We start from the raw sequence: 72,089 nt of genomic DNA, 5'->3' as shown, positions 1-72,089 counted from the left end.
TTTTATTCTTGTTTTTACCCTCGATAAAGCCATGGGATCAAATTTAGTCATTTATAAATGTATTGAAAGATCTTAGTAAATGTGTAATCAAAATAGCTTTGTTTAACTTGGCACTCCCTAAAAAGTCAGCTTTTTTGTTGCATTTTTTTTAACTTTGTTCGTAAGACGGATTTTTCTCAGAGGATAATAAGGAATGCAGGACCCTCAAAGACATTCACCAATTTTCATCCATCTTACACTCTAAAATTTATCTACACCAAGAGGGTTAAGGAAAGGAACCAGAACTGGTGTCAGCCATGATTCAGTGGTAGCATTCTGGCCTCTAACTCAGAAGGCTGTGGGTTCATAGTCCCATTCCAGAGACTAGGACACAAAATCTAGATTGAGAGTCCAGTGCAGTACTGATGGAATGCATGCTGCACTGTCGGAGACGCCATCTTTCAGATGAAGCATTAAACCAAGACCCCCTATTTGGCCTTTCAGATGGATATAAAAGATCCCGTGACACTTTCAAAGAAGACCAGTTGTCCCTGGTGTCCTGGCCCATATTTATCTCCCGACCAACATCACTTAAACAGATGACCTGGTCATAATCTCATTGCCATTTATGGGGCCTTACAGTGGACACCTTGACTGCCATATTTCCTGCTTTCTTCTTTAAAAGTATCTCATTGGCTGTAAATTGACTGCAACATCATGAGGTGGTGAAGGGTGCTACACAGCCATGTTTGTGCATGGGGAAGCTTGGGGAGGGGGTTCTCACACCAGAAACAGGCTGGAGCATTCCAGTGGAATACAAGTGATATCATAATGTCTCTTGTGTCCCATTACAGGGAACCTACTCGGGTGGCCAGAAGAGCATCCAATGCAAACTGGATGGTTAGAGGTTAGGGTTGCGCATCTGATCAGGGAATCTGTAAAAGGGTATCCAGGACATTCCTCTGAGCTCAGGGAGGTACGTATCTGTATTACACCTGGCAAGCGGCACTACAGGCTGCTCTCACTGACAGCAGGTACCAGGCCTGCATTTCACTCTGAATTTATGCTGCTAAAGGCCTGCTAAAGGTCTCCCAGCACATAGCTTCCCTCCACCCATTCCGATGTGGAGCGAGTGCCAATTCCAAGGCAATTAATCTTGCCTAGCTCTCACCCAATGAATGTTAGGTAGCTGAGCCCAGAAAACCATCTGGCTTCAGCCAAGGTCAAGCCAGGCAATGTGTAAAAAATGCAGCACCTGATTTATGCTGTCGTGGTCGGTCGAAAAAAAAATGTCTTAACTCCTTTGAAATGCAAGCTGAAACTCAGTCTTCTGTTCTATTTTTACTGTATAAGAAATTAAACAAGAAAAGAAGCCAATGTTTTCGGTGATTATACTGAAATTGTATTTTTTCTACTGGTTCCTTAAAAAACAAATCACTGTGTTCTAATACTTTGAGGTGATTATAAAAGGTAGAAAGCTGTATGGTTCTTGTTCTAAAGGTCTTTTATATTGTGTTCTTTAAAGATATGTCATATTATACTTTGTTAACAGTGTCAAACAGTAGGGAGATGAAGCTCAGAAACTGACACTATACGATATTAACTTAATAACACTTAATGCATTAAGCGTTTGTGTATTAATATGACACAGGGCAATTGTAGGCTAATATTCCATCACCTGGCTTTCATAGATTGAACACAATAGTATGAAGTATAAGTCAAATGCACAACTATCATTTTCATTTCAATTTTCCATTGTTTTCATACATGAAGCATTGTACTGATATATAATACATACAGCAATTGTTAGCAGCTAAAATGGTAAAGGTTGAAGACCAATTTTTTATGGGTAAACAATTAACAATGTCTATTTTTCCTTGGTACCTGTTCTTTCTGATTTGAAACAAAGGTTTTAAAAATTTGTAGTCATGCAACTTTGATTTCAGTTTACATGAAGCCGTCATGTTGGACACTACAATACGCTAATGTAGTAATGTCTACAATCAGGAATGCATATTTTCAACCCTCCTGCGCTTTTGCAGTTATAAGGTGTTGAGCCCAGAGGACAAGCTGCCACACTCCTCCACCATTCCTCCTCACTAGTGATCACATCAAATGGCTGCTTTATACACCTGACTCAATTTGCAGGTACAGCGGTGGAGCTGCCCCTGCCAGAGGTTAGGGACAGGAAGGATCACAACCTTTCCTGAAATGGAAAGACAGACAGCACCAATAAGTGAAGCTCACATTGATTGGAGAAGTCACCAGGACAGCCAGTGCAAACTCCATAAACCCATGCAATGCCTGACAGTGCAGACAGGGAATAAATGAACTTACCAGGTCAGGAAAGGTAAAATTCAGCCATATTGTTACAAATTTCAAGTCAGTATTAAATGTTCTCTCCAGTACAGCGGGGCTGGTTACTCTCATGTACGATCTGAGCATACTTGAGGGTTAAGTTTGTACTGCCCAATGCCTAATTAAATTACAACATAACATGTTATAATGAAATGCAATAATTATACTTTTGATCTGGATGGGATATTGTGTAGTCATGTGCTCTTCTCTGGTCCTTTTGAAGATAATTAAAACACACTTTTACACCATCAGGACATTGCAAAGCATTTTGCATCGAGCCAAATACTTTTGAAGGTGTATTTATTGTTGTAATATATGAAATACAGCAGCCAATTTACATGCAGCCAGCTCTGACAAACAGCAATGTAAAAAGGACCAAATAATTTGCTTTGGTGATGTTGGTTGAGGGATAAATATTGACCAGGACCTCGTTTACTTCCACCTGAGAAGACAGATGGGGCCACAGTTTCACATTTCATCTGAAAAACAATACTTATGACTGTCCAGCACACTCTTTAGTGCACTGGAATATCAGTTTAGATTTTTGTGCTTAAGTTTCTGGAGTGGGGACTTGAATTTAAAGCCTTCTGACCCACAGACAAGTGTGTGACCCACTGAGCCACAACTGACACATAAGGTAAGGCAACATATGAATCATTAATTTATTTCACAAGCAGCATACTTCATAATTCCTTTGTTCTTATTTCTCTCCTTGATAAATAGGACAAAATAATAAACCATGCATGTTGCTCCATTTATGCACTGACTTACTTAATTTTCACTTTACAGTACTTTTCTTTCTAGATTACTTAGACTTAGAAGGCTCCTCGTGCCTAAAGACACAGGAGGCAGACAAAGCATATGCTTCTGTGTTTTCCGTTGTTTGTTTTTCCCTGGAACAGGTCACTCGCTGAAGCTTTAACTCGAGGGGTGCCACTCCGTATCAAGCATAGCTGCCCAGCAGCTCCTCCCCCTCTTACCACCTGCCATATATGCTTACCCTACCAAAGCGCTGACTGAGAGTGTGGTGGAGGCTGGTTCAATTGAGGCATTCAAAAGGGAAGCAAACTGTTGTCTGGAAAGGAAGAACATGCAGGGTTACAGGGAGAATGGCACTAAGTGAATTGCTTATTTGGAGAGCTGGTGCAGACACAATGGGCCAAATGGCCTCCTTCTGTATTGTAACTAGGGATGGGCAATAAATGCCGGCCCAGCCAGCGAAGCCATGAATGAATAAAAAAAATCTGATTATCAACCTGTTTAGTCATATTATGAATACACCTTCCATGGTCACCAAGCCCTGGAGTGGGACTTGAACACAGAGCCTCTGACTCAAAGGAAGGGATGCTACCCACTCATCACAAAACCTCTATATAGGTTACCTCTGATACAAAAATTGTCTTTCTGCATTTTAGCTTTAAACTCCAGATCTCAGTCTTTTCTTTACAATCTGATTGCCCCTGAACCATTGTATTTTTTTTTGCTAATTTTCACATCAGGAGGCAGAGAGACAGAAACAGAATGATCCTTGCTACAGAAGTTGTGGATATTCTGAGACAAGCTGACAAATTGCTTGGTTTCCTTGTAACATCCTGGCAAAAAGGCCTGACTTGGGACAATAGTTCCTCACTGCATCCACAACAACAACTTATATTTAGAGATAAAAACAAAAAACTGAGGATGCTGGAAATCCAAAACAAAAACAGAATTACCTGGAAAAACTCAGCAGGTCTGGCAGATGCTGCCAGACCTGCTGAATTTTTCCAGGTAATTCTGTTTTTGTTAACAACTTATATTTGTTCTGCTGAAGGGTCATGAGGACTCGAAACGTCAAATCTTTTCTTCTCCGCCGATGCTGCCAGACCTGCTGAGTTTTTCCAGGTAATTCTGTTTTTGTTTTATATTTGTTAGCACCTATTTCAGTTTGAAATAGATTGAGACCTGTGACAATCCACAAACTGACTTATATGGCTTTGGTGCACACCTTCAATATCTGAAGCCTACATACAGCCTTTTAAAAAACAAATTGTATGTGAATTCATTTTGTATTCAAACTCAACATTTAAGCATAACCCAAACTCCAAATCAATTGCGTGAGGTAAAAGAATGATCAAAAATCCTGAAATGAGGCAAGCAATAGACTAATCATACATGCTGCCTTCCAAGACTTTTCCTCACACTATCTTAAAATGCATCAGTTACTACCAATGCCCAGGAGGTATTGATATCCTTTACACTCCAAGCCATCATACGGAAGAGCTCCTCCAGTTATATCCTTATATACGTTCAACCCACCTAAAGTCTGACACGGAATATAATCACCTACTATACACACGTCTTCTTGACACCATAATGGGCTGCATGTTGACACCCAGGTGTTACTCCATGTTATGGTAACGGAAAACCCTTTCTTGTTTTAGGATAAGATAGCTCATAATAACCGGGAGAGATCTTGATGCCTTGTAAACCCAGGCCACTAACTCCCTAAGTGAAGGAAGCCCAGCATTATCTTGGGGAGAGAGGCCATTAACAGTCCTGAGGATGGAATGGGAGAGCATATATCAGCCTAGATTTTATTAGAACATACGCCCTTCTGCTTTATCCTTCTTTAATTGTCACTGAATCACATTCGAAATTACTCATATCACCCTGTGGACCCATAGTGACACATAGTGCTGCTCCTCAGGAAACCATTCTGATTTCTCTTCACTTTAAACATGAATAAGCGGGAACAACTAATAGTGACACATCAGAGGAAGGCATTGCTAGCTGCAGTGGCCAGAAAGTCAAAAGAAATAATTACCATCAGAGATGTAAAACAGGCTTCCCTTTCACATTCTCCTTATAAATTATCCCACAAAGTCAATAGTTACCCCAATGAGTGTTGGTGTAAGTATTTTAACAGACAAGTTGTGCAGATGGTGGCTCAGGCACAGCAGTTCACCAGCAGCATCAAGTATGCACCATATATAAGAGGACTATTTAGCAGTAGTCTAGGCCACCAGGTACACCTGCCAGGACAGAAGCCCTAAAGACAGTTTGCTCAGACTGCTTCCATAGAAGCCCAGGGTGTCAGATTGTACAGAACTGTCTCTCCTGGTTAGGACAGCTTGAGCAACTGGCTGCCAGAAGGGCATGCCTCTTTGTAGTCTTTAGAAATAAAGACTATCCTCTATAGCCTTGGCTGATGACACCACAGTCCTAGTTGAGTGGCACTATTATGCAGTCCATCCACCCATTCACCAGAATTATCATTAAGCACATGATAGGCATATCAAGTGTTTGCATGTTGTCGCTCGAGCTCTTCCAATTTTGGCCTCTTGTACACCCTTAATTTTCATTGCTCCCTCATTGGTGGCTAGGCCTTCAGTTGCCTGGGCCCTAAGCTCTGGAATTCCCTCCCTGAACCTTTCCATCTTTCTACTTCTCTATCCTTCTTTAAGATGCTCCTTAAAACCCACATCTTTGACTTTTGATCGCCTGCCCTAATATCTCCTTATGTGGCTCAGTGTCAAATTTGGTTTGCTAATGTGCCTTTGGTCATTTTATTATATTAGAGGTGCCATATAAATTCAAGTTGTTGCTCTTGTTGTTTATTTCACAGAGGTGTGAAATAACGCCAACATAGAAGTTCAGAGTAAACATGACCGTAACAGCCAGTGACAGACAGTTGCATTTAGTAGAGATGTGCTAAGGTCTGTTTGCAGCATTTGGTAGAAACTGATGACAGTTTCCATTGGGAAGTGAAGTCTTCACAGACTTGGTCAAATGCAAGTAGGCAGAATTCTCTTATATCCTCAGATGTGGGGCATTCAGCAAGTGGCCGCTACAAATCTACAGCACAAACTCAACTCGTCCCTTTGTATTTTCTCTCCTTTCAAGATGCAAAGATACAGGGGATCTCCAAAGGGGAGCATATTGTTCTTTGTCTGATTACGGTGGTGGTGTTGGCAGTGGTGGTGGAGCAGGGTGAGGAATGGGGAGGGGGAATAAAGGAAAGCTGCCCATAAAATGGTGCAAAGACAAATGGAAAAATAGGTGACAATGGCAAAAAAAAATCCAAAAATAACAAAGGTAACTGCATGAGCTTGTCCCTTTAAACTTAATTCCATCTTGAGGTCAATGCCAAGCAAACTTGGACATCAGTTATATTCTGGTATGATAAAACATCAGCATTTCATTAAACCTAAGCAGTATCAGCCATGGCTTAGTTGGTAGCACACTCAAATGTAAGTTGTGGATTCAAGTTCCATTCTGGCGACTAAAGCGCAACACTTAGGCTGACACTCCACTGCAGTACTGAGGGAGTGTGGCACTGTTGGAAGTGTTGAACATTTAGATGTGATGTTAAATTGAGGCCCCATCTGTCTTCTCAGGCGGCCATGAAGGAGCCCACGACACTATTTTGACTAAGAGTAGAGATGTTCCTCTGGTGTCCTGGCCAATGTTTTTCCCTCAACCAACATCATTGGTTGGCCATTACCATGTTGATGTTTGTAGAAGCTTGCTGTGTAGAAATTAGCTTTCATTTTTCCTACATTACAACAGTGGCTACACTTCAAAAACTACTTCATTGGCTGTAAAGTATTTTGGGGGCATCCAGTGGTTGTGAAAGATTTACACTATAAATGTAAGTCTTCCTTTCCTTTTTTTTAATCATAGGGTTTAAACTAATAAAGGGGAGGAAGAGTTCAAATTAGAATAAGATTGTAATTCTGAAGAGCAAAGTCAATGCTGAAGGGCAGAGCACTGATTTGGGTAAAATCAAACTGACTGTGCCAGAAGCGGACAGAGAGTTCAACAACAGTACAATGGTATTACTGACTAAGGCCATATCAGGGAAAAGTAGTAAAAAGTTAAAAGTAAAGGTGCTGCATCTGAATGCAAGATGGATGAAGTAACGGCATAAATAGAGATTTAAGAGATATAAGGTAGATTGGTAATTAGATAAAATTATATGATGGTAGATAAGCAATGGCAAATATTTAAAGAAATAGTTAATAATTCTCAATGAATATACTCAATGAATATACATTTCCTTGAAGAATAAAATCTCCAATGGAGAAGCGGTACAGCCATGGTTGACCAGAGAAGTTAAGGATAGTATTAGATTAAAGAGGTTTACAATGTTGCCAAAAAGGGTAGTAAGCCTGAGGATTGGGAGGGTTTTCAAAATCAACAATGGATAATCGAGAAAGTGATAAACAGAGAGAAAGTAGAATTCAAGAATAAACTCACAAGAAATATAAAGGCAAATTGTATTGAGCATGTAAAAATATGTAAAATGGAAGAGATTAGCTAAAATAAACATGGGTCCCTTCGAGGCAGAGACAGAAGAAGTTACAATGGTGAATAAGGAAAATGTAGAGACATTAAATAAACATCTTCACAGTATGAGACACCAAAAACATACCAGAAACAAGTGAATAGGGCACCCAGAGGGCATACCTCCACCACGCTTGTAATAACTCAATGTTATTACAATTGTGCAGCTCTTCCTTGAGGCTTTCCCTGCCTGGCTGATACTCTGTAACTACAAAGTTGAAAAAAGAAACCTTTTTATTAAGTGCTTCCATCTCACTGAGGAGGCTTCAAGCCAATCCACATCCAACAACCTGCCCTAAAAACTCTGCTCACATTTTGGCAGCAGTGACAAATAACGCCACAGCAGCTGAGACAAATTCCACTACAGCAGCCAAGACAACCGTCAACATTTTAAAATGACCAACAACATTCCAAATCAAAGAACATTCTAAAAAATATCAATTTGCCCTATCTGTCAATGTTAAACAGATTGTTAAAAAATTCCAGGATCCAGATTCAGATTCAGAATTGTTTCTGATTCGCCAGAAACAAATCAGTTCTTCCTAGGGCAATATCCTATCTGTGTATCAAAATTCGTTGAAATCCATCCATTAGTTTTTGAGATATACATTATTTACAGACAAACAGGCTAACAAACAGGAATAAAAACATTACCTCCACCCGGGTTCAGTGGTAGAGGTTATTATAAGGAACCAAGTAACTAATGAGAATGAGGAAATAATTAATATTAGTAAAGAAAAATCATTGGAGAAATTAATAGGTCCAAAAGCCAAGAAATTCCCTGGACCTAGTGGCCCAGATCTTGGGGGTCTGCAACCCACAACTCCAGAGCCATATGTGGCTCAATAAGGAATTGTATGGTTCCCAACCTTGGTTGATCGAACCATACCATCGATTTTGATGGTAATTAAATGAGTTGTTTTTTTTTTTTAAAACTTTTATTTATATTGTACATGTGAGAAAGTAACATTTAATTAGTAACTTTTTGCAGAAACCTTTAAAATGTTGTTGAAGTGGTTTCCTGTCTTGCTTTTGATCATTATTCGCATTTGAGCAACAGCACACTGCGGCTCTTAAGATATTGTGTTTTTGAGTAAGTTTTTTTTTAAATATGGCTCTTCCTGTTATTAGGTTTGCCAACTCCTAGAAACAAGGTGGCTACAGAGATAGTGGAAAGTGGTTTTGATCTTCCAGCATTCCTTAGATTCTAGAGCAATCCCTGTAGATTGGAAGGTAGCAAATGTAACCTTGCTGTACAGGAAAGGAGGGATAGAGAAGGCAGGGAGTTAAAGGCCAGTTAACCTGATATTTTGGTAGGGAAAATGCTCAATCTATTATTATGGATGTGGCAACAGGGCCACATATGATCGGGGGAGTCAACACGAATTTATGAAAGGGAAATCATGTTTGTCAAATTGATTAGTCTTTTGAGGGTGTAACAATCATGGTGTAGGGTTGGTTATCTCGAATGGTTAATACCATGGTGCTTAATGACCTGACAACACAGGTTTAGTCTCTGTATTGATTGAGGTAGTTCTCAGGTCCTGACTCTCTTACTTGACCCATTGTAATATCATACCATCATAAGGCAGGAGTAGCAAGCATTGTCAACCCAAGATGCTACATGAAGAGAAAGAGCCTGGTAGATAAGGGAGAACCAGTGGATAGTGGTACATTTGGATTTTCAGAAGGCATCAAGACGGAGCCACACATGAAGTTGTTTCACAAGTTTTTGGCTCATGGGATTTGGGGATAACATGGATTGAGGATTGGTTAACAGACAGAGAACAGGGAATAAGAATAAACAGAAATAAGAACAGAAAGCACTAGAAAAACTCAGCAGGTCTGGCAGCTTCTGTGAAGGGAGAAACAGGGTTAATGTTTTGAGTCTAATGAGTCTCCTTTGGAACGTCATTTGACTCAAAACGTTGGGCTGGAGTTTCATCCTACAGGCAGGTGGCAGGAGCTGGGGAATTTTCTGGTTTGGTGTGCTTGCCTTAAGAGAAAGTGCCGGCAAAGGCGCAATTTTTGTTCCAGGGGAAGGTGATAATGGGAATTGGACCCATCACCCCTAGAAAGAGTTCAGAGGCAGCCAGAGGGGCTGCCAGGTAACAAGGAGGGATGTCTAAAGGGCCTCCTCAGTGCACTGGGACTTCATCCCAGTTACAATAAAATCAATAAAATAGAAACATCCTCTAGCCCTGACCCTTCACATGCCCTCTGCCCCATCCATGCCATCTCATGCCCACCACACACCCCCATAGCCCTTCATACCTGGCATGCCAAACTATGGTACTTCCATGCCCATATACACTCTGTACCAAACAAATGAATCCTATATTAGAATAGGATGTGCGAAAAAGCTTTTTAAAAAAGTCTTTCATTCATAACTTTCTATTTTCTTTAAAAAAAAACTGTTTATTACAGCCCTATAAAAGTGTCAATCATCCAGACTGTTTAAAGTATCAATGGTAGAAACTGCAAGGACTTGACACCTCTTTATCTTGTGTAAATAAACATTGTGCAATTGCCAGACTAGATCACATTGGAAGAGCTGCCAATCAAGTAATGATTTCCCAGTAGTATAGCTGTTTCGACAGACTAATGGATATCTGGGCTCTCAGTCAAGCCTCATTATGCATTCTTGGCTGAGTGCCATAGCTCAGTATGGAGGGCATGAGGGGCCATGGTGGGTGGATGAACAGGCACGAGGTGGCATGGAGGGTATGAGGGGCCATGGGGTCTGGGTGGAGGAGCATAGCTTGGCGTAAGGGGCATGAGTAAGACCTTTTGAACTCGCCTTTCAAAAGGTTCCCTCATCTAGACTATTGTTCATGATACCTCTGAGGGGCCATGAACCATGAGTCCTTTAAAAATGGCCCAACTCCATGAAATTACATGGGACTAGGACATGCCTATCCCCGCTATGGAGTTGGCCAGGTTAGGAATGCAGGGCTAGGGCTTGCGACCCACACCAGCCCACACTTTTAACCCACACTAGAGAAAATTGAGAGCGCCAGGAATGTGGTCAGGAAACCCAGAATAGGGTCTTGGCTGCCATTTTTTCACCTCCACAGAGTCTCCCCAACCCCATGCAAATCAAACACATCAACTCTGTTTCCATCTCCACAGATGCTGCCAGACCTGCTGCATTTTTCCAGCATTTTCTGTTTTTATATCAGATTTTCAACAACTACAGCACTTTGCTTTTATTTCATTCAGAATAAACAGGTCATTTTCAGATGGTAGGGTGTAACTAGAGAGTGCTGCAAGGATCAGAACTTTGTCTTAAATTTATTCTTTCATGAGATGCAGACATCAGCATTTGTTGCCCATTCCTAATTGCCCTTGGCTTGCTCGGCCATTTCAGAGGGCAGTTAAGAATCAATGTCGGTCTGGAGTCACGTGAGACCAGCTTTATTAATTAAATTCAAATTCCACCAGCTGCCATGGTGGGATTTGAACCCATGCCCCCAGAGCATAAACCTAGGCCTCTGGATTACTAATCCCAGTGATATTACCACTCCACCACAGTCTACCCTGCAGCTTAAGCCATAGTTATTTCAAACCTATATCAATGGCTTAGATAAGCTGACCAATGTAATGTATCTAAGTTTTCTAACGATGCAAAACTAAGTAGGAATGTAAGCTGTGAGGAGGATGCAAAGGGATATAGCCTGGTTAAGTGATTGAACAAGAAGGTGGCAAATGGAGTGTAATGTGGAGATGTGTGAAATTATCCATTTTGTTTGGAAACACTTGGTGTTATTTAATATATGAGAAACAGTGAGGTCCATCTGTGGGTTCAATTGTATTGTAATGGCAGACACAAATTCCCCTACTAATCAACTGCAGATTCTTTCACTAAAGATTTACCATAATGACATTATTGATCGTCGATCTTTCAGAGTGAACATTATGATTCTATGGGCCAGGGCAGGCTGGGATAGATCAGTAGATCTTTTCTTGTCCATCATTTTGGTGTGTTTGTAATGGCCTCTTGTGGGTGATTAGGCACTGACCCACATCCCCTCTAAGCTGCACAGGGAATAAATGGGCTGTGCACAAGCAGCATCCATGCCCGGTTGCATATCAATCTTATCAATAAAGGGACCATTGGTGCAACATGCCAACTGTTCACAGCAAACAGAAGTTAGAGGGGACATTGGCACTGACTGTCATGTCTATGTTCTCATATGAAGAACACCATTTGTGCAAGAGTGGTACCCCAGTGTGAATGATAATATTCAAAAAGGGCAAAAAGGAGAAAAGGAGGGAGATAAAGCAGCATAACAACAGTTTACCAATGGGATTAAATGGAGAAGCAATATATGTAAAGGGTATTTTACAAAATCATGCTCCTGACAGAGAGTCTGCTTCAGGTATGTCAGCAATACAAGAACAACAACTTCTATCTGTGTAGCGCCTTCAGTGTAATAGACATTACAAGGTACTTCACAGGAATGTTATAAGGCAAAATTTGACACGAAGCCACAAAAGGATATATTAGGTAAGGTTACCAAATGCCTTGTCAAAAAGGTAGGGTTTAAGGAGCATCTCAAATGAGAAAAGAGAGGCAGAGAAGTTTAGAGAGGAAATCCCAGAGCTTAGGATGTAGGCAGATCTAAGCATGGCTGCCAATGGTGGAGCAATTAAAATTGAGATGCTCAAGAGACCAGTATTGGAGAAGCGCAGGTCTCTAGGAGGGCAGTGGGGCTGGAGGAGGTTACAGAGGTAAAGAGGAGCAAAGCCTTGGAAACAAGGATCAGAATTTTAAAATCAAGGCTTTGCCTTAACTGGACGTCATAATACAGGCACATGCTCCCCATAGTTTTCCAACTATTAAAATAAATGGTTGGAAAATGATGGTCACACAGCACTAAAACTCCTCTCAGATAAAAGAAAAACTTATGGCAAATTGGCATTCAAAGAAGTAGAGCTTGTTACAGTAGAGGCAGGGGAGCTGGGAGACAAACACCAGTGTTATTGTACCACCAATACTGGAAGGACATAATCACCATTTAATAAGTTTAACAAGGCATGTTCTGTAATAAATGTGAACATTGGAATTTATAACAGAAAAACTTAACCAGAAGGGTGCACAAATGCAACATTTTTTAACATATTACCAGTTGATTGACAGTGGCATGGCATTTGACAATTTGGAGAATATGGTCACTCTTTTAACTTGCCAATATTATCTTTGTGCTGCTGTTTCTCTCTGCCTCATGTCTTCTACTTCTGTCTCAGGTTTTGATCCATAGCTGCTTGGGGAACCCGAATGGTGCCTGTAACTTCCATGCAGAATATCTTTTAAAAGGTGAAATATTACTAAATGTTGGTATTCAGGTCAGATTTGGGTGTCCTCGAACATGAATCACAGCAAATTAATATACATGTACAGCAAACGATTAGGAAGGCAAATGGTATGTTAGCCTTTATTGCAAAGGGTTGGAGCATAAGAGTAAGGAAGTCTTGTAGCTTTGGTGAGGCCTCGCTTGGAGTACTGTGTACAGTTTTAGTTTCCTTACCTAAGGAAGGATAAATTTGCCTTAGTGAAGGTTCACCAGATTAATGTTGTGAGGAGAGAGCTGTTCTATGAGGAAAAATTGATTGAATAGGCCTATAATCTCTGGATTTTAGAAGAATGAGAGGTGATCTCCTTGAAACATCCAAAATTCTTAGAGAGATAGACAGGGAAGATGCTGAGAGACTGTTTCCCCTGGCTGGAGAGGTTAGGACTAGGGGGTCATAGCCTCAGGATAAGGGGTCGATTTTTAGGACTGAGATAAGGAGAAATTCCTTCATTCAGAAGGTTGTGAATCTTTCAAATCTCCTACACCTGAGAACCATGGACGCTCAGTTGGTGAGTATATTCAAGACTGAGATCAATGGATTTTTGAGCACTGAAAGAATCAAGGAATATGGAGATCTGGCAGGAAAGTGGATTTACTGTGGAAGTTCCATCCTAATCTAACTGAATGGCAGAGCAGGTTTGATGGGCTGAATGGCCTATTCCTGTTTCTTATGTTCTTGTGAAAGCAAGATGGCAAAGAGGTTGTATCATGTCATTACAACATTACCTCCTCAACATTAAGAGTCTAGCAGTTGTAAAATGGAGAGACAGAGTCATGGATCCAGGAATAGTTTTCTACCATCTCACACCCAATATCCCTTGAAAGTCAGAAGGTGCAGACTTTAGAACCATTGTCAAGATTTTCTTTGCAGATGGCAACAGTACTCCTGGAACCATAACACCAGTGCATTGAGGGAAGGAGAGAGAAAATTAGCAGGAAATATTGGTGAGCAAAACAAAAGGTAAAAATAAGATTTGATTAAATTAGTAATTTAGGTTGGGGTAAAATCATGAGTTTTCACTCCAAGTGAGAATGCACAATAGCAACTCAAAATTAACCCCTATATGTCGCAAAAGCAACATTCAGGGATTGTTAACAACCTTACCTAAGCTGAATCATTCCATTTGTAGGGCTACTTTCCCAGAGATTCTTTGACCCCATTCTGTCTCTATCATTATTATACGGATTGATAATAAAGATTATGTGTTAAATGGAATCATTTACCTTCCACCATACTGTGCCACTGCAAGTTCAATGCCCTCCTTTTTCTACTGTTGTTCAAAAATAACTCTAAGTCATTTGAATTCACCCTTGCCTATCCTTTATGTGATAAATATTTATGAATGCTGACTATGAAGATCACATGGCATCTAATCATTCGACATTGATTTAAAAATACAAAACACATTTCTTCTAATGTCTAGAAAATAATGGTGTATTTTTTAATTGTCTTCATACTGGCTCTGGTTCTGGGTTCCATCAGTACCAACTAATCTCCCATACCTTACTCAAGTGGCCATTCATTTTGTGTGGGCTCTAGCATTAGGTGTCAACAAGGAAGGGGGTGAGGTATTACAGACAACTTTGACATTGCTCTTCCCTATTATCCACACACATCACTGGATAGCAATTAGCAGTGGGAACCCCAGTTGACTTTTCTCCTGACCACACTCCAAGTATCCAGCCAGGATCCAATCACTCCATCCAGAACTGAGATCTCCTTCCTCATTGTTTGGCTTAATTCTAAACTGGGAAGTGCGTTTATCCACTGGGCCATCAGGAAACCTGTTTGAATGGTTCATGATCCCTTAAGTAGATCAGAGGCTTGAAATGATTCTCTTGTATCTGAGTCTGCCTTTGTGTATTACTGTGCTCCATGTCATTGATGTACAATAATGTTCACTCTCGAAGATAGATGATCTTAATGTCATTACAGAAAACCTTTAGTGAAAGGACCTGCAGTTGATTAGTTGGGAAATTTGTGTCTGCTATTATGTTACAGTTGAACCCACAGATGGACCTCGCACACTGTTCCTCATATATTAAACAACACCAGATGTTTCCCAACAGCTTCAGCACAATCTCATTGAGTTATCCTACATAGAGAAACAAATAAGAGGATTGGGAATCTATCCATATCTCATTTATATTGGCATAGCAGTAAATCAATGTAAAGGTTTTGATGAAACCTAGAGTGTTTCTTCCTTGTTACTGGTCAGAAATCATTTTGATTCTGTTCTATTTCTTTTTAGCGTCTTTTCCTCTCCCTAATCTTTTCATTGTAACTTTGAGTTCAACAAGATTAAGTATGATGACCTTCCAGTATTGGTGAATGAAAGAAAGCTTTTTCCTCCCAGTGACATCATTAAGCGCACCATTTATGGCCAATCTGTGGTTAGGGTGACTTTAAAACTCTCTCTACTCCAGCAATAATCAAACTTTCCTGTTAGGGGGAATTCATGTCTAAATATTGATGCATTCCAGGGGACTTCTGCACAAACTCTGAAAGTCAATGTCAACTACATGGAGAGATTTGCAGTATTCCACAGTCAACAGCACACAAATGTGTAAGACAGGTGACTGCTTCTGTGCCAGAGCCGCCAATTATACAAACATACAAATTAGGAGCATGAGTAGGCCATTCGGCCCCTCGAGTCTGCTCTGTCATTTGATAAGATCATTTGAATTCTAACTCTAAGTCATTTGAATTCACCCTTGCCTATCCTTTACGTGATAAATATTTATGAATGCTGACTATGAAGATCACATGGCATCTAATCATTCAACATTGATTTAAAAATACAAAACACATTTCTTCTAATGTCTAGAAAATAATGGTGTATTTTTTAATTGTCTTCATACTGGCTCTGGTTCTGGGTTCCATCAGTACCAACGAATCTCCCATACCTTACTCAAGTGGCCATTCATTTTGTGTGGGCTCTAGCATTAGGTGTCAACTAGGAAGGGGGTGAGGTATTACAGACAACTTTGACATTGCTCTTCCCTATTATCTACACACATCACTGGATAGCAATTAGCAGTGGGAACCCCAGTTGACTTTTCTCCTGACCACACTCCAAGTATCCAGCCAGGATCCAATCACTCCATCCAGAACTGAGATCTCCTTCCTCATTGTTTGGCTTAATTCTAAACTGGGAAGTTTAGATCTGACTGTGATCTCAACTCTGCTTTCCTGTCTACCCCTTATACCCTTTGATTCCCTTGCCAATCAGGAATCTGTCTAACTCAACTTTAAAAATATTTAATTTTTCTGCCTCCACTGATCTCTCGGGTAGAGGATTCCACAAACCAAGGACCGTCTGAGAGAAAACAATTCTCCTCATCTCTGTCTTAAATGGTGTTCCTTTTTAAACTGTCTCCCCTAGTTCTAGTCCGTCCCACAAGGGGAAACATCCTCTCAGCATCCACCCTGTCAAGTCCCATCAGGATCTTATATGTTTCAATAAAATCACCTCCAATTCTTTTAAACTCCAATGGATACAGACCCAGAACCCCCTCTACCGCAGAGTTCTGCAGTCTTTCTCCATGTAAATCGTATACTGCTTTTCTGCCAAAGTGGACACATTCAGAGTTTCCTTCATTATACACAAACTGCCAAATGTTTGCCCACTCACCTAACCTTTCTGTAAACTTTCGCAGACTCCTTATGGCAGCCTCGCCAGCGATGATGCCATTCAGAATGAGCTGGTGCCCGGCTTCACAGTTCTAGCTGGCCCAAACGTGCAGGGTGTTGACTACACACATGTGACATGCGGATGCTGAGAGGGTGTTTTCCCTTTTGGGACAGTCTAGAACCAGGGGAGCCAGTTTAAAAAGGAACACCATTTAAGATAGAGGTTGAGGAGAATTGTTTTCTCTCAGACCCTCCTTGGTCTATGGAATCCGATACCCAGGGATCAGTGAAGGCAGAGCCATTGAATATTTTTAAGACTAACAGATTCCTGATTGACAAGGGAGTCAAACGGTACAGAGGGTAGACAGGAAAGTGGAGTTGAGGCCACAGGTCACCCAGGAGTCTTTAGCAACCACAAGGCTGCCCATTCCATTAACGTAGAAGCACGTGATGAGTAAAAAGATGCGTGCAAGATTCCTAGGCAGCCACAATGATGCTTTCACCCTGCAACAGCTCACCCTCCCTGATCTCTTTGCATCTTAAAGCAAGCTTACCAGGTGGCTCCTTGGCAACAAGGGATACTCGCTAAAAACATGGTTGATAACACCCATGGATGAAGACATCATTACAAATGTCTGTGACACCATACCACTAATGCTTGAGATGGACCCCTCCAATCTCTCAACAATCATGCACAGTGCAGCTGGAACACCTGCCAGTACATTGCACATACTTCACTGCAGCTCCAGAAGTATCCTCTACATCAACAGGCCCCAAGGTACAGAATCTACATCGAGCTGAGCAGGGCTTGGAGTCTGTGACCTCTGATGTGGAGTCTACTGCTGCCCCTGACTTCACCATCTGCATTTGCTCACTTGTGATGTGAGTCGCAATCTGAAAACCCACCTACTGGTCCCTGGTACCATCAGAGTGCAAGTATCTGAGCTGGTGCATGGTCCGCATGAGTCTTGTGACCGTGCACCCTTACAATGAGTGACTTCCTTGGGGGAGTCATCAACATTCTCCTGGACCACCTCCTGTGGGATGCCAGATGGTCCCTGTGGGAGATTAAACACGTGAATTAGAACTGTCAAGATAAGAATGGTTTAAGTGATAATTCTGAACATCATATCTCACTTACTACTGACATAAAGCCAATGTGAGTGAGCGTTGTATGCTAAATAACCATCTGATACTTAATTCTGTCACCAGTCAACTTGGAGGCTTCCATCTCCTCGTCTCTAATGGTGCACACTGAGAATCCACTGATCTCCAGTGCCTCCTCCTCTGCAGCTGTTAACGTGAGATGATGGAGGGCCACCTCAGGTTCACTGCCTCTCCCTGATGTTCTGTGCTTTCTTCTCCTGCAAGGAGGAAAAGAAGAGACCTATGAGTGAGAGTAAGAGAATGTGCTGAACAAAGGGATGGACGACATTTGTTGAGAGTGACGATGAGAGAATGAGAGAGAGGCATGACATCACATTAAGGTGAGGGTCTGTGTCAGTGCCAGATGAATAAATGGGGATGCGAGAAAGGGTATTGACAGGTGGGGATTGCTGTACCTGCATGGTAAGTTGGTGTGAGGAGAGATGTGCAAGAATAAGCTCGAGTAGGCAGAGTGAGGGAGTTGCCATGATATCCGGAGTTGAATGTATAACAGTCCCTGATTAGGTCACAAAACCTCTTTCAACACTGAACCCAGAGTGTTGGCACCACACTCCTGCTGCTCACATCCTGAGCAACCTTCAGCTGTACCATCTAGCTTCCACCTCCTATCAGTCGGGAACAATATCTCCCTCGCAGCCCCCAGCATCATATCCGAGCAAGCATCACAAAAGCGTGGCACAGATTTGGGACTCTGTCCTGACACCTCTTTCTTTTGCCCCTCCAAACCTCCTGAGTCATGTGTGTAATGTCCCTTTAAGTACTGGAGTACAAATCGACTCAAGCAGGTCACTGTCACTCCCACTCAACCCAATTGATTGGGAAACCCAGAAATCAGAAATGCAGTGCCTGGGTTAAAAAGCCACTGGCAGATGTGCTGCACTTACATCTGGGTTTCCCACATACTAATGGACCACCCTTCTCCCTCCCAGAACCAGCTCCCATTGTGTCATCAAGAAAAAAGTCCTCCCCACCCCACCTCACCAATGTTCCATTAAATCAGCACAACATTAAAATGCATATATCTGATAAGAGATATACACAGGACCCTCCCACAGATTCCTCACAGCCATATTGACTCTACTCTGCATTGACATATTGCTGGTGAGAAAGGCCCTCCCCATCATATCCTTCCAACATGCCAGGAGTCTCACCCCCACTGCATGTTGCTCTTGAGGTGGCTATGGTGGGGAAGAAACCGTTGTTCACCTCCTTGTGGAATGTGCCTTTGCAAAGAAGGTCTGAAGAGAGATGCATTGGTTTCTGTTGAGGTTCATCCTGAGCAGTGCTGTGACACAGGATTCTGTGCTCTACGGGCTGTTTCCAGGGACATACACAGAGACAAACATCAACTGCAACTGGAGGATCATCAACTCGGTGAAAGACACTCTTTGGTCTGCCCGAAACTTGTAGGTCTTCCAGTGCAAAGAGTTGTCCCCGACTGAGTGTTGCAGACTGGCACATTCCAAGGTCCAAGACTATGTGCTGAGGGATGCACTAAAGCTTGGGGCAGCCACCGCAAAGGCCCAATGGGGAAGGGTCGCTGTCTGAGACCTTTCTGCCATAGTGCACCGAGGGGCTGGGAATTGTATAGACCCCTCGGGCTGTACGACTCACAATGAATGTATGCATCGAATACTAAAAGTATCATATATAATTGTATTGAAGCACCTCAGAGTGCAACATGAACTATGTCGATAACTTGAGTACCATTGCACTGTCTGTAATGGCCATGTCAAGATGTCTGTAATATTCATTGATTGTATTGAAGCACCTCATGATCTATGTGGAAAATTTGATTATGATTGCACTTTATGTGATGGCCTTTTTGAAATGATTTGTAATGTGCTTTCAGATATTTTATGAATGAAGTATATTTTTCCAAAACAAAAATATTGCTTACACCCAAGATCGGAAGAACACTCTTTACTGCAGCAGTGAAGCTTTTGTATTCCCCACATCAACCACCTCAAAGACAGTTCCGCAAAGAGTCATATTCGACTCGAGGCGCTAACTCGGTTTCTCTCTCCACAGATACTGCCAGGCCTGCTGAGATTTTCCAGCACCTTCTGTTTTTATTTCAGATCTCCACAGTATTTTACTTTCATTATTGCATATTTCAAAGATGTTATCAGATTAATACACATACAGAGCCTTCTTGAATTTGTTTTATGTTTACAGCTATCCATTTTTTTTTTGTTTTCACAAATCCCTGTCAGAATTTTCATGGGGCAAAGGTTTTCGCAAGTCATTGCCCCCTTGCACAACCCGCTAACACCAATTTCCTGGCTGACATCGATCAAGCAGATTAAACTGAACTGGTACATCACCCGTGGTGCCACTCAAGGACAGGCCTCGGCCTGCAGTGTGGTTTCCAATAGTTACTGCAGTCCTGCCACAACCTAAACACAAAAGCTGTTTCCCCGTCAAAGTAACATGACAAATTTACTGAAGCAACTTTTCACAAGTCTGACACAAAGTGAAATACCTTATTAATGTTGAAAAATTCATGGCCTCACAGATAAATTGGGAGTGAAATTGGCCCAACTTTCTTTCCACTGAAGTTCACTGAACAGTAGTTCCAACTCTTTTTGGAGACTCATTTCTTCATCTCGTTGACGCTTTTACTCGGACTGAAATTCAAAATCTTGGCAATGTTTTCTAATAGTCAACAGAAAATAAAAACTAGCGCAGTAAAAAGATACATTACAAGCCCACTGTTGGCAGAGACCAATTTCACCCACATTCTTAGAAATGCTATCCACCTGACAACTTTCAAAAAAATGCTTATGATGTACGTTCTTATATTTTTATTTCCTTTCTCCTCCCTCCCCAAAACAGTGGCCCAGGTTTTGTGGTTGAAATGAACCTGTCATCATTTGCCACTGTACAACTGTGAAAATTACAACACCTCTAACTGGCATCCATACATGTGCCGTCAAATGCAGAGATTTATAAGCTGCTATTCATGATTCCCTGCTCCTCCACAGAGTGCACTGTTAAAGTCTCCATGGATGAAACCACTTGAACTGACATGAATTTCTACTTTTGTGCTTTTAGTCTCACGGTAAAAAACCTTCAAAAAGTTACACCTTGTTGAATGAGGCACAACTGAGCTTTTAATGGCATAACAAGTTCGTAATTACTTCCAAACACCTTCTCTGGCCCTGAATATATTTATCAAATGTCAAATTTCTCCATTTTGATAAAAATTCCATAGGTTTGTCTGAAAGTTTTTTTAAGCTTACTTATGATATTTCAGCTTCTACCTTAATTCTATGCATATGTCCCACTCTTTATTTCACTCTCCGTAAAATGATTAAAAAGTGAAATGCATTTTACTTACTGATTTTCTGACTGTGAGAATTATTTTGTGTGATTGGCTGCTTAGCTTGCTTGATGACGTAACTGTTGCCAGGCATCAGAATGAAATTAATGTCAGGAAAGGTGGAATCTATGACATAAAAATTGCTAGATCTTTAGGGACAGTTTCTTTTTGGGTCAATTGCAAGTGCCGTCACTTTGCCACCAATGGCAAAATCTGGACTATTGTTTTTGGCTCAGTTATTTACAGGTTATTATTCTTGGCCCCATTTCTCACAATACCCCATTTTTTCAAGCAGCTTTGGCATAATCTCAGTGGGTAACGCTGCAAAGGATCTATCAATATTTCATTTATAGTGATCCAGCAATATATCATAATACTATAATTCATCATTCATAATAATAAAGTTATTATTGTTGCGATGACCAGCACCTTGAACACATATTTTACAGTTTGCCACAGTCTGGGGCTGCCCAACTGATTGACTCCAGCTGCAATATCTGAGTTCGAGATAAAATTTTGAGGGAGATTTTAATCCACTTAAAACCCATTCATTTGGACAGTTAGAATCGAGCGCTGTATCATGAGCTTGCTCATTTAACACTGGCATAAGCATCAGTCCCCTCAGTTCAAAAACATCTCATGCCAAACATTTTATTTCATTTCATGACTTCACAGAATTGTTATGGTGCAGAAGGAGGCCATTCTGCCCATCGTGTCTTCACCAGCTCTCCAAATGAGCATTATGACTCAGTGCCATTCTCCTGCCTTTTCCCCATAACCCTTCACATTGTTTCTATTTAAATAATCATCTAATGCCCTCTTGAATGCCTCGATTGAACCTGCCTCCGCCACATTTCCAGGCAGTGCTTTCCAGAGCCGAACCACTCGCTGTATGGAAAAGCTTTGTCTCACAGCGCATTTGCTTCTTTTGCAAATCGCTTTAAATCTGTGCCCTCTCGTTCTCGATCCTTCTATGAGCAGGAACGCTTTCTCCCTATCTGCTCTGTCCAGGGCCCCTCATGATTTTGAACACCTCTATCAAATCTGCTCTTAGCCTTGTCCTCTCCAAGGAGAACAGTCCCAACTTCTCCAACCTACTTAAACTGTAAAAATGCTGAAGGCAAATTAGATTTTCGGCTCTGGCTCAGTTGGTTAACGCTCCTGCCCCAGAGTCAGAATGTTCAAGTCCCATTTCAGAAATCTGAACACAAAAATCTAGACTGACACTGAGTACTAAGGGAGTGCCGTACTGTCAAAGATGCTGCCTGTTTGGGTGAGGCATTAAACCAAGGTGCTGTCCGCCCTCTCGGGCGGACTTAAACAATCCCATAACATTGTTTCAAAGAAAGAGCAGGGGAGTTACCCTCAGCATCCTGGCCAATGTTTCATCCCCCAGACAACGTAACAAAAAAAAACAAATAATCCAGTCATTATCATATTGCTGTCGAAGAGAGCTGCCTGTGAGCAAATTGGCTGCCGCATTTCCTACACTAAAACAGTGAACACTTAAGGAAGTGCATCATTGGCTGTAAAGCACTATGGGCTGCCTGGAGGTTGCGAAAGGCGCTTTGACCTTTGTTTAATGAAACTGAGGAATTTCACCTACTCTTGTGCCTCACAGTTGCTTCCCTGTCCTTGTGGTTATAAGTGGCCATGATAAATTTTGGGTATCATAATTCTCATGGCGCACTAGCCAGAATTTTCTGGCCCTCCCACCAGCAGGATTTTCCAGGTCTGCCGAAGTGAATGGACGTTTGAAAGGCTCGCTGCATTTTCTGGCCCCTCCCCCGCCAGGAAATTCTGCCCGCAGAGTAACAGCAGCTGGAAGTTCCCTGTATATAAAACACAGGAAAAATTTCCAACAATGGGATTGATAAACAATTCCAGCCCCAGGCCTTATATATAAAACATCAGTCCGGTGCAGAGAAACTTCTGGGAAATATTTCTAACATTAAATGGCAAATTGCAAATAACGGCAGCATTAACTGGTGAGTTCCTTCACCACATGGACTGCAGTGGTTCAAGATGGGCCAGTAGGGTTGGGCAATAAATGCTGGCCTTGCCAGCAATGTCCACATCACAAGAATACTTTTTTTTTAAATGATGGATCAGTTGTGTTTAATTTTCAGAATCGCTTAACAGAAACATAGAAAATAGGAGCAGGAGTAGGTTATTCGGCCCTTCGAGCCTGTTCTGTCGTTAAATATGATCATGGCTGATCCTCTATCTCAACACCGTACTCCCACACCCTCCCCATACCCCGTGACGCCTTTAGAATCTAGAAATCTATTTCCTTCTTAAATATATTCAGTGACTTGTCCTCCACGTCTCCCTGTGGTAGAGAATTCCACAGGTTCACCACCCTCTGAGTGAAGAAGATTCTCCTCATCTCCATCCTAAATGGCTTACCCTGTATCCTGAGACTATGACCCCTTGTTCTAGACCCCCCAGCCGGAGGAAACCCCTGCATCCAGTCTGTCCAGCCCTGTCAGAATTTTATATTTCAATGGGATCCCCTCTCATTCTTCTAAACTCCAGTGAATACACGCCTAGTCAACCCATTCTCTCCGCATACGGCAATCCTGCCATCCCAGGAATCAGTCTGGTGAACCTTCACTGCACTCCCTCTATGGCAAGTATATCATTTCTTAGGTAAGGATACCAAAACTGCACACACTACTCCAGGTGTGGTCTCACCAAGGCCCTGTAGAACAGTAGAGATAATATAAAAAGATAACATTTTAACTGCGTGTGTGTTAAAAATAATCGCCCCAAAATGCCACCAAAACTGAGGTCAGACGGGACCTTCTCTTGCTGACTGGCCCCAGTGCAGACCCTGTCCAAAGTCTTGGGGTCGGCAACTTTCCATATTTCGGGCAAACAGCCATGTTGTTTCTGTACGACTGTGGGACTGCCGTCCCAACAAGGAGGGAAGGGCGTCCCTGTCACACTTGGCCAGGTGTAAATCATGTAAAAATGGCTCTGTGGTCATTTATCAATGACAAAACAAATTCCTAAAAATGACTGGGCCTCAATTCCACCAGATCCTGACACATACAGTGCATCTTCTTCCTGCAAACATACAGTGCACTGGGCACACCTGAGGCAGAGCTGGTGAAAGTTAGCATGCTCGATGTCACCCCATCAGTCCAACCTGTTCCAGTATCACCAATGGGGCAGACCAACACTGAAAGTCCCTCTCCCCTTCCCTCCCAACAGAATCCTTAATGGAAGCACAACGGGACAGAGACCTGGTGGAACCCAGTTTTGCCCCAGGTTCCTCACTCCGCGGCTATAATGTGTGATTTTTCACATGACTGAACTACAGTGGCTTCTTGGACTTTAATTTCCAGCTGTGTAGGTGAGATGAGGAGTAACGTTTTCATGCAGAAAGTTGATATGATCTGGAATGAATAATTTGAAAGGGCAGTGGAAGCAGATTCAATCGCAACTTTCGAAAGGGGAACCAGATAAATATTCGAAAAGGAAAAAATTGCAGGGGGGTGGGAGTAATTGAGTAGCTCTTTCAGAGAGCTGACACAGGCACAAAGGGCTGAATGGCCTCCTCCTGCACTGTATCATTCTATGATTCTATTTGCTGGCTTGAAATAGTAAGTGATGGGCACAGACAATGAAAGGAAATTATTTTAGCAAGTTCATTGCTTTGTTTTGTGTGTAGTTGCTGCTCCCAGTGGTTGAAAACAGAGTAATCTAATTGGGTTTCTTCTTAATGGTCCTTTCCCAATTGCTGATTGGAAACTTTCCTATGCAGCTAATGAATGGAACTATTTTTTGATTGGTCAACATTAGTTCAATGAGATATTTGGGCCAACCATCATGATTAATTGAAACCACTGAACCAGCCATGCCTACTATCTCACTGGCATAATATTTTTGTGGTGGACCACGATTTATTTGTGATGTGTTTAAGGAGTGACACCTTTAAGGATCGAGAAGCTGTAACTTATGTAATACATTTAAGACTTTTAATGATTTATTTAATTCTCTTCACCCCCAAGCCAAAGGTATTTGCTGTGCCTTCCATGAGAGAAAGGAGAAATAACTTGCGTTCATATAATACCCATCACAACCCTGGAATGCTCCAAAAAATTCCCAGCTATTGAAGCAATATACATATTGCGGCCGTTCTTGTAATGTAGGAAACATGGCAGCCAAGGTCCCACAAACAACAAAGAAATAAATGACCAGATAATTTGTTTCAATTGTATTGATTGAGGGATAATTGTTGGACAAGACACCGGGAGAACTCCCCGGCTTTTCGAACAGTGCTTTCGAATAATGTTTCACCCTCACCTGCGATGACAGATGTGCCCTTGGTTTAATATTTCACGGGAAAGACCAAAAAGAGTGGAGCTTTTCATTATTTAACAATTTCCATTATCTTCCAGGAGGTTTCTTCCATTACGGCATATAATAAGTGCTGAATTGTAGCTATTTATACTATTTAATTGTTTGGGGCAGTCCTTTGCACTTGGTGTGTTCTCCATGTTGTCACCCATTACCATTACAATTTCCAGTCTTGCATTTGCATCATTGTTCAGTTTTGCACTAAAGTAATGAGGTGTACAATAACATTAGACATCACTTACTTTTTTTCAGTAATGGGAAACAAGGGTAAAAGATGCCAATTGATGAATAGCACCTCTCGATATTATACTAATTAAAGACATCCTGTAGCCAGAAACAAAGGGTAAGTTTTGTAAATGGCACTCAAAATGCAACAGCATTTATATTGGCTTCAGTACCAACTTCATAGGACTTTCATAGTGGCAAGTATGAATGGAGTACAATTAGGGCTCTTAACTCCTGTCAGAGAGGAGTCTTTCATCCCATCACTCTAAGCTGTGTTTGATCCCAGATCCCCTGAGGTGAAAGGACAGTGTTCTGACCCACTATGCCACTCAGTTTCTCTGCATTTGGGAATTTCAGAGCAGTCTGGTGACTCGTTGCTTCTTGTGTATGAGTCAATTGATCCCAAACACTCTCAGTTAAAGCCGCATCACACTGTCACAATTATTTTGATGAATTCTCATTTTAATTTCCCTGCAGCTAATTATTAGGTCACTTAAGATCTGTGATACTATCTCTAACAGAATGGTACACATTTTTATATTTTTTAAACTGTGTGTAGATTGTATAGCTTCAACCTGCATGCAAGGCTTATTGTAACGTATTGATGGCTGGGGTAGTGATAATATACAACATCATTTTCTTGGCCTTTTTACAATCCCTGTAGCTAATGTGTTTTCAGGTATAAAATAAGTTTGCAGTTGATGCAACATCCCTCATGTCCATTGTTTTATTTTACTTGTATGTTGGACTTGAGCTTTCTGAGTTACCATTGCTGACTACTATTTTCAGCAGGCAGTCAGTGTTGTGGACTGAAACCATAGATATCCCACACTAAGTACAATGTTCACGGGTCAGACACTAATTAAAACAAGAAATGCCAGCTAGAGAGAGAGCAAAAAAAAATCAGAAATGGTTGATTTATCAATTCAGTGATTTCCCATTGAGGCTGAATGCCTTTGTCCATTACTTACCAACATGTGCATGCCTACTTCGAGTCGGATTACTTCTGTGACATCAAGCACACTTCCTGAATCTGTTCTATTACGGAATTGGCATCACTGTGTTTGACTTAAATCCCTCTTTAGAACTCCATTGTTGTCAGAGGGGAGTGAGCTGTGAATGCTGCTGGTGTCCCATCAGTGGTGAGAGAGCACTGTTTGAGGCAGCTTTCGAATAAATGAGAAACAAGAGCAGACCTGTATATGCCAGTATTATACCTTCAGAATTAAGTTTATCACAAAATTGTTTTAAAGGATGAATGTAAGGCCATCAGCTTTTGACAATAGCTAAATGTGGTCTGATTTCTGCCACATCCAGTACTGTAACTGTAACCTGCAATTCTCCGATACGTGTTTGTAAGCAGTTTTAACAGATGTCACTTTTTTGGGGGAGCTTTTTTATAAGCAGCCTTTGTATCTCTTTGTCCCAGCCACGGCCCAACGTTGGACTAGAATATAGAGCAGGTATTTGAAAGGTGCTCCAGGGCACAGGAGGAGGAGGGGAGGTAGGGGAGAGATTATCTGACCTAAGTGTTGATGGCACATCCCACTCCAACCCATAGGGCCCCAGGGAGGTTGCCTTGCTATTGCCTGCCTGCAGGAGTTGAACCTCTTTATCACTCTAATCTGTTAATTGTACACCCACAATTGCCACATGGTGGCTTTATACTATAAGAGCTAAAATATCCCAGTATGAATAAAGAAAAGTGATGTGTGTGTTCCTTTGCAGCTAAACAAATGTTATCAATACAGTATTTTTCCCGGGGACTAGTTTTTCTCCTCAACCTTACTGCTGCTATCAGGGAATGCAAGCATCGCGCATTAACGTGGTCATTTTGAGATTAGTGTTTTCCTTTGAAATAGGTGAAACACTTCATCAGTTTGTTGGGAATGCACTTTGCCCCCTTTGTTACACCGATCCAGAACCAATCAGATTGGAAGGATAAAAGACTTTGACTTACTTTTTTTAAAAAAAAACCCTCCACAAATTCCTCTCACTTAAAATCTCGGATGCCTCCTTTTCTTCCATTTGCTTCCTGGCCAAAATGCATTTTGTTTGTTTTCAGAGAAAGAAGCCAATATGAAGCTGCACACTAATGGGATTCCACTTTAATGAATTGTAAGAAAAATAAACAGGATTTTTTTTTTAATTTGGAGAAATTATTCTACGCTTGCTGGAAAAATAAAACCGCAGAAAAACAGAATTTACTTTGGAATGTGCAAAACGACCACAACGCAAAAGAAATCAAGTAATTTGTTCTTGGAATACCTGATCATTAGGTAGTCAGAAGGTTGCTGATTTAAAAATTATAATTTCAACAGAAGGAATATTGCCATTTATGTATATGAAAATTCAATTTTTTTTCATACTTTCCTTCACAATTGAAAATAATATTGTGTTTGGAATATATGTGAGACGAGTAATTGTTCTTCAGTGATGAAATAAATCATTGATGGGTGAAATTACAAATGCTCATTTAAACTGTAATGTGATTAGCAGACGATGGGATGTGGTTAATATATTGTCTCACAGCTCCGAGAATCTAAATCCTTGACACCAGAAATCCATCAACTACAACTGTCTTTAACTTTACAAACGTGATTCTTGGTGACAAGAAATCAGACGGGCGAGTCCCTTTTGTTTTATCAGGGCAAAGGCAGAAGGTGAGAGAAATGGATAAGAAGATTTGGCAGAAAGTTAGGCAGCAAAATATAAAAAAAAAATGCAAGCTGCTACAGTGGCTGCAGCTGATTACCACTCATCTCAAAGCTACTCCATCTTCCGCACACTGGGTAAGTCCTTTATCATGGGTGGCACTGTTTTCGCCTGCAGCTATTGCTAGCCTAAAGGTAAGTGCTTAGATGGCAAAGGGATTCTATCATCAAACTTCATAATAACACGGGGTTTGCCACAGCTGTGGTATGACCCTTTGTGATGGAGCAGATAGCACTTAGATGAAATAATGTACTCCTTTGGTGTGAAATTATCATGTCTATTAATTTAGTCAGACATTGGGTGCTGTGTTTTTGTTACTGGATAATAATTGAGGTGGAGGGAGCAGTGTAAGGAGTGCTTGCTATGCCTACTGATGCCTTGGAGATGGGGAAAAGACCTGCAAACTGCCCGGAATGCAATATTGGCATTAGGAGTTGTGCCTGCGTGATTCAGTGTTTTTAATGCAGTTGCTTTTATAAGATTGCGTGGGATTTTTATAAATAAAGTGCTTACTCTCACCCCTCATCCAGGCTAAAAGAGGAAAGCTGGGGATCTGGAATCAAACACAGCTTAGAGTGATGCCTACAGCATCCAATAAGAGAAAAGGCAGGTTGGCGCCTATTTTGCAGAAAGCCACATTGTGAAGGATAGAACTGGAGCCAATCTTTGCACACTTTTATATGCATTTAGTTACAGAGATACCCGTTGCAAACATGCACCTCCTCACCCAAAAACGCTAATTTCAGCCTGTTCCTATTTGTAGGAGCACAAGTGAATTTCCATTAATGCCCAGCTCTTGCATACAATTAAATACAATTAATATTCAATTAACATCAAAGGTTAAGATATGACTGAGTTCATCATAAAGTGGCATGAAGTGCATGATGTTTAGTGTTATTGTGATATCAATATTCAATTCTGTTTTGCTCTGCACTCATCTGCTTTGAGGTGGACACACTCAGACTTTGGTAGATTTTGTGTTGCACAGTGTTTCTGCATGTATTCTGAGGTGATATCCTAGCATCATACAGCACAGAAGGAGACCATTTAGCCCATCATGCCTATGCTGGCTCTCTGAACAATTTACCAATCAATCACACCCCCTCCCCCTCTCTTTCCACATAGGGCTGCAAATTTTTCCTTTGGCTTCAGAATGTCATACAGTCTCGGAAGGGCTTCAAATTTGCCATGGACCTAACCTGGTTATAAAAATAAGCCAAAGTGCTACAAGTTCTGAAAAGCTAAAACAAAAGCAGAAAGTGCTAGAAACACTCCATGGTCAGGGATCATCTGTGGAGGGAATGAGAAAGGCATTTCTAGTTTGGCCCCTTTATTATAACAGCAAGTCCTGATGAAAGTCCCATAATCGAGATGTCTTGCCCCTTCCGACTCAGCGCTGGAGTGAATTTGTGGCTAACTAAACTTTTGTGAGGGAAAGAAATGAAAACAAAATAGAAAGATGAGCTGCCCAATGGGTTTAGAGACTGAATGCATTGCATAATGTGGTGCAGAGTGATGAAGATTAGAAAAGTCATAGGTTTGAACTAGGATTGGGCTAAATTAGCTGCCAGGGCAGTGACAGGAAGCTGGGGGAGGGGGGTGGGGAATTACATTTGACCATGGTGTTTCTGGGTGAGGGAAGAAGGAGGAATGGAAGAATCAGCCAGTGCTCCTGCTCCTACCTGTTACCAACTAACACCTGCTTGAAAGTCATGGAGTGATTACACAAGGGGAAAACAGACATGGCTGTGATAGTGCCGAGGGTCCAAGATGCAGCCAAAACTCACTGCCGAGATTCAGGTTCATATGTGAGGAATAGACACATAGCAAAGCTACCAGAGGAATATTGGTATCCATGGAAGGCCCCAGCTTGAGTCAGCAGCTGCAGCAGATGATAACAACAGTGCAACAACCATGAGGGAAAACTGAGGGGGAGAAAAGCAAAACAAAAAGACCTTATCCCTCAGGACATAAAAATCTTATGGAAGTTTCCTATAATTTTTGCAACTAATGAATATTCAGTAATGCAAGAGCAAAATATTGAGGATGCTGGTAATGTGAAGTGGAAAAAGAAAGTGCTGGAAGTACCCAGCAAGCCTAGCAGCATCCATGGAGAAAGTTAATGGGCGGAATTTAAAGGTCACGGCGGTGGTTGAAAACTACTTAATGACCTCGTTTGGCCTCCAGGAGGGTAGGCCCTTGACACTTCCCGCCTAGACTTAATCAGCAGGGGGGAGTCAAGAAGGCAATGGGGTCTCCCGTCCCATTTTGCACGCCCCCCCCCCCCCCCCCCCCCACACCCCCCCACCCCCCACCTCACTTCTTCCCAGCCACTTCCAGGGCAGCATTAAATTCCAACCAATGTTTCACACTTTGACCCTTCCTCAGAACCTGAAAGTCAGTATGGTTGGGGGTAGCTGGAGTAGAAACTAGGCTCAGACATAACAGCACTGTGGTTAAAAATGACAAGAATATTACAAGAGACACTCCAATGCACTTCAGGTTGTCTATGTGGGATTTTAACTGATCCATTTAGGTGTGTGCTCTGTATATGCAATGTATCTGCAGTTATACAGGGCATTGGTGAGACCGCATCTCGAATATTGTGTGTAATTTTGGTCTCCTTATCTAAGGAAGGATGTAAATGCGTTGGACACGGTTCAAAGGTGGTTTACTGGATTGATACCTAGAATGAGCAGCTCATCTTATGAGGAAAGGTTGGACAGACTGGGCTTGTTTCCACCGGAGTTTAGAAGAGTGAGGGGTGATTTGATTGAAGTATGCAAGATCCTGAACGGCCTTAACAAGGTGGAAATCAAAAGGGAGTTTCCTCTTGTGGGTGAGTCCAGAACTAGGGGGCACTGTTTTAAAATTAGGGGTCACCCTTTTAGTACAGAGACGAGGAGAGTTTTTTTCTCTCAGAGGATGTGCAACTTTGGAACTCTCTGCCTCAGGAGGTGGTGGAGATGGGGGTCATTGAATATTTATAAGGCAGGGGTACATAGATTCTTGTTAAGCAAAGGAATCAAAGGTTATTGGGGTTAAATGGGAATGTGGAAATTGAAACACAAGAAGATCAGCTGTGATCTTATTGAATGATGAAGCAAGCTCGAGGGGCCGAATGATCCACTTCAGTTCCTACTTCTTATGTTCTTATGTATCCAGGCATGTATGGAGCTGCTTTCCAAAATCTAGAAATGTCAATGTTTGGAAATTTTGAAACAGGAGAATGTCTGCTTTCTAGACATTGAAGTTAAAGCCCGAGTAGGTTTTACAAAGAATCTAGGGCTCCACCAGACCCCACCTCAAGCTCTTTGCAAATCAGGTTTTACAACTTGCTGGATGTACAACAGCTGTATGTATGCCATTGCATGTCCATCGGCCTACACAGAACAGATTACGAAGCAGAGAACAACTCATGACATATTGAATGTGAGGCATGATGTTGCCATTCAGCATTGCCCTCACACCGCCTGCAGTGGCGGGTCAAGATTTGCTTTGTTCTGTTTAATACTGGATTTCTTCATCAATTCCCCTGAACTCGCTGATATCCTGCTCAAGAAGCTGTGTCCCCTAACCTCAGAGCAGTATGGCTCTATGGATGTCTCGGTATGCCTTTGCCCAGTGAGCAGCAGGGTGATGCAAACCAGGCAAAGGTACCAGTTTTGTTTTCCAAACTGTGCTGCATTAGCTGACCGCCCCCACCACCACCCGCCCCCACCCCACCCAGCCCAAATGGTGGGAAGGCTGCTCCTTATTGAGCTTCAGAGCCCCCTGGACGAAGGGGAAAATCACTCGGAGCCTCCTGCTACCCAGTCTGCATGTGTCAATTTCCAGGGAGTGCAGGTCTGGGTAACAGGGTCACGGTGTCGTCACCCATCTCCAACCCATGCCCTATGGTCCCTGCAAATCCAACTCCCCATTGGAAGCATGAGAGTGCAGAATTTGCCCTATAATGCAACAGTGATCATATCAGGAGTTATCATATCATATCATGAAATAACTCCACAATTTACTTATTATAGCATACATATCCAGTCATGTTAATAATAGCATGCAAGGTGTGGGAAGATTAAAAGAGAAAAATGTTTTCATGCTCAAATGAGAATAATTTCTTATGCTTTGCTGTCATGATGTGTAACAGCATATTAAAGGGGCATTCTTCAATGGAAATGGAGGCAAAACTCTTGAAAAATGTATCAATATCGCAGTTACATGACTTCCTCTTGACAAGAGTGCAATGTAAGTTATATGTGGCTGTGTAGACTGTTCTTCATCCCAGGTGATATTAGCAGTGATGGGATGCTGAGGGGGAGAGGCAAAGTGATGGGGCGATTAAATTTTTAACTCTGCTATAGTATCCTCTAGGAGCAGAAACAGTCCCAGATACACTCCATTCAAAACAAAGGGATGAAAATCTGTTCTATCAGTGGTGGATAATTCACTGCAAAGTTAAATGATTACCCTATCATCTTGTTGACCCCTGATTCAGATTATTTTCTCGTCATCATCCCCACCTCTCTGTTATTTTCTGTTTTGTAACCCCTGGCAACCATGTGGCTACATTCCTCCGTAGTGATTTCATCATGATTTCAAACAATTTCAACTCCGTGCCTCACTGTCTTTAGCCCTGGAGCTGCAGAACACATGCAACAGCAACAGTGTGCATTTAAATAGCACCTTTATCACAGTAAAAACCTCCCAAGGCACTTCACAGAAGTGTTATCAAACAACGTTTGACACCAAGTCACGTGAGGAGATATTGGGGCAGGTGACTATGAGCTTGATCATAAGAGGTAGACCGTAAGGAGCATCTTAAAAGAGAAGAGAAAGATCAAGAGGGCAGAGATGTTTAACAAGGGAATTCCAGGACTTAGGGCCTGGGCACAGCCACCAATGTTGGGGCAATTAAAATCAGGGATGCACAAAAGGTCAGCCCTGGAGGGATGCTGAGTTCTCAGAGGGTTGTAGGGCTGGAAAATGTTACAGGGACAGGAAAGTATGGGTACCATATGTATTATGTATAATATTATACTATTATATATTCTATATATATTGTATATATATATATATATATAAATATATATATAAAATACTTACACACATATATTTTATATCTCCAGGAACATAGGAACAGGTATAGGGCATTCCACCATGGCAGATCTGTATACTAACTCCATCCACACACTTTGGCTCCATAACCCTTAACATCTTGAGCAGCAAAAATCTATTTGTCATATAGTGCAAAGAATCGTATTTCAATCTTAAGAGTTCCAATGGCATCTATGCTTTAGTTGCTTTAATTGTTCATGATGTTATCTCCCTCACAGGTGTCCAGAATCCCAGACATGTTTAATTTGCAGTTTCATGATAGGAAATGTTGGCACCCAATTACTGTTTGTGATGCCACTTTCTGCAGCCTTGACTCAAATCGCACAGCTGTGAAAATGATGACAACTGGCATCTGCCCAGGAACCGGAAACTGCACCAGCAATGACACCAAGCAGCACGCCTGGCAGTGAATGAGTTAAGTGCCGCTGCCTCTGTTGAGAGGTTGTGTGAACTCTGCCAGTGTTAGCAACAAAACAAGACCTGATGCCGTTGGTGAGAAAGAGAACCAGAGCATTTGGGGGAAAAAACCATAGCAGAGTTTTTACACTGAGGCTTTTTATAAAAATAAAACTACATTTCCCATGCCGCACTAAACTTGAAGTGTGCATGTTCAGGCATGCCTTCCATTAACAGATAAACTTAAATTTGGCTTGTGACTTCTGTGCTGTCATGAGTCATAAATTATATTTCAGAAAAACAGGTTTGTATGTGAACATAAGGGTGAGGCGTGCCCCAGTAAGATAATCAAAAGATTGCAATCAAATGTCAGCAGAACTTTACTTAATGTCATTTGGGTCAACAGAGTTTCTCTTGGCATTCTCCATTGACATCTACTTTGCTAACCTAATTCAAAGCTCATAATAGATAGCATAATGCAAACTAATGCAGCTAAAGTGTTCCACTGTGGAAAGGCCTCTCTCTTACAATCAACAACCCATGTACAAATGATACAACAAAGCTGTAATTTCGAGCAGCATGGTGATCTAAACGCCTTTATTCTGAATGAGCTTCCCATGCAAGAGCTGGAAGGGAGATTGGGATCATCTTATTCATTCTTTGCTTAAATGAAAGTTGATGTTTTGTTACATAGTGAAGGGCAGGAATACCAGGACTGGGTTTACATCTGGGTATTCATTTGCAGTTTACCTGAAGTGAGCTTTCAATGAAAATATATACCAATTAACACCCAGGAAAGTAAACCAATAGAGACATGCAACATAAAAGTCAGAGATGCCATTGTGATTCTTTATCAAAGTAAAATCTGTCCAGTGTAATTAATATAAGTAAGACCTCCCACTTGAATTGGACACATGCATGCTCTTGAGAACTTCCTCACAGCCCTTTCTAAATCTCATTATAGAAGGCCCACATCTTTGGTCCACAAGTAATTTACATCAGTTTGTCCCAAGGGCAATCACAATTCATATTTATTTTCTCATTAAATAAAGTATTTTTAATGCAATTATATATTTTTCTCCTGCCTATTTGTTTGCGCATTCCTAATCCAGTTTTAAACCCTCAGCCCCAGCACAAGTGGACTGACTGGGATTTTCATTTGTGCTCTGCCTCCCTGTACTGCATAACACCTGTATGCTTCAATCCTGTTGGAGGCAATGATCCAATTCAGTGACAAGGTAGTATGGAAATATTGAGAAGGTTCAGCTTCAATGCAAATCAATATATCCAAACCTACTGCTGAACATAGAGATGTGTTGTCGAAGCTTTTCATCTTGCACCCATCAGGACAAATGCAAGAATGCCAAATTTTAAACAACCACCAAAATTTATTCTACAGGAGAAAAGGGAGCTGATTGGTTAACAGAATATGCACGTTCTATACTACCAAGAATCTGTTTATGCCCAGAACTAATTCCATTAACTATGGAAACCTGCTACTCAATTCATAGTGTACAACATAAGAAGATTTGGACTGATGCTTTAAAGAAATGGTACCACCTTATTTTACCATTCTTATGAAAGCTTAATTTATAAGTAAATGCGCAAAACTTTTGCTCTGCTTGATAGTCCTTGTGGGCTTCGTCACAAAACCACCTCTAATTTGGCAATAGTTGGCACTCTTAAAAAGAGAGCCCATGGGATAATGGGCGTGGGAATTACTGCAATGACACTAGTAATAGCATGAAGCAACACAACAGATATTCGGCCCATCTCTGCTGGAGGGTGCTCTTCTGAGATTGGAGCTCAGGCATGTTGTTGGGACAAACTAGAGGGAAATTTACTCTGTGTCTACCCCTGATATAGTTCACTTAGATGTTGACATTGGCTGGCCAAAACAGAAAGTGTCCCTGTCCCCAGCACTATTATCACGCTAGAACATATAACATAAAAACAGTAAATGCTGGAAATACTCAGCAGGTCAGGCGGCATCTGTTAATGACCAGGGATATGCTAGCTGCCAGGAGGCAGGCTGGAAGGCGCAGGGGTATGGTCAAATCATGGGGAGAGGCCATGTCAGGTTGGCTCTCCGACAGCTGTGACACCATCAGAACATTTTACTAGTGGCGGAACTGGATAAGGATCAACTGACCATTCGAAGCAGGTGGGCAGCCAATTAGCACAAGTAAAGGCCCAATTAGTGGCCATTTTATGAATTTGGCAGATTTTGCCAGTGGCAGGGCAACCTCCCACCACTTGGGGCAGCCCCGCAGCCCACCAAAGGTTCAATGGCTCAAAGGGGGAGCCCTGGTCAGGAAAGGCAACCTCCGACTATCTCCCTGGAGGGACCTTCCACCTCAGCCTGCGAAAGAATCCCTAGCTTTTTTTTAACGTCAAGGTCCCAATGTCTGCGGTAAAATTCAGGCCAATGTTTCAACTCGATGACCTTTCATCAGGCACTCACCTGGATAAACATATAAAGAGAAAAAGAAAGATTGACATTATGTGTATAGAAAAAAAAATTCAGTGACAGGTAAGGCTTTTAAAATAATTTCTTTTTGGGAGGGAAACAGTAATATAAAAGACTTTAGGGTTCATGGATTCAAATGACTTCCAACAATGAAGCATGCATCACCTTCACTAACAAAGAAAACATATCCCAAGGCTTGATGGTGCAGTGGCAGGCCCAGAATGTCCTGGGTTTCCTTCTTATAGGCTGAGGTAACTGATATTTGCAAAACGAAGGAAGAGAAAGCAAGGAAGGCAGGGAGGGAAGAAAGGCAGGGAGGGAGCAAAGCAAGAAAGGGAGGGATAGAAGAGTGGAGGAAAAGAAGGAAGGGAGGATGGGATGGAGGGAAGGAGAGAGATGGAGGGAGGGAAGAAAGGAAGCGAGGAAGATTGGCAGGCAAGGAGAGAGAGGGAGGGAGGGGAGGCAGGGAAGGAGGGAGATGAAGGGATGGAAGGAAGGAAGGGAAAGAACGAAGGAGGGGAAGGGATGGGGGAGAGAGAGGGCAAACTACCACTGACAAACTGCTAAGGAAAAACAGCTCAGGATGAAGCATCAGCAGACAATGAACCAAAGACCTGCCTTCAGGCAAAGCACACGTGAATGAAGGAAGGAAGTACAGCTGATAAGATAAAACAAAAATAAACATAGTTTGCCTCAATTTCTGTGCCCCTTCATACATAATCTCAATCCTTTCGTGAATTGGTTGGACAACACATATTGGATATCTGTGTTAAATGCTGAGAACTATTTTGTAATTTTGGTAAAATTCCCATTTACTTAAATTTGCTTTGTGAGTTCCTGACTCCCAGAGTGCCAAGCAGGCATAAAATGTTGCTGTTTAAATAGAAACGCAAGGCAGTGTTGTGGACAAAAATCTAGGTTATTGCCTTCAAGGGCCAGTTCAATTCAAACCTAAATATAGGATTGTGCACGTGAAGAGCTGAAATTTAGTTACAGGCTAAAATACTATATTGCAGGGCAACTAAGGATCACTAATAACCACACTCTTTAGCATTTATGAATTATATCTAGGTAATACAACCCATTCTGAATTAATATAGTGAATATTCCTTGCTTTCTATTTCCCTTTCTACACAATCACCATTTAGCCACAAACCTTAAAACAAAAACCCAAAATGGCTCCATTTCTAATTCCCTTTCCAACTGCAGGCATGCTCTTATCTAAAAAAAATCTGGAGGCATCTGGAGACTCTGCTGGATAAACCATCACCATGAGAAAACTGCAACTCAGTGCTGTCACCCAATCCATTACCACAGCACTCCACCATCTTTGCTATATTAACATAATTATTTTGAATCTGTAAATATATTTGTGTGGTCTTAAGCCATCAACGTTTATTTAATTCTAGACTAGCTTACAGCATAACAGTTGTTCCATGTTAAACAGACGGTGGACTGTTCAAAATGTTGGAAAATACAAAACTTAGCAAATGTCTCCCCTGAAAGAAAACACAGCTGCATTAAGATGCTTGCTTGATTTTGTAAAATCTTAAATACTTCATATTCACATCTCAGAACTGCCCAAGAAATTTCATATGTATCTGTGCAAACAAAAAGAGTGGCGAATGCGTCATTGTGGTTAACGTGTATGGATTCACATTATTTAGTGCAGGTTGTAACTTAAAAAAAAATCATTTCAAAATTAAAACCACCAAATTGAAATAATAAAGAATTTGTAAACTCATATTCGTAGCCCTTTGATTTTCTTACATGGCCTTTCTCCTTTGATTTATTTTTGCGGAGTATTTTGAAGATTATTCTGTTTAAATTATTCTGAGTAATTATTCTTATTCATATTTGTGGCTGAGTTTCTTTGTGTGCATGAGGGAGGCAGTGAGAGAAACGGGATTCAAAATTTCAAACACAGCAAAAAGAAAAGGGGACAAATTTGTACAAAATAACACATTTTAGGGTGAAAAATCAGAGAAAGATATGAATGTAGAATGATCAATTAAACAGGCGATAGGAATTTTAACATGGAGGAGCAGGCTTAAAGAAAAATAAATGAAGGATTTTTTTATGGGGGAGGGCAGAGATGCGAAAGAGAATCAATTTTAGCGAAAATGAAGGGAAAAAAAGGAAGAATGAATCCTAATTGACGCAGCTACTGGGAACCTTTTTCAATCAGCCCAACTGAAGTTGTTTTTGAAAGTTCTCTGTCTGGATTCATCCATTTGCCAAACTGTTATGCATTTGATGGAGAACCGTGAAGCCTTTTTAAACGTTCACATCATTTACAAGGGCCCAGGTTTTCATTAAAAAAGAGACAAGCATCAAAGCCCCTGATTTAAATGGCGTGTGCCTCGGCGATTTGAGTGAGCGAATGACAAAGCTGAGAGAAAAAATGTTCACTCGAGCAATTATTTCTCCATGGTGAATTTGTATTAGTTTGCTGGAAAGAAGCATATGTTTGGCCTGGGGCAAGACTCCCTCCGGCTGCGGCAGAGTGATCAGGCTGAGAGAGGAGACACAGACCTGGGACTGCAGGCATATAACAATCCCGAGTACAGGACCAGCCCCAGCTTCTGAGTTGTATTTAGAACCTGTCACTGTTGAATTTATCAGAATTATATTTCTCACGTCGAGTTATGAAAGATAAATCGAGAAAAAAAAAGAAAAATATTGGTTTGTGCCCCAAGTTGCCAAGTTTAGTCTCCTTGTAAGCTAAGTCTTATATCTCCCTGGCTTGTCTTGAATTTGTATTGAATTCTGTATATCTTTAAATATCAGAGAACAAATGGGATCCTGAAAGGCCAATGAAGATTTAATCAAAAATGGGCTACAATTTAAAGTACTTTCCACTGATCTGTCCCTATTTCAGATAAATGCATTAAATTGAGGGGATTTATAAGTAGGACCATTGTTGACTGCATTACTAAAATAGCAATAAAGATATTCGCTTATGAAAAATAGGAAGAAGCCATTCATACAAAAAAAACTGTAAAACAATGGGCAGCATATTTTTTTTCCCTTCCTAACTTCATTTCAGGCCTGTGCTACACACAGGAAATAACTACTGCAACCTTAAAATGTTTTGCAAAATGAGTGTCTGGATCAAGCCCCTATAGTCAGCCAGAAGGGTAAGAAAGCACAGAGAAAGAAAATGTATTTACATTTCAAGTGTCATTGAAACAGTTTTTAAACAATATTATTGGACTGTGTACAGCAGTGTGCATGGGGCCTAGATAAAGAGGGTAAACTCCACAAGGCTATGTCTTTGTCAAATCGCGTTTAGCAAAACAAGCTCAGAATACGGCGCTTTTAAGCCAGAGGTGAAGCAAGAAATTAAAAACTTCGCTAAAGATCCCATTGCTTTGGATATCAGAAAGCCTCTTTACACAAACAATCAGATTTGGTAAACATAAAAGAATTTGATCAATCTGCATGTTTGTAAGCAACCCTGTCCCCGAAACAGAATATACATTAAATTCTGTCAAATTATCATATGGCACATTGCTGTGTGGGATGGAAGGGACATAAAATCAGTAGGGATTCATATATGCTTGTTTACGAGAATGTAATCTGAATCATTTGATTCACAGCTAGAGGAAATCTGGTGGCAAAAGATGGACATATTTGTACTCTGCATAACAATAGAGTGAACCAATCTTCAAATTAATATTTTGAATATCAATTGAAGCATTTGCAGACATAACATCAAAATGATCTGGGATCAGCTCTTTAAGCGGAGTAACCCTGGAGCCAAATAGAAAGATTTTGTCTGTAGAAATAGGAAGATACTAGTTTGTATACAGTACCATTTCACTTGGAAGTAGACTGAAATGTGTCAAAAGTTCATGAGAACAGGTATAGTTTTACATATACTAATTTTGGTTCAGTTACAAAATAGAATAGGTCCTTCATCAGAAGACCTACAGAACAGGTGATTTAGAATTGAAAATAGTAGTTGACTTGAACTTACTAAAATCATTGAGTTTATTAGGTTCATCATCACCTCCAAAGTGCCTGCTCAGCCTTCAGTCAACTGAGGAAGAGAGTATTTGTGGACCAGTATCTCAAACTTGAGACTAAGGTCATGGTTTACCAGGCAGCAGTGATCCTTGTGCTTCGGTATGCTTTGGAGACTTGAATGACCTACATCAGGTGCCTCAAAGCACTGGAGAAATACCACCAGCGATGCCTTTGCAAGATCCTCCAAACCCGATGGCAAGAAAGACAGTCCAATAGCAGCATCTTCTCCCAGGCCAACATACCCAGCACATCACTAATTACTGAAAACCAGCTCCGCTGCATGGGACATGTAGTTCGTACACCTAACACCAGACTCCCAAAGCAACTGCTCCACTCAGAACTCGAACATGGCAGGTGACTCCCAGGAGAACAGTGGAAACACTTTAGGGATGTTCTCAAAGCATCCTTGAAGAGGTCAAACATACCCGTTCACTCATGGGACACCTTGGCTTGTGACCGACCAAAATGGAAATGGCTTATTCAGGAAGTCATCGACCTCATGAGAGACTTCGTCGGGAACATGCAGATGCCGAGTTGAGATGTCTGAGGGTGTGCATAAACCTTCAAACAACCCATCTATCCATCCTTTCAAGAACCAACTGCCCCGCTACATTGGACTTATCAGCCATCTCAGAACCCATCAAGCTGGAGTGGAAGCAATTCATCCTCGATCCCGAGGGACTGCCTAAGAAGAAGATTAAAGTCACACACTTATGCTCCAACATGTAATATAATAGATGAAATCTCCCATGATTTTTTTTTCAATGAGGAATGATAGTATAAAGGTCATGTTGCTGGACTAGCAATCCAGAGGTATGGATGAATGGTCCCACCATAGCAGCTGGGGAATTTAAATTCAGTCAATAAACAAATATGGATTTAGAAGTTAATAATAGCAATATTGACTACCTAACGGCTGTAAAAATCCAGGAGTTGGCTCACTTGTTCCAATCTCCCAGCATATGTCTTGAATCAAGATAAAAGCAAGTTTAGACTGCATTCACAATAAAAAATTTAGTGTCAGTAGAAAGCGATTTCACACCAGTGCAAAACTTGTTCTGTAAATCTGGGATCAGGGCCCATACTGATTCCAGGCTGAGTTTTGTGGTTGGGTATTGTCTTATATTGCTTCAGTTTAACATTGCACATGGTGTAGAACCAGCGCATTTGCAAATCTGATTTACAAAGTGTTCACAGAGTTTATTGGATCCCTGGACAGTTAGTAAACATGCCTTAATGCAATTTAAATACTCACAGAGTAGGCATTCTCCCATCCTTACTCTCCAAGCATTTCAATTTCTGATTCTGCTGGGAAGAAATTCTGACATCCTTCAGGGAAAGAAATTTACTGTCCTTGCCTGGTCTGGCTTATATGTAACTCCTGAAGCCACAGCAATGTGGTTGACTCCTCTGATATAGCCTAGCACGCCACTCAGTTAAGGGTAATTAGGGATGGGCAATTACCTTGGCAGTGGTGCCACATTCCGTGAATGAATTGAGAAACAAATAAGAGCAGAATAGAAACATGATTTAGGTAGAATATGATAACTGGATTATGGATTCCAAAACTGTAAAATGAGAAATATGGAAGGCAGAGATTAGGTTCACATGTTCAAAGAGAGGAAACTGGAACATCTCTAACAGGAATAGGAAATTTTCACATGAGAGACAAGAACAAAAAGCAAGTTCTTTGTAGAGGCAGAAATAAGAGTAAGAACATGGAGATAGGGACTGGGAATTTAAGTATTAGGATCAGGCACCTGAGAAAGAAACCACTAACGATAGCATAAAAAGGGAGAACTGTATAAGAATCTTGGGAGTATTAGGAATACAGGCAAAAGGAGAAGGCACTGTACACACAACATCAGGTGAATTTTATCAGCCATTTCTCTCTGGAGTTAACTTCAGTTTATTAAAGTCATACATTTAGGTTCCAAATTGAAATACAATATATAAAATCTCCCATGGCTTCCTTTTTCAAATGTCATTTTCTGGAGGATTGTATTAGAATACAAGATTTCAGTGGCATCCTTGAGCAAGCTTCTAAAGATCATCTGAAAACCTTTTTTCAAGGACAGCTAGGAATGGGCATCATTACTAGTGGCGCCCATGTCCTAAGAAAGCATCCTTTAAAAGTAAAGCGTTGAAAAAAATGTCACAAAAATTCTACTCAGTGGCGCAGTTAAGGAGTCACAACTTTAGGTGCCTCGCCTGCAGCTCTAACTCATACACTCCCAGGACCAAAAGACTGTTGAACTGATTCCTTCTCTCAGTTTGCCCAGCCTTCAGACTTTTAAAACCCAACTTGTGTCACCTCATTGTTGCTTTGCACTTTTTACATTGTCTTTCCCCACACCCCCTTCCAATCCTCTTTAGCTTGGTGGTATTCTACACAATCGGTGGCTTGACTGAAACCTTTAAGATCCTGAGGGGTCTTGACAGAGTGGATGTGGAAAGGATGTTTCCTCTTGTGGGAGAATCTAAAACGAGGGGGTCACTGTTTAAAAATAAGGGGTCGCTTATTTAAGACAGAGGTGAGGAGAATTTTTTTCTCTCAGACGGCAGTGAGTCTTTGCAACTCTGTTCCACAAAAGGAGGGTGGAAGCAGAATCTTTGAATATTTTTAAGGCAGAGCAGGATATATTTTTGATTAACAAGGGGGTGAAAGGTTATCGGGGGTAGACAGGTATGTGAGGTAAGGTTACAATCAGATCAGCCATGATCGTATGAATGGTAAAACAGGCTCAAGCAGCTGACTGACCTACTCCTGCTCCTAATTCGTATGTATGTATTGCCTGAAAGTGCAAGTGTGAGTTAATAAAGCCATAAAAAGACTATTAGAATTTGCATTTTCTATATAGATGGATGCATATTGTATAGAAGTAAAAAAAGATATTCGAGTTAGAATGCTGTGTGCAGTTTTGGGCAGCCATTAACATGAAAACATTAAAGATGAGAGCAGACAGCATAGATTCACCATGAAAGTTTTAACCTGTCTTTGCTTAATTTTTAAAAATCTCTTTGGGACAGGTGTCATTGACAACCAACGTACTCAAAAGAACTGATGCATAGCTTTGTTTACCTTTGTTTACTGACAGATTAACAATTGTGAGTTAGTCACAACAAATCTATTGAATGATAATTTCTGCTAAACAGGTGGAGATTAATATAACTCAAATATATTACACAGAGAATGATAAGTGATAGCAACAAAGAATAATCTCATGGGGGGTCCAAATGATGTCATGAACCATGAGCCCAAAGCCCAAGTGATTTATTGTTATCCAACTCCAGAGGTAAGATTATATTCATTGTCATCAATTCCATCCAATCATTATTTGTTATATATTGAACATTGTTAAAATCTGTGATAAAGATTGAAGTGTTGTTTTGTAACACGTATGTTTTTTGGTGATAGGTATCACAACAGTTATTACCGGCTAGAGCTTTCCATTGAATTGATGCATGGTGATGTCCTGACTGCTTAATTAAATTTATTCAAGATTGTCAGAATACAGTCAGCAGTGGATTGTTGAGGATTGCTATTGCTTTATGTAAGTCGCAGGAACTATGTTTGCAATGAAGCAGTGCTGTGCACATACAGAAGCTCAAAAGAATTGACCATGCCCTCTCAGGTTGACCTCATATCTCAACTTGCTCCTTGTCCATCACACCAGCCTTCTGACATCTCACTGTATAAAGTACATGTTTGTGGATATCCTGGTAACACAAGAGGTCAACTGACATAACAAAAGGGGCATAAGAATCAAACTCAGACACCATCATGAAAAGTTGATAATACAACTTTGTAAAATCACTTTACTCAATAAAGCTGAGGTTCGAATTTGATGGCTTATAGCATGAACTAAGTCTCACCATTGTTGTTAAAAACTTGTACCTCACTCCATGGAATTCCAATTGAATGTTCTCCTATATCAGGATCACATACTCGAACCAATCGTGAGACTTTTTCTCAATATGCAACAATCAAAGAATATACTCTTTTTATTAATTAATCTAAAACTCCCAGACTTTCAAAATTCTTTTAGTAAATGTTGCAAGATGCACACTATAACTGAAGCCAAATCTGCACTCTTTCAGAATTAGGCTGAGGCTACAGTTATACTTCAGACATAGGGCGAGATTTTAACTCATTCAAAACTCAACCACACTCACAGACTTAAAATCAGACCCGTGGTCTTGCACGAACATCTGTAGAACACCACCCTTCATGAGGCATACCTGAGTTATACTATACAAGTTCACAATCCTGCAGATTGTACTGCAGTCAATCGAGCACTGTTGACAACTCTGCTCATTTGAATATTAGGAGACCACATACAGCAACATTCACTCCAAAAATTTTCACAATTTGTGAAATAATTTTCAGAAGCCCTCCATACAGCACAGTGATGTGATATTGCAGCCAAAGTGAGTTCGAAGCAATGTACGAGTACCTCCTGCAGGTGGTATCAGATTGCATGGTGTCAGCTGCAGCTCAGTAGTTAGCTCTCTTTCCTCTGAGACAGAAGTTGTGTGTTCATAATCCCATGCCAGAGACCTGGGCACAAAATCTAAACTGATAAATCAGTGCAGCACTGAGGGAGTGTTTCACTGTTGGAGGTGCTGTCTTTCAGATCAGATGCTAAACTGAGGCTCCGTCTGTTCTCTCAGATGAATGTAAAAGATCCAATGGCAGTATTTCCAACAAGAGTTGCTGAGTTCTCCCTGGCTTCCTGGCCAATATTTAATCCCTCAATTGACACTTAAAAATAGATTATCTGGTCATTATCACATTTCTGTATGAGTGAGCGGGCTGTGCACAAATTGGCAGCTGTGGTTTCTATATCACAACAGTGACTACACATCAAAAAAGTAATTAATTAGCTATAAAGTGCTTTGGGACATGCTGAGGTTGCGAAAGGTGCTATGTGAATGAAAGTCTTACTTCAAGCTTTACTGCACATGACAGTCAAAATCAATGTGACTCTAGAGTTGCACTCCAATGTTTTCATAGAGAGGAAGTTGAAGCAGCTTAACATCAGTACAAAAGTAGCAGTGGAACTGCACCTTGAGACCACTTCCAGGATATAATTTAACATTGCTTTGGCTATAGAGTTGCTATGGTATACTGCAACTAGTGCAATGTGATCTTTTAATCTCTAATGTTAATGCTTCAAACATTCCCAGGCAGTCTGTTGGAATGCATTTACATTTTTAACTTTGGTAAGTAGACTTTCTTGTCAATTCTCATTAAAATTTCCAAGTCATTCATTAATGTGAACACAGGGCACTGTGCATATATCTAAGTATACACATGCAGACTTGTGCTTCCTCGCCATCCCCCACCCCGGCCCAGTGTGAGACCAGTGAGAGTGGGGACTGTAGTTGAAAGCTGGGAGGTTCAATCACTCTTAAAGTGCATTTACACTGCAGCTACTGCTCTCAGACTGGTAGCTGTAGTTCAAGTTCCAGCCATTCTGAATATTGTTTACATTTCTTGGCTCTTGGCTGAAACTTTAACCATCCGGTTTCGAGAGAAAACTCTGCATATGGCTGGATACATGCATAAGCAAAGCTGTTTCCCAACTGTTAGAAATTGAAATGCTTGAGGAGCAAGGAGGGGAGAATGTCTACTCTATGAACATGTGAATTGTCTTAATGCATGTTTGCAAAGTAACCAAGGACCCACTGGTCCTCATGAACACTTTGCAAATCAGATTGGAGACTGCACTGGATCTGAATAGATGCAAGGTTAAACTGAAGCAATGTAAGACTATATCCTCTCATGAGACACACTCCCATATCGGTTTGGCCCTAATTCCAGATTAACACTGAAGGTTTTGGTGTGAAGCTGAATCACTTTCTCCTGGCCCTGAATTTGTAGTGGATAAATACAATCTAAAGTTGATTTTAGCATTATTGTCTCAGAGTGAAAAATCTGTGTATTCTAAACACCATTCCAGGATGTGAGCACATAACGTGGCTAGCATTTCACTGCAGTACTGAGGGAGTGTGGCATTGTCAGGGGTGCTATCCTTCAGGAGACCTGTTCAGCTGGGGCACTAATCAAGGGGCAGGGCGTTCTCCTGGTGCCCAGGGCTGGCATTCCTTCCTTGACAAAATAAATTAACTGTTTCTTCATCACATTTGTTTCTGTGTGTGATCTCCCTACATAACAATAGTGACTGCAGCTCAAAAGTAATTAATTGGCTGTGAAATACTTTAAATGTCCTGAAGACACAAAAGGAGCTGTATAAATACAAGCTCCTTCTTACTAAATTTGCCTCCCCTGTCCTGGAGGCAGACTCAACACCCTGTGTAAAAAAAATAGGTCTTCAAGTACATCAACAGAGTGAGCCGGTCTGAATTCAGTAGTATAAATGGCAGGGGCAAGCTCACAGAAACTGATCGTTCAGATTCCAAATTAAAACATAACCAATATCAAAGCAGCCAATAATATCAAACTTGTATCAACAGTATGATCAGAAGGTAAGACAGTGGCGACTGTGGGTTTTACCTGCCCAGCACTCCAGATACCTGGAGCTAAGCAGCTCTGAAGTGACAGTAACTGTGCAGTCGACCAACTTCACTGAGTCCCAGTCCAAGCAGCCAGCTGACACACCATGCAATGTCATGGCGACATAGTACACCATCATAGGACACAGGGCTCAGTAAAGAACTCACAGCCTCAGGAGGTCCCAAAGCACTTCACAGGCAATGAGGTGCTTTCGAGGCGTAACCACTGTTGTAATGTAGGAAACGCGACTGACAATTTGCACACAGCGAGGTCCCACAAACAGTGATGATATAAACCATTAATGACACCGTTTTAGAATGCTGGGTGAGAAATAAATGCGGGCTTCCACAGCAGGTGAACCCCCATTTGAATTGTGGTTTTACATCCACCTAAGAGGTGAGACAAGGCCGCGGTTTAACATTTTGTGGATAGGCAGCACCTTCTGACGGCGCAGCATACCCTCAGTACTGCCCTGGACATGAGGTCCTCCAGTGGGGCACTGACCTGAAGACTTTCTGGGCATTTTCATGGTTTCAGTTTGAGTACAGGGACAGTGGAAATATGGCAGGCTCAAGCTCACTATTAAATTGAAAATACACACAACTTCCTAAATAATAAGATAAAATCTCCTTGGGCTAAACTATTTGGTCCACACTTGGTTTACAATAACAGGCCAAGATCACCTCTGTGGGTTATTTGCAATCAAAAAAAATTGCCAACTTATGTTCAATGAACTGGATTCTGCATTTCTTCCTCACACATACCAGGGGAACACTTCACCGTGTTATACTATATCATAATGTCCACACTGCAATGCAAAATGAATCCATTAGTATAGGGATTATAACTTGTTACCTTCACACCTATGTTATTTTAAGATGGATACTTAAAACCTGGGAGCAGATACACATGCATAACTTTTAGGAGGGTGTTTTTAATGGTGGATTTACAAGTTCTACTTCTTGCCAATATTCTTGCACCGTGCTAACTCACTTTGTGGGGATTGACCAGGTACCCCGTCCTGCTCCTGATTCGAGCCATGACATGCTTAAATATTTGTATATCCCCATTATTCGAGATTTCAAAGGGTTTCCTACCCACCCAGTGATCAGTATTAAAGGGCTATCGCAGACACGCATGAATTGAAATGAAGCTACCCAGTTCTCTGAATCACATATGTCAAGCTGTTTAGAACATGGGACGCATTTCAAACAAATTGGAGGTGGCATTATTTCTGACCTCATCTGTGTTTGATTTCACATAAGTCACAAAGTACTTGTTTTTAACAAAAAATTGAAGGTTTTTTTGGATTAAGATGTTAGGTAGGATCTGATGCAAGTTCTCTGGCAAATCAGGGTGCACTGTTTCCATATTAACTAGTTTTTAAAAAAAATATGATCACAATTCTACCAGGGATCAACCCTCCCACCTCAACCCTTTAGGGTTTTGTCAGGGACACACTCATGCAGTGTTCAATACCTTATCTATTTGAGTTTAATGGAAAGGGGAGGGGTTCCCAATTTGCAGCAGTAACTTATATATAATGAGCCCTAAAGCACACATGCATGTCCACGGTGTGCAAGCCTGACATGTTGTAATGAGAATGAATCTGACTTCTTTGATGTTACAAACCTACAGTGATCTGAATGGATTCCAAACTCACAACCATAGCAAGAGATCACAAGGAAATCAAACTAAACGAATGGGAAAGTAAGACTAATTGAGGCAGTTAATATGTTTCAACCATAACTACAAATCCACTCGTCAAATAAAAAACAATTGCACCTACCCTGTATCCAGAGCACTGAACCTACAAATAAAGAAAAAAAAGTTACACACAGAATACCTCAGACAATGCACTCCTGAACATGTTTATTACTATACAGCACTGGCAATTTTTACAAGAAATCAACTTTCCACTATCCCTTTCCTCCAATAACCACTGCTCACACATGCAGGTGCACAGAAGAAGGGTCCCTGCACTTAAGGCTAGAACATGCACACGTAACTAAATGCTAATGGGAATGAGTTTGTTTGGAAAGTAATAATAGACATATTTGAAAAACAAAGCGAACTAGAACATTGGCATTATGCATGTATAACAAGCAATTGAAATACAGTTTGGCATTCCTGCACTTGGTAGCACCTACATTCTGATAAGATGCGTCCTTCTGAGAGTAATGCATCCAAATCATTGCACTTCAGAGGGAGGCAGTTACAAATATTAGAAATATGGAAGGGGCTGGAAATACCTAACAAGTCAGTCAGTATCTGTAAAGTGAAGGGCCAAGTTGGGTGCATATACCCTTCCTGGGAACAGAATTCACACACCCGAAATCTTAACCAATTTTCTCACATCATTGCACTATTTAGTTCACGACTTATTGGTTGAACTTTAGCTCTCCTGTTCCCAGGATACGAAGAACCGATTTAGCACGAGGACAGGACACTGTTTGACAGATAGACACCACAGCGCCACGCCTCTTGGGCTATAGCGATGGCTTCAGGTCCCAAGTAATTCGGGATTATTTGTTACAGATGCCATGCGATTGTGGAAAGGTCAATCGTCCAGTCGAGGCAGCTGGACACCCGGAAAATGTTTCACTTCGAACAATGCAATGAATTATGTGGCCTGACTTTCATTTTAAACCTTGGTCAGGGGACTCTCGTCCTGGGACCCGTTTGAAATCGCTTCCGAAGTAGGAGCAACTACTATATTTTTTGGGGCTTGTCCTTTCCACTTTTCCGCACTTTTGCATGGAATTTTTTGTTTAAGCACGCCTTCATAGAAGTGGGGGTGGGGAGTGAAATCGGCTTGTAACGTTTACTGACCCTGAAAGTGTTAGCGAGCTGAATGCCGGTTGGTGCTGTGGCGCCCTTAAGGTTAATGACTTATTTGGCTACTGTTACCTCAACTTCCACTAACTGACCACAGCCGAACTCCTACAAAGCGACCCTTAAGCACCGTCAGCGACGCCGACTTTTATTAAAATTATATGTATATTTTTAAAAAAAAAATACAAACGTTGGCTGAAGAAAACGATACCAAAAAAAATCACGGTTAGAGTTATTTGTAACTACTTGATTTTTAGATTGGACCCTGAAGGTGAGATTCCACTTTACTGACTAAGCGCCCTTTATTTTATGATTGTGATACAAAAACAATCAGCCTCTTTGGGGAAGGCTGGCTGTTCAAGTAATAAATGATTTAGCATAAAATATTTAATTGGAACGAAGCAGATGTTGACTTCAGTCTTCTAACTTGATTATACCTTAGACACGTTAGGCAAGCATTAATGATTGATAATGGCGCTAATTAACCCTAACCCTCCCCATAAACACACGCAGAGTTATAAGACAACAGCGGCCAATAAGTTTTTCCATTGCCGTGAAACCACACAAATTTCTACCAGAGAGGCGCATCTGATGATCCCACCCGGAACAGGCATTATTAGCAAATCGCAACTCCTCTCAAGAGTGATTCCTTGCGTTAAAAACCTAACCAAGACCACGACAAACATTTTGGGCCAGCCAGCACCTCCCATTAGGCTATTGCTGGGTTGTTCTGATTTTTCAAAAAGCTGAAATGTTGTGTCTGTTTTAGTACTGGATCCGCACTGCAGCAATTTAATTGATGAAATATTATTAAGTAAGCTTCAAGATTGTTTAGGTTTGGGATTATTCGAAGCGCTTTTCATTAACCTTAACTCCTTGCGATTGAGGCATGATTGAATCAACGCCATAAAGACCATAATCAACGTGACAATTCCTCCCTGCATAACTATTGTGTTCCGACTTGCTAAAAATAAACTTTTAACGCCTTTAAAAGATTAAAACGAAGCCCCTAAAAACCGTTCATTCCTTTAAAACGCCGTCGTCGCTTCGATCAACTGAGACCAACATTTAGAGTGTCACGTTGTGTTAAACCCCACATCCGCACAAACGCAAAGATGCTCATTCTGTCATTTTGTCAACTCAGCGTTATTTAAAATTAAGATATGTTTCCCGGGGATTTACACCTCTCCTCTGACGTCGCGTTTGGTATTTAATAAATATGCTTTGATGTTTAAAAAATGGGCTTTGTGTCTATTCCCTGTATAAACAGCAGACTTGAAATACTGTTTATGAATGCCATTGTGCCCGAGGTAAGTACAGTATCCCACACACATTCTGAGATCTAGCCAAGAAAAACAGCCCTGATAGACAACGCTTCACCTCACCTGCTAGCATTGTGCATTTCATTTATGTCAAAAACATACACTAACTGGTTTATCAGGCTTAGAATTTCCCTGCTTATAATTTACAGTCAAATTAACTTTCATTTGACAAAGAATAATTAAACGTTGCAGTCAACACGGTCCATACCGACCCAAATTCTATATATTTTGTTAAACGCCAATGATCTCAAAGGCTTATTCCATCCTCTAGCCGGGAAACATTACTGTGTGCATAACGTGTACATTACTGTATTCACGAATCATCAAGCCTGTAAAAATGCAATATAAAAAGGGTAATGTCGCTTTCAACCTTATTGTGTTAAATCTATTGGTTGCACTGTACTATAACAATAAAAAAAACAGCACGTACAGAACAGTGAGGGGAGGGGGCGGTGTCGGCTTATTAAAAGAGACAGTAAACAGTACATAATATTTCACGACACGTTTGGAAAAGCCGCTGGAAAATATTAATATGCTTCCGGTTATCTGTTATTCCGTAAAGCAAAACTGATTAATGCCGGCCAGGAAGCCAGAGCTGTTAACGAGTTAAACAGCAAATCGACATTTGGCAACCAACGCATCATGAAAATCTGCGAGGTTTATTTAGTGACTTGTCACATCATTAGGTACATTATTTCAGGATACTGAAGACCTTAGCAATACATCTTTTTCCTCTCTCCATCCCCAGCCCTCCTCCCACCTCCTCCACCGCACCCCCCCCCCACCCAACCGCACCACCCACCCACCCCCCCACCCCCCCCCCCCACCCCACCACAACGTTTTATCATTTATTTTGATTATGACTCAATAACCTACCAGAGCGAGCCTGCTCAACTCTAACTTGAAAGTTCAAGTTTTTTATTGTACTTGAGGGAAACAATGGGTTCAGCTGCTTATTGTAGGGGAGCAATTGTCAAGGGAGAGTTAAACCCAATTACTGCAAAGCATACTGAAGGGCTGCAGGAAAAGACTGCCAAGTTAAAATACGCCTGGGCAAAGACAGCCACTGAATAAAAAAAAATCGACATAAAGTGTATCAAATATTTATTTATCTGGGTAACAAAGGGCTATGATACATCGACAGGCATGTAAACTATTGCCAACACATTACTCTATATAATACAGCTAAAAACTGCTTCCAATTTGGCCAGCGGACATACAAGGTATCAGGTCGTCCCAAATGCTGTCAGTTCAACAATAAAATACTAAACCGCTCTATAGACAATATCAGTTTATTGCTCTGGTTCTTCAGTAGGGAAGGAGACATGGTGTCAGGTAATTTCTTTGTCACAACACATGGGATATTTTAAAACACAAAAAAAAACATTGCAGATGCTTATTTCATTTTAGTTCTTTCTTTTTAAATTCGGATTTCTGTGGTATTATAAACTAAATTCGATGCTTATCATATAAAACTCGGATTTCACCACCCCACCCACCTCCCCCCTCGCCACCCCCTCCCCCCCCCCAATCCCCTCCCTTCCCCACCTTCTTGGATTTTGTTCAACTGTTTGTCGCCACAACATGCTACAGAGGGCTAAAATGTGTATCCCATAGTTTACCCAGTACCTTTCTAAATAAGTACCATTAAATCACGGAAAGAACTACTGTAGTTGATGAAGATTTTAAACCCACTAACAGGAGGTAAACGATATCACCAGTTAAATAAAATAAAGGCTTAAACAGACGCACCATATTTACAATTCCCATTAAATTACACATAAATAAATATATACATACATGAACACTGTTTCCCTTGTTATACCGCGAACTGCAGGTAGCAATAAATGTTCAAGTTGACCGTTACCTTAGAGGATTTTTTTTTCTCTACAACGATGATTATGACAGAGGAACTGTTCAAGTTTATTCACAATACTGATAAAATGTATCCTCGTTACCTTCTTTAAATGATTGTGACTACAATCTTAACAGAGATAAACAACGGGGGGGTATGTCAATCAGGAGGCAGTCCGATGAAGTTTTAACTTGGTTAAAAAGTTCAGAAACCTTTCGTGTCATTTCAAAAGCAGTTCAAAATTCTTCATCGCCTGCACTGTTCGCCAAGGCTCCGGGTTCCAGGTTGAGGGAGAAACAGTCACACCTATATGACAACTTTTATTTTTTTTATTTATTTTTACGAAATTGTACTTTTTTTTTACTATCCCACTACTTTCTGTGTTTCTCGTCCTTGTCTCCACTTTTACTGGGGTTTTCGCCCGTGTGGTTGTTGGGAGTATTGTTCATGTACATTTTGTCCATGGCTTTGAGTGCTTCCGTGAGATAGTTCTGCAAGGCGGTGATTGCAGCGCAGAGAGCCGGGCTCCCGAAGCCGTGTGTGATGAGACTGAAGTGAGTGAGGCAGCTCTGAATGCCAGGCTCCAGGATCGGGGCTGGCCGAGAATTTCCCAAAGGAGATCGGTCCTGAGTCAGCAAGTCTGTAAACTCTTTGCAGATTTGTCTGAAAAATTGAGGTAACAAGTTGCAATGTTTAAGCTATTGTATATCTCCAGGGGGGGAGCTTTTATTCAGCACATTTTTTTTTAAACTGAACTCAAGTTAACTTCCGGAAAGGTTCTGCTCTGCCTCTCTGGTAAACATGGCACAGGTACAGAGTGAACAAGTGATTCAGTATGAGATCACCTTTCAAGTAACACATCCCAACGCCTTATACATACACATTTTACTCCTGAATAAGGATGGACAGCTCTCTTAAGGAATAACTTTATTCAGGAGATTCCATCAAGGTTTTCATGTATGGAAACACGTTTATGATCTTCTGAGTGGACGAATGTTTTAAATGAACATAAGTTGACATGAAATCCATTCTGGTCATTTGAATTAATTTATCATAACAGATTACGGTTTCATTTCAAATGCCCGATATGTTATCTTAAAGCATCCAGCTGCGTAAGGAAGCCAGCGTGCAAGTTCTGGCAAGGGTTATCAATATTTGCCCCAGATCTAAATTTCAGACTGACAATGCAAAAAGCAAGGTATTTAAAATGATGGCCACGGTTTTTTTTCCAGCACCCCAAGACATCAACGCGCATTCCAGTTTAAAATGTTAATCAGCCAATGCAATTGTGTGACAATCTCGTTATTCACAGAGCAATGTCCGTGCAGCCAGAACTAATCTTTGCTCCCATTGTAGGGTTCTGATATACTGTGTGTACCCCATGCAAAATATTGTAAGCGTAACAACTTGGCACATTAAATTCAGATTGGAGAATTGGAACAGAGACGGAGAACCAAAGGTGTTCTTCACTCACACATCTCAGAGTAATAAGGGTGTATAGAATAATCACTATTTTCATAAATATGAATATATATTTAACATATTATAGATAGCTAATATCAGATGATTGTGTACATGTGTGTGTGGCTTTGTGAATAGCGCAGTGTGTGTTTCTAGTTATGTTTGAAATTCTAATCTATTTTGAAAGCCTCTAGAATTATGTAAAACACATTTCTAGGTGTTTTTGTGTTGTATCTTTTGAAAGAATGCTTATTTCAGTGGGCGTGTAACCATCGATACAAATTGCAGCACCAGCCTCCCAACGCTTATGCACAATGCCCTTCGGTGACATTTCAAATTCTTAATTAAAGGCTAGAAAACAAGCCTGGAAAAATCCTCCAACATTTCATCCCAGATAATTTACTTTTCACACATGTCTTTTCATCCAAGCAGTTCGGCTACAACCCACTGCTAAATAATGTTTATTAACTGCTAGCAAAATATTATGGCTTAAATAATTCTCTCTGATGTGTGACCTCACAAAATGACAGTGGTTTCAATCCTCTGACAGTGCAAACATTGGACGCCAACTGAGGCAGGCACTGCTATTCTCAGTAGAGGATCATTAAATTAATACTGATAATACTAGCACATCAGGTGTGAGAGCCCTGAATCAACCACCGTCTTACATTTTGCAGTTAAAACTTTCACCATCCATCACATATTCCTAAACTCTTGTCAGGATCCAAATGGTCAGCATTAGAATAATTCACCTTGCCCAATTTTGAACTCACAACTCAAGCAGTTCCTTCCCGTAATCCCACGTGCGAGCAATTAACAGCAGAATATAGATAGGGGGGAAATAGCTCAGCTGAAGTTTTCATTTTTTTTTTAAAAAGAGGACTCACTTTGTTGCAAGTAACATGTTTTTTCGTGTCACTTGTTCACTCGGATCGGAATGTTGTCGATTCACGTACTCAGCTATGGCTTTGGCTGGGAATTCTGTCTCGCAAACATAACCAAAATCTCGGGCAAGGTGCACTGCTTCACCTGGACAGAGGAATGAAGGACAATGTGCAAAATGTTGGTATGCATAAAGTTTTACATTCATTTTTTTTTAAAAAGCGCATTTGGTTTTGATAATGTTAAATTGATTTAACAAGCAAACTACTGCCAGCAACCGTTCTCAAAATGTTTAATAGAATTGTTTGACATATTACATTTTAAGTGGCCCGAACCCATTTTATAGCCGCGTAAAAGATGGCTGCCTTTTTTTTACTTGCAATATTGAAATTTGGTTGGGGCTATTTATTAAGTCAATTATATTTAATGACATGCCTGAGATAAGGCGGGTAGCCTGCCATATTGTTTGCAGATTTGTTTCAAATGATCACTTTTCTCTTGGTACTGCCCAGCAGCAAAAAAATGGTAATGTCTCTTTAAATATTTAGATTGTATTACATGATAACTAACATCCGCATGCTGCACTCCGGGTTTCTTTCAGCATCATAATAGGAGAAATAGTTCAAAAGTACCCTGCTGGAACCCTTATACTACCATTTGTCACAAACTAAATATTTGAAGCATGCAATAAAAAAAACTCGGAGAGCTTCAGTGAGTCATTTAACGACATTACGAGGAGCTAAGTAGTGAACTGGATAGAATATCAAATAAATTGACAATATCTCTTTTGTTGTCATGCATTCAGTACCAGCCCAAACCACGTCTATACAACATCCTCTTGCACTTAAGCCTGTGTTCCGTAAACGCCAATGCAACTAAACAACAAAGCATGTTGTAGTAATACAGTACAGCAATGGCCGTTTGCAATCTTTCACATGTTGGCTCATAAACATTATAAGGGAACATTATATCGGAATGGTTCCCAAGACCCAGACTGACTTTTAGACAGCACTCTGTAAAAGGCTGAGTTGTGTGGATATATTTGAACTTCTGCTCATTGTATATATATAAAAAAGAGAACTGTTTGGAGATCAACTACAGCGACCAGTTAAAGAGCGTAGAAACAGTTCATTGAGCAAGCAGAAATACAACAAAAACACGTTAGTTAAACGAACACGATTCAAACCATGTGCCCCTGTGGTTCAATGCAGTGCACCATAAAGAATCAGCAATGGGAGCGATTCACAATTTTTATAATTGCAATCAGCTGGTTGATATAATATTAAATTAATGCATGGTTTCGCAGAGTACAAGCATTGCATATTTAAACATTTTGAAAGAGAAACAATCCTTGCAAATAGCAAAGGTATCATTTGTATACATATATGTCTGCTCCTCTTAAACGGCTAGAATACATCATTCCCTAGAACCCTGTCTTTTTTTGTTGATTTCAAAGTCTTTGGTTTTAATTTCCTGAACCAGTTGGGTTTTACTGCAGGGCTTCCTGCCATTAGCCAGCTCCGGAAGGACGCATGCGCCAATTAGTGCTTCAAAGCCACAGTCCCAGCAACTCGTTTCCATAAAATGGAACAGATCATAAACAATAACAACAGGACACAGTCCAACAGCCTGCCCCCTTAGAAATCCAACTGGTCACACATTTATCAGCAAACCATCTACGCGTGAATCCACTCCTGGCTAATAATAACCCAGAACCATAATCAGATTAATGTAATGGTTTCCTTTAAGAACCTCACTCTCCACAAGACTCTGACACACTGGACCGTTCTCAACACAATTCTGGCCGCACCACAACCTAGACTCTGCACACAATGGGCATCAGTTACAAAGAAATACAACAACGGATTTCACTCCTAGGCCAGTTTTCAACGAAAAACTGAAATAAATCGGGGGGGTGGGGGGTGGGTGGTGGGGGTCAGGATTTTATTTCTTATTCTCTAATCAAAATAACTTAATGTATTGGGATAATCTGCCGATTATCACACTCTGCCAATTACATCAACGAAGATCCCCCTGCACTGAACCTTCTGCGATGCCGGACCTGCATGCACTAGTTTTTTCAACTTAACATTCCCGAAAACAGCATTTTAATTGACGAACAAAACTGGGGCTTTGTATTTCTCATTATCTCCTCCTTCACTGGAAGATTTTTCAGTCATTAGTAAGCAAATGCATAAATCAACTCATCCAGCCTTGCAACAAACCCCCTCCCAAAAACAAAACACAAGAGCGATTTACAACCTGCATACATTCCCACAACATGCAGCAAGCACATCCTCTGGCTATATCTGGTCACGCCAGGCTATGTATGTACACTCCCATGCATCTAATAACCTTGCAGAATGCTTCGTTTATACACTAGGGCCCAGCCAGTACAATGTTCAGTGCCAAAGCAGGCAGTGTTTTGTTACTGGTGCACTCCTGTCACCACATTGAAGGGTTAATAGGAGGCAATGGCTGTTGAATGCTGCTGTGGGTTACATAAAGGCACGTGTCTTCGCAAAAACACTATTTCCCGCTCTTGGTACAGTGCTGGACACATCCCATGTTTACGAGTGCGCCTCCGCTTAGATATGAGGAAAATGCAATAAAGTTTACTTACCCTCAACAAGTGAGGTGAGCAGCGTAACATTAGCAGCTTTGCGTCTACCTGCTGGTAAATTTAATCCAATTTTGTCTAACTTTTCTCTTAAGGACCTTCCTCCATTTTTAGATTTCGCCCTATTTTAGAACAAAAAAGTGGGGGGGGGGGAGAAGCTGGTGGTTAAACTGAAAGTAGGTACACATCCTATTAAACACATCTTAAAGCAATTCTAAAAGCGTTGAGATTTCCATTACAAAAAACGAAAAAATAGCAAATTTTAAGATTACAAGTAATTTTCTAATGGAGTCGTTGCTCTGCTATGAAGCAAAAGTTACTCTTTTAACCCTTTTAATAATCTAAAGCAACACTTCTTGATTTGGAATGAATTTGATTTAACTGTTTTGTCCACTGGTAGTTTCATCTAAACTGTGAGGGAACTAAAATAAAGTACATGTCCAATGGAAGGCTGTCCAATAAATATCTTACTTAAAATTGTTAAGACATAACGAAGTTGATCTTGTGAAATGTTTTTAATTTATTGCAGTATTTTTGATCTCTTGTCATAGACTATCGATTAAACCAAAGGAACATGTGTGTACAGACTAAAAAAAAACGAATGGCAACTTGCAATGCTAATGTTAACTACTCAGTCCAAAATATGATAATTGCCCTTTAAGGGTTAGATGGGGAACAAAAACAATTAGCAAATAGTGAAAATAAATAATGGTGGCATTACTAAAATAATGTAATGGTCAGATGTATTGCAAAAAGGCGATTTCACTGATGTGTGTGCTAGCCTATTCTTCTATGAAGCGGAGCGGTGTAGGAAGGTGCCCAACGCACCAAGAGCCCTCACCTCCTCAGCACTCCTCCCAGCAACGAGGCGTTGAGACACTCGGGCGGAGACAGGCGTCTCTGCACTTCCGCCACTGTCACCTTGTACTTTGATGTTGAACTGAGGAGGGAGAGGCGACCCGGAACTGAACAGAACACCTCGTTCGGGTTCGCAACCCCGCCAAAGAGCCCGTCCTTATTGAGTGAGATCGAGGTGACAGCCCCACTGTGAGACTTAGATAGGGACATGGGACCTGAAACAGAACCATGAGACCAATCAACAAGCATCCCTTGAAGAACACCCCCTCTGCCATCTCCATAATCTAACACAGATGGTCACTTTACAACTCTCCCTAGTAGTGGCCCCCACTAACCCAACAACTCCAAACTCGGCACAATATATATATTTTTTTAAAATAATCATAATTGGGCCGATTCGGATGAGATTTTATGAAAGAGTCGATAATAAAGCAGGGCCTCTGTCACATTACTGGGATATACTGATATCATGAAGCAACAGTCACTATGCACATTGCTGCAAACTGTCCTCTGCACCGAATTAGACTTTAGATTGTGCATTTTAAAAACTAAAACAAAATAAAATCTGATCATTTGTGCAAAATGTAACGCATTCAGTTCGAATTGCAGAGTGCCAAGTCTTTATTACCAATACGGTCATCCCAAAGTTATGATGTAAACTACGGCCTTTTACTGCCAATACTGCAACATTATGTCGGTTAATATCATGGTAAAGTAATTTTCATTGTGTAATAGAAAAAATTCCTGTGATTCAATACAACAATTCAATAGGTGCCTTATGTTACAAGTCAAGAGTAAACACATATTCTAATCTATTCCCGTTACCCTATTAAACCCCTAGCACCGCTTTTCCTTATGTTTCATTCATTTTTTGCAGTTAGTTACTTGTTCAGGCCATATAGATTTCAATGTATTTATTTCGCAATGTCATAAATATTACAATGACAGGATGTGCTAGCTGATATGTTGTTTTATTCTCATGCTAATTCGATCCCGTTGCATCTGCCCTTGATTTCAACAGCACACAGCACGGGAGTGAAATAATCATTGCTTCTGACCGCAAAATAGACTCACACATCCCGGAACATCAACACGTCAAATCCGAGGCTCAATTTATCAGCTCATTGCAACAACAACTACAAAAAGAAACCCGATGGTGGTTCACGGGTATTTAAAACAGGCGTTTTGCGCGAAATGTACTTTCATTTTGCCAATGGAACGCTCCAAGTGCTCCGATTTTAAAAGGCGCATTTAGGCTGAACATAGGCAACCGGGTAACTCTGACCATCAATGTAGAATCAGACCCCAACAAGGCAACAAATCCACTGACCTTTCCCTTTAGCTCCAGGATCATTTATCGACGGTAGATTTTTTATTATTGACTGACCGTCTAAAATGTAGGTTAGATATTTTGCCTGTGCTCTGTTTCTATAAATATTGCCCTGTACATGTCGTTCCACCACATCCCCCACCCACCCCCCCAAAAAACCCCAAAAAAGCATCTTTGCAGTGTAATCAAGTGCACTGTCTCAGCTTTCTCTTTATGCCATTGGAAATCTACTCAGGATCTTTGAAGACGTCGGTCTTCTAGTTCCGGATAGATCACTTGTGACATTAATAGCTCTGGGGAGGCTAATAGAGACAATAGGAGTTAAACGAACTCTTGAGATTACTAATAAAAGAGCCAATTATCATGTCGACGTGGAAAGAGCATCTCTTAAGATTTATCCCTTGCACATGTAATTTGATGTGACAAAACCTGGGGAAGCTGCAAAATGAAACTTAAACCTTTTAATCGTAAGCTGCAGTTTTAGGAATTAGTGTGCATAAACGGGCCATATATAATATGTATATAACGTATGCACATTAAGTCGACCTACATATAATCAAAATCAGAACAATCGTGCAGCAGCTTCACAATAAACAGCTTAGCGATGGGAGCAGCAAAGTCTTTGGGATGGTTAAGAAGGCACATTTCCCCACCAAAGCTCCACAGAAATAAATACACGTCTAAATGCACATGACTAACCAGACCCTCAAAAGCATGTAACGCCAATCGACAGTATAATTGCTTCTGCAAGTTCAGGCATTTGGTTTGATTTATATGCTCCCTAATTCCTTTGCTCATTAAAGGAGCACAACAGTAAGGAATTCCTTAAAACCACACCGGCGTTCAGATCCTGAGATGTACAGACAGGATATTTTGTGCGAGGGTCCCTCGCGGAGCCCAATAACAGCAAGAACAAATCAAAACAACTATCCTGCAAGCCAACATGGCTGTTTCTTAACTGTCTTCAGTCCCCTAGTTTGACATTAGATGCTGTGCACAATAAACTGGAGTAAAGCAGCCAAGCTATTCTGGGCTGGGTATCGCCTGTGCAAACATGTTGGGTGAGAAGATTGAAAAAAAAAAGGAACTTGCCTTTCTTAATGACGGTGTGGTCCTGGATGTTAATGCCTTGGTCATCAACATGCTGAAACGGAATTTAAAAAGAATACTACCGTAAACTTGTGGCAATAAAGACTGCAGACAAAGCTTTGGCATGGCAGGAACTGCGTGAAACCGAGCCATGTCAGAAGTTGTAACAACCCACCCAGGGCCTGGGCCATTATTCTGAGCAAAAAAAAAATGATAATACCGTTCTGGAACAGAATGATAATTCCCTTTCTTTGTTCAATATTTGCATAAGACGGGACACGGTTTAATTTTCTATTTTCGTTATAGTGAATGGATTTCAGTGCTTGATGGAACAACTGAAGTTGTGAGATCTGTTTATTTGATCATTTTTCTCTGTAAGATATAATGTGTGTGTGTGTGTGCGTGTGTTGAAGGGGTGGTAAATCGTTCTGATGACCATCCACTAGCAGGTTCCTTACGGAAATACATTTTTTTGTCCTCAGCATTTCCTTGTTATTAAGTGAAGCAAGTCTGTTCATTCCAACACCGACGTGCAATACAGTTTCGGAATATGTTCGCCAATTCGACACGAATTCTACTGAGACTGAGCGATTGGCAATCACTGCAGAACAACCAGTTCATCTACAAATAGCACTCACTTCCAGATCGCCGCTGCAATATCAGCAACCCATCTAACATTATTCATGCAGCTTTTATTTTATTTCTTTATTATTATTTATGATATGCTCCCCATCTATAGCCTACACTGGTTCCCCGGTACATTATTGGTGGATTCTCCATTATCCTTTCTTCTCAAAATGTGGTTGAACCATTCACGCGCAACTTGCCCCAAGTGATTTTTGATTTTAGGTCGAGCTAGTTTTGAACCGGTTGCTTAAATTAATGTTGGCACTCAGTGCACGTCAACCATGCATTTACAGCGGTCTAAGATGTGACTGAATCTATCGAGGTTTTTTTTTAAATTCTTAACTTAAGAGCTGTTTTGTAGAAAATGTTTATAATCTGGGGGGAGGGGGAGAGGGGGCTACATGCTTTAAAAGTGATGTAAAATAATATTTTCACCCAGGATAATCGTGGCTAAAGGCGCTAAACACCCGTTTTGCTCTCAACAGCACAGAGATGTACAAAATTGGCAGCACTTTGACAATCTGAACAATTGACACCAGAGTGTTAAAGAGGCTTCACAATAATAATTACATTCCAAAGCCAGATCTGCAGGCTCCCCCACATTACTGAAATACAAACACTGAACAAGTACTTCACGAAGGCAGGGACTATTTTTTTAACATTCCGGTATCACACAAACACAGTCGCACAGAAAGAAGCTGAACGGTTTAGACTTTTCTCTCTCCCTCTCTCTTTTCTCTCTAACACCTTTTTTTTGTGAGCAGATTATGTCTTTGTTGTTAAATATTCTCCTGGAGTAGGTGCAGACGCATATCACACAGTTAAGGCTGCATTTGTAAGCTTGTATACAGCAGATTTTGTGTGTGTGTGTGTGTGTTAAAGAGCCAGTCACATTTAAGTAAAGTATAGCCGCAGGTATTAAGTGGAATGTTGAACAGCTTTCAATCGCTTTAAGCATTCATAATGAGTATTTGTTTGGAAATGAATGCATGACGGTGTCTTGCTTATGAATATTTTACGAGAGCTTCAAAATCGGCATTTTTTTTACGAAATTAAAAGTAGCGATTCGAGGGGAAAAAAATCATTGCCTTAAATTCAGCTACCGTGAGGGCGGATAGTTTTCATTCTGAATTAATATGCATCCTTTGTTTGCCAGACAAGTAATAGCACACTAATAATTATTCTAGTTTATTGCTGAAGGAAAGGGATTCATGATATAATATCATTTAAAAGCGCAGTTAACCACCACGCTGATAAAAATGAACAATTTAACACAAAGCAAAAGCATGTCTTTTTGTATTTTTTTGCAATCTTGGATCTGTTATTCAACAATGACCAGAGGCATTGAAACCAGTCCTCAGTAACTCGCCAAAGCTAATAAAGCATCCCTTATTTTCTGGGGGAGGTGAGGGGGTGGGAGGAAGAATTAAGGCATCCCCCCCCCCCAATTATTTTTTAAAAAAATAATAATTCCCGTTTTAGAAGCACTCGGGAAAGTACAGATTGAAATAATTCTGCTCTCCCAAGTTGAAATATTGAATAAAACTCACCGTGCAATTTAATCTACCCTATAGGAAACTAATCATTTACATAAATGCAAGAAATTGATATAGTTAAACGACGGATGTTAAATTTAATTAATAGAAGATTTATATATATTTCTAATTATGCAAGAGAGGGGTCTGCTCTCATTTAGCACGTTTATAGCTCATGTATTTGGTAGTGGGCATTTTGTAAAAAAAACCTAACACATTTTAGACTTGCTTTTTCCCAGCTGACATTAAAATATACAACCCTGCTCTGACATATGTCTCGACTTGCCGATTTTATGTTTTAAATCTTGAGTAGATCAAGTGTTCACGAAAGCAGATTTTGTACAGGGGTGGGGGGGGGGGCGGAATTAAAATCCCTGCTAATTCGAGAGCGGCTCATTAAAGATCAAAAGGGAGCAAAAGTAAGAATTCCAAAGGGTTTGCTTTGGACCAACCTGGACATCCTCGATGGCGTGTGCGATGCTGTGGATGGGCAGTGACTCCCCAAGCCCGGAGTCCAGTCCGTGGGTGCTATGGAGCAGGACCTCGGGCCGCCGGTACTCCCTCCGCGGGTCCAGGCCGGCGAGTTGTGGCAGCCCGCGGGGCTGATGCAGGATCCCCGCTTCCTGGTTCTGTCTCTGGGGCCAGGTCGGGTGCTGCGGCTGCGGCTGCGGGTGCAGCGAGTTGAGCGAGTAGGGGTCGTTCACATGGGAATAGGGGTCCTGCGACTGCGGGTAGATGGGCTGGTACGGAGGTGGAAAGTAGGGTGGTTGGAAGTCCGTGTTAGGGGTGTGAGACAACGGCGGGGCGGTCGGATATGGAGACTGGCTGACCGTCCCCAACTGGGGTAAACGTGGAGTCCCATTGCTAGTCCCATCATGCCGATCCTGCAATGAAATGAGACATGAAAGTTACATTAAAAATATTAAACCATCAAGTGACATTACATTTTCGTTTGCGGTGGGCAGGGTCGCAATCATAGATTTTTTTTTTAAAAGGTAACAACAGTAATTGTAAAAGCATCACAAGGGGGTAGAATTCAGCAAAAATATTACCCTCCTAGGGGGTAAGCTAGGGTTTCAAAATCGAAAGTGCTACTACCAGTTTGGGGCTCGGTTTAAATCTAGTGTCATCTCACTATGAAACTCACCATCGCCGAGAAACTGTGCACTAACATCTGCGGACAGTCTGATCTGAGTTCGTCAGGGGGAAAAAATAGAGATACCTAGAGTGGAAAATTGGAAAAAAACAGTCCAGTACTATACAACTACAATACGATCACAACGCCGGGGAGTCACATGCAGGAGTAAGGCAGCAGAATCCATCAGAACTTGAAAAAATTCTTCATTGGGGACAACACACACAACAACAGGGGGAAAAAAAATTGATCAGAATTGTGTCTAGTTTCGGGGCGTCACGTCGATAGATTTTTCAAACTTTTCTTTTTCTCCCCCTCTTCTCCTCCTACAACGGCGAGCCGCGGCTTCAGCTCAGTACATAATAGGAGATATTCATGACTATTAAAATTACACGAATACTTAATAAGTGGAGAATGGTCGGAAATCGGGCGTGAAGCGAGGAAGCAACTAAAGGCTGTGTCTGTTATAAATGACGTCCATTGAATCAGTGTATCTAATCAGAGAGAGAGAGAGGGAGAGAGAATAGAGGGGCACACATTGCTGATTCTGACGAATCACAGGGAAGAGAGGAGAACATTTTCAAGTGATCGAGGGCATGCGAGAGAGAGAGAGAGAGAGAGAGGGGGAAGGAAAGAAGGGGTGGAGAGGGGTGGGAGAGAGAGAGAGAGAAAGACATGGGAGGAAAGGAAGAGAGAGAGAGAGAGAGAGAAATTCGGGAAGGAATTTGCACCTCGTTATCGTGTGAAAATCCAGAAAACGCCAAAGGCATGTCGGCGGCCGCCACTCGCTTCCTGACTGAGGACAGACTACCTGAGCTTTCAGCCCTCTTCCTTTTGAGATCTTTTCCCGGAGATGTGTGCTGCCCTGATCCTGGGTCACGACTAGTCTGATCCATCATGCAATGGGTTAAAAGTTAAGAGACAGAGGGAGCGACAGAGACACTATGGAGTCTCCAAAGCCCTCATTCGTTTTCACGCACTTTTACGCAAGCCGCTTTTTACTGAGGTCCTAAAACCAACACTTTTGTCTAAACTCAGCTCGAAGCCCGTTCCAAATAAACCGATTTCAGTTTTGATCGGTAACCTCCTCCGCCGGAAGATCGCTCCTACTTTTCTCAGCTTTCTTTATTTCTCCACCACCACCCCGCTCCCTCCTTTTTTTAAAAAAAATCCGAAGCTAAGTTCCAGGATAAAGTGAAACTAGAGGACTGCTTGGTTTAGCCTGTGGTGTGAGCTGTCTCCCAGTCTGCTGTACAAACCCGTTTGACTGGCTGCACAACTCCAAAATAACTCCCCAAATATTACCTAGCAAACTCTGGAGATCAACTTTCTTAATCCGGGCACACTCACGGCCTTTAGACATAACCATCTAACGCCTGCTGCCATTTCGCACATATCACACAAAACCTTTGATCAGACCAGCGAGACAATTTTGTGCAGATTTCAATGTTTCGATGGGCGGTTTTGGAAGGGGGAGGGTGGTTGGTGGTGGTGGTGGTGAGGGGGTGGGGGGGAGGGTTGAGTGGGGAAGTAGCGTTTATTAAAAATGCAGACAAATATTAATGTTACATTGGAGTTTACAGCAAAAATACACTTTCAGTTGTTTGATCAAACTTTTACTTTGCCGCGGTGTTCTGTGACAATAATGCAGGGAAATTATATATTTTACAACATGCCTTGCCTTTACAAACATCGCCAGCGTGCGGCCCTTTTTAGGGACTGTTTTAAGAATCTATAGACGAAAGCTTGCAACCAGATTCGCCGAATAGATAACACTTCAGATTCTTAACCTAAAGGGTATCATTTCTTAAATCTCGTTTGCTGTATTGTTTACAAACGTGAGCTACTGCCACACAATAGAGATTGAGGTACACATAATGCAATCGGTGTTTGTATCATTTTGCAATATTATTAAACCGAATGCCCAAATAAATGTTTATCATACTTCATTTTCTATAGAACATATAATTGTAAAAACATGCTTAATGCTTAAAATAAATACTTTGCAATATTCGGTTTAAGTGAGATATGATGCCTTGCATTCGACGGGGCATTGGCAAACTGCATCTTATTTTTTAAGCTGATATGAAATTGCTTACCTCACACTCCTCATATTTGATATTGTCCGCTAATTTCCACAGCATTCTCATGGATTGGTGTAAAAGTGGCTGACTGGATGTCTCAGAGAGCGGACAGTCCTGTACAGAGAGTGTGTGTTGGTTTAGCGCTCTGTATGTGCTCTGAGATCTCCCTCTAATGGTCGATCGAGTTCCCCTCTCAGCTCTTTAGTAACTCGCTAATAACAGCCCAATTAGCATATGAACGCCAGACAAGCACTCATTCAACCACATTACTGCTCCAATGGACACAGGTAGAGAGCTTGCCCTGCCGGCTGGCAATGGACGTCAACATAAAACACATTGGCGGTGGACAGCAGCTTATAAACATGGAGCTATTTGTTGTATTGAGTTGGAGACTCAAATAGTTAAATCCTCCCTTACCTTCCATTGTGCCAATGCAAATTATACCAGGACATTATTTTATTTCCTTAGTGAACTCTTTTCCCAGCAGAAATAATGATGACACAGCATTTATGTTTTACTTGAAGATAATAATCTTATTGAAACACTGAGCTCAATTCTGTGAAGTGCTGTACTTTACTTTTTTAATAAGGGCAAGTGCATTTCAAATTTTCGCTACGTGAAGTGGCGATAATAAATAATAAATATATATATTGCACATATTTTCAAACAGCTTTTAATTTCATATTCCTCTATGCAACAAGCGCCCAACTTCCTTTCGTGTGTCCCTCTACTAAGTAATGGATTTAACGTTAACCCATTTCACAATAGATGTAGTTAAATAGATTCCGAACAGATAGCAATTTCATGGTTTTTTGCTAATGTTTTTTGTGCTAAAGCATCACCCCAGGAAAATTCAGACTAAAGAAAGGGCAATTTTATCACTGCTTTCACAATTTATTTCCAGGAAACTTTTAAGCTTATTAGAGTAGCAAAATTCAGCAGTGCTAAAATGCATTATTAATCGGATTCTTTTAGTGGTAGTGCTTAGATTCTTTCGGTGGTTGTGGCTTCTGCCGTATCTCTGAATTGGTAGGTTTGCCAGCGAGAACTTCTTTCGGAGTTCCCCTCTCTTTGATATTACCAGGTTTGAATAGCAAGCGTGTAGAGTGTTGGTTTTCTGCCATTGAAGTGGAAATCGTGTTTGTTATGTAGCTATTCAATCCATGCATAAATGGTTACTTAAAAGCAAGCATTTCGACCTAGCGCCGTCTTGCAAACCTCTTCACTGTGTTTTGCATTGAAGTTATTATCATAATAAATACCCAATTGAATTTGAATTATGAATTGAGACAGAATGTTATACGTGGTCTTTCATTGAGGGTGACAAAGTGTGTAAGGCCAACTATCAACCCAGGTAATCTGGGTGATCAGATCTAGGCGTCGTCTTCAGCTAATCTTCATTACCATTTTTGGTGGAGCTCTGGGACAAAGATGTCATCAGAATCCATTGTCTTTAATTAGAGAGCCCGAGATATCAACCGATTCAGAACACCTCGCTCCAAAAGGCCAAATCCTTTGAAATTAAAATGAAAAATAACTCCTATCGCGGGTCACAGTGAGCACTGCGGCTAAGAGGTGAACATCTTTTGCTTATACCCGGGTTTCTTTTTCACTTGTCTATGCAGTTATATGTGAAAGAAACACAGTTAATATATATTTTATTCTACCAGCTTTCTGTTAGCCTGAGGCGCTTGCAGACAGTAGAGCAGTATTTCTACCTTATTTGAAAAAAGTGTCATTTGCTCACTTTCAAATGTTAAGTGTTTATTCATAACAAGCCGTTTGCATGAGTTGGGATTTCTCATTTTCAGTTTGACAGTAGAAGAGAAAACAGGTCCCCCCAAAATGTAATGCCAGGAATCAAAACAGATAACGAGTTTATGTAATTATTGGTTTAAAGTTTCTCTGTTCTACCTGTGTTGTAAACGTCGATGAATTTAAAGCATAAATATTTGCTAGGTCTACCTTATATTTCTCAAATAATATTATTTTGGCCTTTTGTAGACTACTGGTCTACAAAAATCATTTTAATTTTAACGCAATCGTTCCTTTTCTGATAGACTCGTTGTGGAGTAAATGAACGCAGCGGGTTTATTTGAGAATAATATATAAAATTAACCTCTAATTGACTGGTATATCAAAAGGCTATGAATAATTAAAATACGCTCCTGTTGAGTGGGAGCTATTTTTGACACAACAGCTTTGGAATTGTTTTCACTTCTCGCTTTTGTAAAGCAATTCTTGAGTAACCTAAACCTGTGAAATTTATTCGAACCCCTCCCCTCCCCAATTTGAACTTTTAATTAAATGTAATTCTATACTCATGTAGCCATAACGACGTTCGCCTCGTTTAAAAAAAAGTGGCAGCGATTTTCTATGGGGAGGGAAATGTTCATATCTGTTTATTGGGTTTAAGTATTTTACTTTTAAAATAAATGCAGCAATCCCCTTTAAACTGTGCGTAGGTGGTGGGACGCCATTACATACAATAACGTCTTCTCCCTACTAATTTTAAAAATTACTCACCAGATCTGTCTTTTTAGAATAGGGTAAAAATATATTTCAAAACACCTGTTGTAGTTACATTGACTATTAAATCAAATTGAAAGTGTGTGATGCATATATACATATATATATAATATAAAATGTCAACATTTTAAAATGGTGCACCAATTATCCCTCGACATTCTTTACCCATTACTAATACCTGGTCTATACGTGTGCTTTAGACATTTTGACAAATTTTCGTTCGGCAGTGGAAAGAATAAACACACTAGAGATAGACACAAGACAATATTGCAATTACGTTTGCTTTAATACCACTGTCACTATGGTTCTTGTATGTGGACTTCAATAAATTCTACTGATAACTGCGTCAACAATTAGCATCTAGCAAGCATTTTCTTAGGTTTTCGTTTCAGCTGAGACAGAATGCCCCTTATCACTTCGTAAGAATTTATATACGTCGAACGTGTCCCTCCTTTCCCAATCATTAACTGCAGCAAAGTTAGAACAGCATTATAACTGACTCCAACTTTTAAATTATAATCAATTATCTGGATAATTGTGGATAACATAAGTCTTCAGTCGAAACCCGCAAATAATACTACACAGTTTCACACTACCCCAAATCTTTAAGAACGCCTAGGCAAACATGAAACAATGCGGTCAGGTTGTAAGTTTTGTACGAACAAACAGCCCGTAGGTTTTACAGGAATACATTTGTATATATACACACGAATGGTTATATACTTCAAATGTTTGACATAGATACTAAATATATTTAAATTCAAAGCTGCCTCAATCTCCATGTAAAGGTAATTGGCTATTAAGTAGGATTTCCAGTGAATTTGAATCAAATAGCGTGTTTGTGAAAGGTAGTATACATCCAGTCGCCAATGCGTACGGTATTTAAAAAGAAAAATCTAAAGGGAAAATTGAAATTCAATCTTTCCTGGAAAACGAGTTATTTTTGCCCAAGACTTGCATTGTTCTATGTAACTAGCGGACTAATGAAACGGCCACACAGTCGCAATGTTAAGGTGGACGTTAATCTTCCCAGTTTTTAATCTCATTGTGATTGGCCCCAAGTTAGGAGACGTTATAACATGGCGATGATTGCACTGGACTGCTTTCTACATTTCTGGGAGTGCAGCGCCGATGGTAAACTGACTATAAAATCAATTCAAATCACAGGAGGGAAAAGGCAAACCAAAGGTTTAAGGCATATTTATAAAAAGGTCCCTTTCTAGAGCCCAGTGAAACAAAACAAGCTGCAATGCATTTTCAAGCTTGCCGAGATTTGACTGCACGAGCCTTGGTTGGAATATCTGAAGTTCTCTTTTATTCGACTTTTGCATCAGTTACGTCATTCAGGTAAGTACGAATGGAAGTACTGATAGAAAGTTTCGGCTCAGAGTGGCCTCTATTGCAGTTTGCAATTCTTTGTCCCAATTCCTTGGTTTGATTTTAAGCGTACAAATGATAAAACATTAGACAGCACATAAATAGCAACTTTCAGCAGCTATTGGAACTTATGTACTAATGCTGAAAGAGTGTGGTTAATAGATAAGCTCACGTACCTGCCAGTCCCCCATTTTGCCCAGTATTGACATATCGCCTGGAGTTGTCTTGTGGTGTCGTCAATAGATCTGCAAGCTGTTGAGTAATTTCTCCTTTTACCTCCACAGGATCATCTCACCTGGTCATAAAGTGCTGGGTGCCACCTGCCCGCGCCTGCGTACTCGTCAGGAATGTTAGTACCTCGCAGCTTCGAAAAATAGCCTGTCTCAGCACCGATGGATTTACAACGACCATGTACCTTTCCGTCCAGGACATCCATCAGCAACCAGAACTCGAACTGACCAACAGCACCAACAAAAGCTATTCATGGCCGAAAGAAGCTGCACTCTGGTGACTCTGGGGGAAGCTCATTGTCTCCCAAATAGACAGGGGCATCTGCAATTACTGGGGACCTTGTGAAGCAGGGGTTCAGGTGATGGAGACAGGGAAAGAGCGGCCAGCAGGAAAGCACAGGTAGAGTGCTTGGAGAAGCTTATGCACAAGTTGGCGAAGTTGCCATTAAGTGAAAAGAGGGGAAGGGGAAGGAATGGACCTCCACAAAGTGGTTGGATAGATTTTTTTTATTTCCCTTGCTCATTTTATTTTTCGCTCCTGCATTGTGTTACCTGTACACAAACAAAAAAGGACCTGTTTTTCACATAAAGGACAAAAGCCACGTACAATCGAACCAGTGTGTATCTTTCATTTACTTCTTTTCCCAGTAATGCGATGACGTGGGGATTTGGTTGCCGCTGTTTATTTTAAGCGAATTATTATTAATGCGCCGAAGGTCTGAGATTGTATTTGCCCGCGTCAAAATAACAATCGGCGCAACATATTAATCAGCATTTGTAACTACACCGTGAGACGCACAGGTCAGAAACTGCATGAAAAATTCTAGTGGCGAACATTTGGAGTGAGAAGTTAACTGATCGAATCAAGGGATTGAGAGAACCATATTTAAAGCTATAATTGCGATTATATGAAATGACATGTTATTACCTTAGTAGCATTATATACTTACAGAGAAAACATTTCCTGGGGATTAATGTTTAAAATTCCAAAATGCACAAACTAATGCTGAATCGTATTACTGAATGTGATTTCACAGTTTTGTTAATTGTGTGAATGACAGGTGTCTCATATCAACTTCACAACCGCTCGGCGTCTCATGGTGCATTGGTAGCAATTGTATTTTTTAAAAATAAAACTAGTTACCTCCACACCACTGCCCGCCTTGTACTAAATGTTCACTTTTTGACGGGGTGTCACATTTCGATTCTCTGGCTATTAAGCAGAAGCCATCCGCTTAATCATTTAATCCAATTAGGACTAGTGGACGCATTTGTGACTTTAGGCAATTAGAATTTTTTTTGTTATTTCCCATCTTTTCGAGGAAATTCCTCGGGAT

General features: G+C 40.9%; 1 protein-coding gene across 8 annotated transcripts; it reads right to left on the bottom strand.

The window, feature by feature from the left end:
* Positions 1–53,308: 53,308 nt before the first annotated feature.
* On the bottom strand, positions 53,309–70,800 carry tfap2a (transcription factor AP-2 alpha). 8 transcript variants are annotated; one of them, XM_041190550.1, is made up of 9 exons: positions 70,699–70,789; positions 66,632–66,730; positions 64,545–64,619; positions 63,850–64,281; positions 61,239–61,290; positions 58,800–59,031; positions 57,962–58,080; positions 55,344–55,485; positions 53,309–53,658 (listed from the first exon to the last, which is right to left on the bottom strand). In XM_041190550.1, the coding sequence occupies exons 1-9, from the start codon at positions 70,729–70,731 to the stop codon at positions 53,367–53,369; spliced, it is 1,476 nt and encodes a 491-aa protein (XP_041046484.1). In that variant the 5' UTR covers positions 70,732–70,789; the 3' UTR covers positions 53,309–53,366. The 8 variants fall into 8 exon arrangements, with proteins under 8 accessions (XP_041046484.1, XP_041046487.1, XP_041046488.1 ...); XM_041190553.1 differs by lacking the exon at positions 64,545–64,619; XM_041190554.1 differs by lacking the exon at positions 66,632–66,730 and having other exon boundaries at positions 70,699–70,779.
* Positions 70,801–72,089: the final 1,289 nt, after the last annotated feature.

This window comes from Carcharodon carcharias, chromosome 6, assembly GCF_017639515.1.
Source record: "Carcharodon carcharias isolate sCarCar2 chromosome 6, sCarCar2.pri, whole genome shotgun sequence".
NCBI classification, from domain to species: domain Eukaryota; kingdom Metazoa; phylum Chordata; class Chondrichthyes; order Lamniformes; family Lamnidae; genus Carcharodon; species Carcharodon carcharias.
Note: the sequence above shows the minus strand (reverse complement) of the source record. Positions and strands in the feature narration are given on the sequence as shown.

Excerpts from the sequence above, each read along its gene's own strand:
- tfap2a (XM_041190549.1), bottom strand. The coding sequence starts at position 65,431 with ATGATGGATCAGACTAGTCGTGACCCAGGATCAGGGCAGCACACATCT. Across the intron at positions 59,032-61,238 it reads CCACACCGTCATTAAGAAAG|GTCCCATGTCCCTATCTAAG; the intron begins GCAAGTTCCTTT and ends GTTCTGTTTCAG. Across the intron at positions 58,081-58,799 it reads CTGGGAGGAGTGCTGAGGAG|GGCGAAATCTAAAAATGGAG; the intron begins GTGAGGGCTCTT and ends GTTCTAAAATAG.